Source organism: Mauremys mutica, chromosome 4, assembly GCF_020497125.1.
Source record: "Mauremys mutica isolate MM-2020 ecotype Southern chromosome 4, ASM2049712v1, whole genome shotgun sequence".
NCBI classification, from domain to species: domain Eukaryota; kingdom Metazoa; phylum Chordata; order Testudines; family Geoemydidae; genus Mauremys; species Mauremys mutica.
In genome coordinates this window covers 10857551-10926149 of record NC_059075.1, presented here as the reverse complement: position 1 = coordinate 10926149, position 68599 = coordinate 10857551, and the positions used below count along the sequence as shown (strand labels likewise).

Below are 68599 nucleotides of genomic sequence, written 5' to 3'. Positions count from 1 at the left end.
CTTCCAAATAACATACACTAAGGGTATCCCCAAAAGTTCATCCTTCAAATCTCTTTTGGAAACATCTGCTCCTTGAAGTTTACCAGTCTTACTGCCCCCTGTCACTCTGGTTGTTATATGTACAATTCATTAGACAGACAAGGTAGGCTCCTCTCATCTGACATACACCTGTGTAAATCAGGAGTAAAATCAATGATGTTGCACTACTGTTAGGAGGTGGACAATCAGGGCCTTAGAGCAAAGATTCTGTTATGTGTTTTTTGTTTTGAGCATCTTACTCACTGAACAGTTAAGGTGCTGTACAAATAAGGATTTATGCCCTGAACAGGCATACGTTGTAAAACGCTGATCAAGGAAAGGATTGCAGGTTACAGTGTACAGAATGTTAAAAATGCCAGCTCACTGTGTGGTAGTTGTTAGGGAATAGAATACTGAGCGGTATCGATAGAAGAACAAAACACATCTGCAGAAATCATTATGGGATTGTACAAAAGACTAGTGAGGCCATACCTGGAGTATAGAGGCAGATTAAAGAAGGGCTTTTGAATACAAATATAAAAAGGTATAGAAGAGGGTAACGAGGATGATAAACAGTTTTATGGATTATATCTAAGTGGAGACGTTGGGAAAATTAGGTTCGCATTCATTAAAAAAGGAGATTAAGGATTGACATGATTGAAATATTGTATATCAAATATTGTATATCAAAAAAGGTGGATACTGCAAGACCATTTTAGAGCATAACCAGCTCAGAAACAAGAGGACATGAATTGAAATGAAGAAAGGCATTCAGGGAATTTAGGAGATATTTCTGTGCAGAGATGGCAAAAGAAGCTGCCGCTCTACGGTATTCAAACAGAAGTTAGGTTGCTAGAAGGAACCAGTATTTCAGGATATAAACACTGGCTGAGTAAGATGAAGGGACCAAATGGCTGCCTTCCCTCCACAAGTGTTACTGCTCTTTGGCTCCTTGGTCACCGAGTGTCAACACACTGAACTCCTTGGCCTGTTTCAGATGTTACTGGATGAGGCTCATTGGGGAGAAGGGAAAAATAAGTTGCAGTCCTCAGCCAACCATTGTCACTTTGGTATTGGGAGTGATCATTGTTCTTGCACACATTGTAATGTAATGTTAGCAGCAAAGTGAATGGTCAATTCACTTATGTATCATAGATTATCAGGGTTGGAAGGGACCTCAGGAGGTCATCTAGTCCAACCCCCTGCTCAAGGCAGGACCAATCCCCAGACTGATTTTTGCCCCAGATCCCTAAATGGCTCTCTCAAGGATTAAACTCAAGGTGTTTAGCAGGTCAATGCTCAAATGACTGAGCTATCCCCTCCCCCCAGGTGGGGGTGAGGCTCTTTCGCTGAAGTGTTTTTCATTGCAACATTTTTGTTTCTTGGTATTTAACTTGGAAACGGCATCAGCTGACAATGTTAATCATGAGTGATTACATTACTACCACACCATCAATACCTAAGTGTACAGTAGGACAGTAGTTCTCAACCAGGGGTATGAGGCCCCCGGGGGGGTGGCCATGAGCAGGTTTCAGGGGGCCGCCAAGCAGGGCTGGCATTAGACTCACTGGGGCCCAGGGCAGAAAGCCGAAGCCCTGCTGCATGGGATTGAAGCCCAGGACTTGAGCCCTGCCAGCTGGGACTGAAGCCGAAGCCTGAGCCGTGTAGCTTCATGGGGTCCCTGTGGGATGAGGCCCCGGGCAACTGCCCTGCTTGCTATCCTGTAACACCGGCCCTGGCTTTTATATGCAGAAAACCAGTTCTTGTGGCACAGGGGGGCTGCGGAGTTTCGTAGCATGGTGGAGGGCTCAGAAAGAAAAAGGTTGAGAAACCCTACTGTAGGATATGGTAAGGACAATTAAACTGTTCTTTCATTGTCCCATAAGTTATATTTGTCATGCAAAAGCTACAGCTTTTAGAGCACCAGTAACAACGTATGTTGATCCAGCATTGGAGGACAGGTTCGTAGAAGCCTTTATCTTACTGAATAAATACTACATTTTCAAGGCCAGGGTTACAAACATATCTTCACTGTCGGCACATGCAGTTTGGAGAGTGGGTTTACATTTTGATTCAGAAAACCGAAAGGTGGTGATCAATGATGTTTGACTTTGTGCCTGATCTTGCACTTCTTTCTCAGACATCACACCCGCTGAGGTCAATAGGAGTTTTACCAGAGCAAGATCTGCAGGACTGAACCCTCTATTTTCATTTTGACCAATGCGATGAGCCATGCAATTTTTACAAATGCATTTTGTTGGGGCACAAATGATGTTCCTGAACCAAAATTTTTGATCTGAATACCCTTGAACTCATCTCAGTGTCCCTGAACAACTCAAACCAGCCCCCTGGATTTTAGGGAAGTTTAGATTTGAACTTTGGAACATGAATCCATTTCTACTAAAAAGAATACTCAAATTAAAAGCACAAAGACAACTGAAAACCTTTCCAGATATGTCCTCGTGCTGTACACATTGGTAAAAATTCTGGACGTGACACTAGAGCATACTCTAGTGGTAGGTAAGCAAAGTAAATACTTCTTGTGTACAGTTTGAATGCTATATTGGTAATGAAGTGCGTTCTGTGTTTAACAGGAGGGTAATCCTTTTATTTCTCCTGTTACAATAAAGCACCTTCATTCTTTTCTCTCAGCATATTAGGAAATATCCAAGGCAAAAAGAAAGTAAACAGGAATTTGTAAAGTAATTTAAAACACAGCTTGAGAACACATCTCCAAAAATGGCTATGTACTTAATTCTTTTTATCAGGGTCTATTGCAGATTTACTCATGAAAGACACAGTTTAGAAGAGGCAGGAGCTAGAAAGGGAAGAGTAATACTTAAAGCAAATTCTGTTCACCCATGGCAGTGTCATTACAAAGTTGAATGAGCACAATTATTGCAAATAAACAAAAACAATGGACCAGAACCAGTTTTACATAAGAAAATACTGAAATGCTATTCAATTAGTCCAGAGCTTTAGTTAAACCTTTTCTTTTGCCCATCAGGTGATAACGTTAATACAGAAAGCACTCAACTGCTGTACTTGTGTAATAGTCAGCCTCCATTTAACGACCTTACATATAGATGCATTCAACAAAGCTGCAATATTGTCATCATTGGACTGGTACAAGAATTTAAGTAGCAAAAGTTAACTAGCCAGCCCATTCTTAATTGTTAACCGTATCCTTATATAATAAAAGCACCTACTAGTGAACAAATTGTAACAATATAAATAAACATTGCTTATTTAAACAAGACATTTAACATTATGTGGTACTGATACTGAAAATACAGGACTGTTTTAAAAGAACTAAAGAGATTATTATCTTTGAGTTTAATTTGTTTCAATAAGCATCAGTTTTGCAGCTCAGATAACACATGTGACTGACTGAACTATTTTGACATGCTGCAAGTTGTCCCTGACCCAAAAGCAAGCGATTGACTGAAAAAATGAGTGTGGTTGAAATGTCTCAACAGGCATCATTCTGACCCCACCCACAAGAAGCTGTCTTTGATCTTGGGTCCCAATCCTGCAGTTACGCATGTGCTTAGCTTTACATGTGGGTGCAGCTTCATTGGCCTCAATGGGACTACTTGTATTTGTAAAACTTAGAGCACACATCAGTGTTTGCAGGACTGGGGCCTAGTTTGTTATATATGTTTTATGATATTTCCATAACCAATTTAAACCTCCTACAACATGAAATAGGTTAACCTCATTTCTCTAGAGGCAAATTTTATTTTCCATAATTTTGCAACTTCATAAAATCTGCTTCATGGTCTTCTTGTTATGTACTACAAATGGCTTCTTGTGTGTAGCTCTTTACATGTATCTAAATTATGGGCCTGATTTTCAGAACTGTCACATTTCTCATTGGCTCAGCTGGAGTTTTGAAAGCTCAACATTTTTACACCTGATTTCCGTAGCCACGTGTAACTTAGTTTTCCGCATGCCTTAGTTAAATAATGTAGGGCCCAATCCTGATGTCTGATCTACACAGACAGAACCCCGTTGACTTCAGTGGCACTCCATATGGGCTTAAGCATGTGCCCACATAGATCAGGTTGCAGGATCTTGGGCTTTGATGGCAAAAGAACTGACCATTTCCAGCTGCAACAAATAGGTAATAATTGGAGATATACCAATCTCCTAGAACTGGAAGGGACCTTGAAAGGTCATTGAGTCCAGCCCCCTGTCTTCACTAGCAGGACCAATTTTTGCCCCAGATCCCTAAGTGGCCTCCTCAGGATTGAACTCACAACCTTGGGTTTAGGAGGCCAATGCTCAAACCACTGAGCTATCTCCAAATAAGATCTAGTGAGTCTTAACCAGGGGTACCCGTACCCCTGGGCGTATGCAATGGTCTTCCAGCCGGTACATCAACTCCTCTAGATATTTGCCTGGTTTTACAACAGGCTACATAAAAAGCACTAACGACGTCAGTACAAACTAACATTTCCTACAGATGGTGACTTGTTTATACGGCTCTATATACAGTACTATAAACTGAAATGTAAATACAATATTTATATTCCAATTGATTTACTTTATAATGATACTGTAAAAATAAGAAAGCAAGCAATTTTTCTGTAAGTGTGCTGTGACGCTTGTATTTTTATGTAAACAAGTAGTTTTTAAGTGAGGTGAAACTTGGAGCTATGCAAGATAAATCAGAGTCCTGAGAGGGGTACAGTTGTCTGGAAAGGTTGAGAGCCACTGATCTAATGAACAAAGCAAGATTATTGGAAATAGATACCTAAAATCCCCATAATCCTCAAGGGGCCAAACCCTGCTTGCTTTACTAACGTGAGTAGTTCCATTGAAGCCAGTGGGACAATTCACATGAGTAAGAATGTATCACAGTATAATCAGCCACTCTTTCTTACCAGGTTTCAGAGTGGTAGCCGTGTTAGTCTGTATTAGCAAAAACAATGAGGAGTCCTTGTGGCAACTTAGGCCTGGTCTACACTGGGGGGCGGAATTGATCTAAGATACGCAGTTTCAGCTACGAGAATAGCGTAGCTGAAGTCGACGTATCTTAGATCGACTTAGAATCACTTACTTTGCATCCTCGCGGTGCGGGATCAACGGCCGCTGCTCCCCCGTCGACTTTGCTTCTGCCTCTTGCCGAGCTGGAGTTCAGCAGTCGACAGGAGAGCGATCGGGGATCAATTTATTACATCTACACTACACGCGATAAATTGATCCCCGATAGATCGATCGCTGCCCCCCAATCCGGCGGGTAGTGTAGACAGACCCTTAGGGTATGTCTACACTACCAGAGTAGTTCGATTCTACTTAAATCGAATTTGTGGAACCGATATTACAAAGTCGAACGTGTGTATCCACACTAAGGACAGTAATTCGACTTTGTGAGTCCACACTAATGCGGCAAGCGTCGACATTGGAAGCAGTGCACTGTGGGCAGCTATCCCACAGTTCCCGCAGTCCCCCCTGCCCATTGGACTTCTGGGTCGAGCTCCCAATGCCTGCTGGGGGAAAAATGTGTCGAGGGTGGTTTTGGGTAACTGTCGTCATTCAACCGTCATTCCCGCCCTCCCTCCCTGAAAGGGCCGGCGGGCAATCAGTTCACGCACTTTTCTGGTGAGTGACAGCGTGGATGCCACAGCACTGCGAGCATGGAGCCCGCTGCGATCATCGCTGCAGTTATGGCCGTTGTCAACTCCTCGCACCTTATTGTCCACCTTTTTCACAGTCAGATGCTGAGAAATCGGGCGAGGAGGCTACGGCAGCGCGTTGAGGACATGAAGTCTGAGAGTGGCACAGACCTCTCACAAAGCATGGGACCCCACGCTGTGGACATCATGGTGGCAATGGGTCATGTTCATGCTGTGGAACGGCGATTCTGGGCCCGGGAAACAAGCACGGACTGGTGGGACCGCATAGTGCTGCAGGTCTGGGATGAATCACAGTGGCTGCGAAACTTTAGGATGCGTAAGGGAACTTTCCTTGAACTGTGTGAGTTGCTGTCCCCTGCCCTGAAGCGCAAGGACACCCGGATGCGAGCAGCCCTGACTGTGCAGAAGCGAGTGGCCATAGCCCTCTGGAAACTTGCAACGCCAGACAGCTACTGGTCAGTAGCGAACCACTTTGGCGTGGGCAAATCTACTGCTGTCCAGAGCGTCAACAGAGTGGTGCACTGTGGGATAGCTCCTGGAGCTATTAGCGTCGAATTCCATCCACACCTACCCTAATTCGACATGGCCATGTCGAATTTAGTGCTACTCCCCTCGTCGGGGAGGAGTACAGAAATCCAACTAAAGAGACCTGTATGTCGAACTAAATAGCTTCGTTGTGTGGACGGGTGCAGGATTAATTCGATTTAACGCTGCTAAATTCGACATAACCTCCTAGTGTAGACCAGGCCTTAGAGACTAACACATTGATTTGGGCATAAGCTTTCATGGGCTAAAACCCACTACAAAAACTAATTTCCCCCTGCTGATACTCACACTTTCTTGTCAACTGTTTGAAATGTGCCATCTTGATTACATTGGCCTCATTAGCACTACAAAAGTGAGGGTTTTTTTTACTTCCTTGGTATTCACGCTTTCTTGTCAACTGTTGAGACTAGCCCCCTTCCACCTTAATTGAATTGGCTCGTTAGCACTGACCCCCACTTGGTAAGGCAACACCCATCTTTTCAGGTGCTGGGATTTATACCTGCCTATTGTATTTTCCACTCCATGCATTTGATGAAGTGGGTTTTAGCCCACGAAAGCTTATGCCCAAATAAATTTGTTAGTCTCTCAGGAGCCACAAGGACTCTTCGTTGTTCTTTTTTTTACCAGATTCAATGGTGCAATGGCAGTTTACAGCAGCTGAGGCCCACCAAATTTAATATTATGTTATACAGATAAATGCAATTATTTTCAAAAGATCCCCAGTTCTTCTGATCTGTGATTTATGGGTGAAATTCATCCTTGTTCAAAGAATCAGCACTTAAGCTCCCAAAGCAGGGTGAAGTAGGATTGAAGTGGTACAGTAGCCTTGTGATGATACTCCGCAAAGGGAGTGAGTTTCATCCAGGGATGACAGTTACATTCCCTCAAGAATCATTCTCCCCTAGAATCATAGGGTTAGAAGGGACCGCAAGGGTCATCTAGTCTAACCCCCTGTCACGATGTAGGATTTGTTGTGTCTAAACCATCCAAGACAGATGGCTCCAGCCTCCTTTTGAAAACCTCCAGCGAACGAGCTTCCACAACCTCCGGAGGCGTCTGTGCCATTGTCCTACTGTTCTTCCAGTTAGGAAGTTTTTCCTGAGATTTAATCTAAATCTGCTATGCTGTAGTTTGAACCCATTGCCTCTTGTCCTGCTGTCTTTGGCAAAAGAGAACAACATTTCTCCATCTTTTTTATGGGAGCCTTTCAAGTATTTGAAGACAGCTGTCATGTCCCCCCTCAATCTCATTTTTTTCAAACTAAACATACCAAGTTCCTTCAGCCTTTGCTCATATGGTTTGCATTCCATCTCTTTGATTATTTTTGTTGCTGCCTCTGGATCCTTTCCAGTTTCTCCACATCCTTTCAATACATTTTGAACAAAATTGGACACAGTGCTCCAGCTGAGGCCTAACCAGCGCCGAGTAGAGCAGTATTATCACCGCCTGTGACTTGAATACTATGCCTCTGTTAACGCAACCCAAAACTGCATTTGCTTGTTTTGCAACAGCATCGCATTGCTGAATCATGTTGCGGTTGTGATCCACCACAACTTCCAGATCCTTCTCAGCAGTGCTGCTGCCAAGCCAGTTTCCCCCCATCATGGGCAGCTCTAGGAATTTCGCCGCCCCAAGCATGGCGGCACGCCGCGGGGAGCGCTCTGGCGGTCGCCAGTCCCGCGGCTCTGGTGGACCTCCTGCAGACATGCCTGCGGAGGGTCCGCTGGTCCCGCAGCTCTGGTGGAGCATCCGCAGGCATGCCTGCGGGAGGTCCACCGGAGCCGCCTGCCACCCTCCTGGCGACAGGCAGAACGCCTCCCGCAGCATGCCGCCCCAAGCACACACTTGGCGCGCTGGGGTCTGGAGCCGGCCCTGTCCCCCATTCTATAACTGTGCATTTTGTTTTTCTTCCCTAAGTGTAGCACCTTACATTTGTCTTTGTTAAATTTCAGTTTATCTACTTGTGTTTACTGCTGTCTTTGCCAGCCCCTCTACATTTACTCACCATATTTGTGCTGTGTTCTTGTTGAGTTTAAAACCCTGATCCTACAATTGCTGGTTCAGTGCCTTGGATTGTAAAGTTTCTCCAGGCGTACAATTTTATCTGTTACCTGCTTGGAAAGTCCTGGCGCTCCAGAGTCAATTCAATAAAATCTGAGTCCTCCGTCAAAGCCATTATATTTGACAATGATTATTTCTTCTACCTTCTCCCCTAAGCCATCCTGTCATATTAAGGTTCATGGCCCGGATCACATGGAGTGGGAAATGTATCCAAATCTGGTGTATGTGCTTATGGAGGGTGTTAAGAACAGGGGGTAGAGTTTTTCTATTTAGCATGAGGATGATGTGGGAGACTTCTTATCAACACTACTGAGGTCTTAGCACAAAGCATCCCATAGCCTATAAACCAGGCACTCTGAAGTATGAGAAGCAAAACTTCCCACTAACACTGCAAACTGTCCCATGCAAGAATAGGAGTCCTATGACCTTAGGGTCCCCTTCAGCTGCAGGCTTGGCAGCATTGTCTCAAGAGCCCTGGGGGAGTACATTTCTAGAAATATAGGCAGTGCTGCCATCTCTGCCTATAGTCAAGGTTGCCTGAGACTTTCCCCTGGAAGACCCTGTTCTCAGTTGCTCATAACGTCATCAAACTTTAATTGTTTGGGTTGAAATGTTCCATGCCAGGTATCCATCTCAGGCTCTTTTTGGAAAGTTTCAGCTAAAACAGCACAGCTGCTTCTGAGAGTGAGGATAGAGAAAAATACCTGGTTTTGCCCATGTTAACAGTCTTATAACGTTTTGTTGGGACGCTCTAGTGCCTCCATCTTTTGAAGCAGGGACTTGGAATTTGGTGTGGAAGGTCCCCGGCTGTCAAAAATGTGCCTTTTGCTCTCCCCACATGAAAACTTGTGCAAGTTAAAAGCCTCCAAAAAAAACCAACCAAACAAAAAACCCCTCAATTTGCACATGCGCAACTCACACATATTGGAGTTTGGCAGCTACATTCTCTGAAGATACCAGTTGCACCAAGTGTACTCCAACCCCTGTGCACCACCTCAACAGAGTGATCAAGCATGCTCCAACCCAAGACTCCAAGGTCTGTGCAGGACTCTCCCTCCTCTCAGCAACCAGAGAGCTGCTGGGCCACTGGGCACAGGAACTGAGAGCAGGGAGATTGTCTTTCCAGTGCTCTCAATGATCTCCCTGCTGGTGCCCAGGCAGCAAGGAGGGGAAGGAGAAAGTGCCTGATATAAGGCAGATGGGTGAGAAATGAGGGAGGGAGTGGACGAGGAGGGGGCAGGAACAAGGAGATGGAGATGGGGAGGGGTGGCAGATAAGTACAGAGTGGGACAGGTGCTGGGTGGGGTTGACATAAGGAGATTGGGATAAAAGCAGAGGGGACCATGCGGGTGTCATGGGGCCAGAAAGGTGTATCCACTAAAGGCTACTCCCCTCCAAAACCTGGCACTGAACCCAGGAGCCTGGAGTTTCTACATTCCTCTGTTGTCAGCAACTAGCTGTGACAATCGCTGGCAAAGCTTATGTCTCAGCCCACTCTAGTGGCTGGTGCACATGGAGGATAACAGTATACTACTACCAGTTATTTGGTTAGGTCGAGCTGGGGAGGTCCGTGCTGTAGATCTAAAGATGTGGAATGGTGTCTGCTCAGACCACCAGATCACACTAGGGAACAGCATGACCACTCTCCTACGCACCTATCTATAATGTGTAGGGAAAAGAAGTTGCATGATTACAGGAGACTTCAATTTGAGTGCAATATGCAGGAGGTCTCAGGCTGCCAGCACTAAAACACCCTTGGAATTTGTAATTATTATATATGACAATTTCCTAACTCAAAAAAGTGTTGCAGTCAACACGGGGGGAATTCTTTATTAGATCTTGTCCTAACTGATTAGGAGGAACTGATCAGTAATCACAGAACTAAACATTAATGGTAGTGTAGGTACAAATGGCCATGACTTGATCACATTTATCATGTGCAAGCAAAATAAAGTCCAGACCAGCAATATATATACTTGGTGCTTCAGTAGGGTCAATTTCACAAAGTGGACAACAATGATGAGGCAAATCAGCTGGGAGGAAGAATTTAATCAGAAAAACGTAAATAATAATTGGGACTCATGTAAGAATTCCTTACTAGATGACCCAAAGACCATAATCCAACAACCGAGGAAGAAGTCCTGCTGGTTAAAAAAAAATCCTGATTTAGAGGGGAAGTGAAGGCAGCTATAATTTTTTTTAAATGCAACAAATGGAAGAAAAGAGAATTTGATAGTAAAGAATATAAATCAGAAATTAGAAATGGTAGAAAATTGATAAGAGAAGCAACAGACATTCGGAGAACTCTATGGCCAGCAGAGTTAAGGATAAGAAGAAGATTTTAAATATATTAGGAACAAAAAAATAATCCTAATAGTGACATAAGTCCATTTCTACATGGAAATGGTAGAATTATCAATAAAAATTTACAAAAGGCAAAAGTATTCAATAAATATTTCTGTTCTGTATTTGGGAAAAACACATGATGTAGTCTCATCATACAGTGATGATAACACTCATTCCATTCCATTAGTATCACAGGAGGCTGTTAAATGGAAGCTATCGAAGTTAGAAATTTTTAAATCAGCAGGTCCAGATAATTTGAATCTAAGAGTTTTTAAAGAGCTGGCTGAGGAGCTTCAGAGAAGAGCCATGAGAATGATTAAAAGATTAGAAAACCTGTCTTATAGTGGTAGACTCAAAGAGTTCACACTATTAAACTTAACAAAGAATGTTAAAGGCTGACTTGATTACAGTCTAAGTCTGTACATGGGGAATAAATATTTGATAATGGGCTCTTCAATCTAGCAGAGAAAGGTACAGCATGATCCAATGGCCAGAAGTTGGAGCTAAACAAACTCAGACTGGAAATAAGGCATAAATTCAGTGAAGATCATTAGCTATTGGAACAATTTATCAAGGGTCAAGGTGGATTCTGCATCCCTCACAATTTTAAAAATCAAGGTTGGGTGTTTTTCATAAGATCTTCTCTAGAAGTTATTTTGGGAAGTTCTATCTGACTAGATGATCTCAGTTGTCTCCTCTGGTCTTGGAATCTGAACCTAGGGAAGGAATAAACCTGCTGATGACCCAAGATGGTATTCAATATGGTTCCACATGGTAGAAATTTGGGCTATTTAAGTATTTGGGCTTAATATAAGGGTATCTGGGTACAGCCTAATGACCTGTTGTATACAGGAGGTCATATTAGATGATCTGATGGTCCCTTTTGGCCTTACCTCTATGAAATTGACATTCTGTTTTTTCATGTTTGTTTTTAAATAGGAAATCACACAATAACCCTAAATTAAAAGACGTTACGATTGAAAAGTCAAACCCTCAAAACTTAGGAAGTGCCAAAATTAAGGTTGCCAGTGCAATCTTAATTCACTCCCTTGTACAAATATATTGTGATACTGTCTTTACATAATCACATACAGTTTTTTCCAGAGGACCCTGCCCTCATTTGGATGATGCTCCGGGAATGAATTAGCGTTCTGTAGTTAACGAAGTTGCCACAAAGTTCTTATGTGATGCTGGGTAGGAGACTTAAACTTACTTTCAACAGGTGATCACTAATTGTGTGTTCCTCATTTTCTGGATGCCCAGCTTGCAACCTTGGCATATGATTTGCAGAAGTGCTGAGCATGCACAGCTGCCACCCAAGTTAATGAGAGCAGTGCTTTGAACATATGAACTGCTATATAATGCTAAGGTCTCTGAAAAAATCAAGCCTTAGGCATCTCAAATTAGGCACCTAAAATCTGTGTCTCAGTGCCTCATCTGAGAAATGGGGATAGTACCACCCTCTCACACCACAGGGATGTTGTGAAGATGACTTCATTAATGGCTGAAAAGCACTCGGATGTTACACTAAAGAACACTATAGAAAAGCCCAGAAGGAAATTAATAATTCTAGATTCAGAGCAGGGTTTGAATAGTGAGCAGTAAATAAGGCCTGAGGCCACACATCGAACAACAAGGATAAAACACAATATTGACTAGCTACCCAGTCAGTGAGAACCATCCATCTCGTGCACTGAATGAGGCCAGGTTTCCGTGGGAAAAAAATAATGCGTCATTATGTAATTAAAGACTGTTTCAGGCAACCTTAATCCTGGCATTTCCTAACTTTTTGAGTACTTGACTTTGCAACCTTAACATTCTTTTAACAAGTTTTTATGCAATATAACAATACAATGGCTCCTCTCAATCGTCAAATAGGTGTTAACAAGTATGCCATTAAAAGAACCTTTAACATAAAGCTGGGAACCAAGGCCTTTGCAGGAGATGGGGATATTTCCTAGAGCAGTTATTTCAAGCACGGACAAAAGGAAATATCATTATGTTGTGCCTCTAGGTTAAGTAATGAACCTAAGATCATGTCTATACGTACAGTGCTGTGGCTGTACCAATGCAGCTGTGCCGCTCTAGCACGTACATAATAAAACCACCTCCGCGAGCGGCAGAAGCTATGTCAGTGGACGAAGCTCTCCCGTTAACATAGCACTGTGCACACAAGCGCTTCTGTTGGGGTAACTTATGTCACCCAGGGGAGTATAGACATAGCCTTGGAGACCAAACGCTGTATCTAATATTCATTAATATGGAAGCAGCTTCCACTTGCATTTAAGAACCCAGGCTAGGATAGGCTCATGGTGTTACAGGAATGAGGAGTCAGTTCACAGTCTGCTTATGATAAAGCACCTGCACTGCTGTTACTTATAATTTAAGAGCTGCTAACTTCACCTCTGCTTTTTGTGCCATGGCACATTCTGGGTCCTCACAAGCCAAAATGAGAAAAAGGAATCTCATTTTTCAAAGGCTGGAACTGCTGGTGCAGAAAATAACTAAATGCTAGGGACCAAATTCTGCCTTCAGTTACACTAGCATAAATCCAATGTAATTCACTGACTTTGGTGGAGTTACTCTCCAGATCTGGTGTAACCACGAGCAGAATTTGGCCCTCGCTGTTTTTCTGTGGCACTAAAGTCTTTAAGGGGAATCCTACAAAAGATTTAGCCAGGAACAAAATCTCCTGTATTGCACAAATCTATCAGAACTCCGTATTATATAAAAGAGTGCATGTACGTGCTCAAGCTCCTTGCGCTGGAGTGAGAGGCTTCCCTTTAGGGTTGCCAATGCTCCCGGGTTGGCTGGGAGTCTCCCGGAATCAGAATCAATCTGCCAGTGGCTACTGAAACCAATCCGTGAGATTTTAATAGGTGCTAAAAGTCCAGTTGGCGGCGCAGCAGGGCTAAGGCAGGCTCCCTACCTGCCCTGGATCTGTACGGCTCCCGGAAACAACCAGTATATCCAGCTCCTAGGCACAGCAGCAGCCAGGGGGGGTCTCTGCGCACTGCCCCACCCCGAGCGCCAACTCCGCAGCTCCCATTGACTGTGGTTCCTGGCCAATGGGATCTGCGGGGCTGGTGCCGGCAGGCAGAGGCAGCACACAGAGCCGCCTGGCCACCGATGAGCGTAGGAGCCAGACATGGCGGTCACTTCCAGGAGCCGCCCAAAGTGAGCACTGCCTGGCCAGAGCTCACACCCCTCACCTCATCCTGCACCCCAACCCCCTGCTCCAGCCCTGAGCCCCCTCCCGCACCCAACTTCCTTCCCAGAGCCCTCACCCCACACCCCAACCCCCAGCCCAGAGCCTGCACCCCCTCCTGCATCCCAACCCCCTGCCCCAGCCCCATGAAAGTGAGTGAGGGTGGGGGAGAGCGACTGACGGGGGGGGAGATGGAGTGAGTGGGGGGGCAGGGCCTCTGAGAAGGGGTGTGGCCTCAGGGAAGGGGTTGAGCAGGGGGCGGGGCAAGAGTGTTTGGGTTTGTGCCATTAGACAGTTGGGAACCCTAATTCCCTTGCAGAAGCCACAGTGCATATAGGTTTGTGAATGAGACATTAGACAGAAGAAACACAACATGGATGTCATGATCTAGAATGCTAGAACCCCCTACTAGACCTCCCCATCGCAGGGGTGTCTATGGTGCAAGTTGTGTAGTTGTGCCGAAGCCCAACCAGCAGTGGGCCCCTACTGGGAAGTGCTTACCCCCCTCACAGCTGCTCCCCATCCTTGGCAACTGCAAAGCAGGCACTGAGCAGCTGGACATGGCGCCTGGCTAACCCCGCTGTGGGTCCTGCTGCCCTGGCAGTCCCTGGTCCTTGCCGCCCTCCTGGACTCACGCTGTGGCTGCTACTGCAGCAGCAAGGAAATCATCCAGAAAAGTGCACGGGAGGACTAGGTAAGTGGAGGTTGCTGGAGGCCAGGTGGGCAGTGCAAGGGATGGGCTGGGAGTGTTAGGCAGAAGGTGCTTGGGTTCTGCTGTGGTTGAGCGGAGCAGTTCCAGGGGTAGTGGGCAGATAGGGAGCTGGTCCCCAGCCCTGAGGGTGGAGGATGAGCAGACTGGCCAAAGGGGACCCTAACCCCCCCCCAACCTGTTTTTTGCACCAGGCCCTCTAGGGCCTTGTTACACCACTGATCCCCATGATGCTGCCACCAAGGACAGTGATGTAGGTTATTCATCATGTAAGCACCAGCCACATACATTAGAACTACCCAGGGGCTAATCCAGGGGTTGGCAACCTTTCAGCAGTGCTGTGCCGAGTCTTCATTGATTCACTCTCATTTAAGGTTTCGCGTGCCAGTAATACATGTTAATGTTTTTAGAAGGTCTCTTTCTATAAGTCTATAATATAGAACTAAACTATTGTTGTATGTAAAGTAAATAAGGGTTTTAAAATGTTTAAGAAGCTTCATTTAAAATTAAATTAAAATGCAGAGCCCCCGGACCGGTGGCCAGGACCCGGGCAGTGTGAGCGCCACTGCAAATCAGCCCGTGTGCCGCCTTCGGCACGCGTGCCATAGGTTGCCTACCCCTGGGCTAATCCAACCACCAGGGATGACATTTGAGATGCTTTTCTTCTTTTTCATGAACCTTCTGGATTTTTGCGTCTAGACCCATGATAATATCAGCTTCCTGAAACTTGTGTGAGAAAAGGGCCATTTCATGACCTTCCCAAACAAACCACATGTGGATGTCCACATGGGCGGCAGATAATGGAGGCTGGGGGAAGCTAAGCCCCCTCAAACCTCCACTAATGCGCCGTGCCGCAGACCTGGGGCCAGGCTGTGGTGGGGCTCAGAGCTCCTTGGGGCGGCTCAGGCTCAGAGCTTCTCTGGGTGCTGGCTGGGGCTTGGGGCTGCTCCAGGTGCTGGCCAGCCCAGGTTCAGGGCTGCTCTGGGTATTGTCAGGCCGGCCACGGTTTGAGGCTCCTTGGGTGCTGGTGGGCCGGCAGGCCAGCCAGGGAGATCAGAGGGGCAGTGCTTCTATATCGTGATGCCAATTTTTCCCAACCTAGTGCTAAAAATTTCCCAAATCTGGTGACAAATTCCCAGATAGTTTTTTATTTCAAAATCTCAAAGGAACATAATGTGTGTTTTTAATAACTATATAATATATATTATATCCAAATTATTCTTATTCAGTCAAGATATTTCACATTTATTATAATTTTATACGTATAGACATGTCTTTCAATTTTAAACTTATGTTACTTATACAGTAAATAAAATATTTAACTCATGAAGAGTAGGATTGAAATTATAGAAAACAATGTATTTTACACAAATTTCACTATTTTAAAAACAAAAGTATTAATAAGTACAGCATGTGCCCTGCAGTGTACTGTACATCAAAGTTACTTTGAAAAAAATAAAAAATAAACATATTACAAAATAAGATAGAAAGGCAAACAGAACAAATAACACTCTTTTATATAATTTTCCTTATTATAATCTGAATTTTATCCATTTTCTGACTCACGGTCTGAGTTGTCACTAGCAACATCATTACCATCATTAATATTTTACTAGTTTTATCACTGTTATTTTTACTGTACTTATTTTTACAATACAAGTGCTTAATAGTAATTACAAAATTAGAACATTTCTCTTGCTTTGCTTTCAAAGCTGACTTTATAACTACACTAGAATTGAGTGTTTTGGTTGTCATACAGTTTCTTTTTATGTCAGTTACCATGGAAAAAATTCTTTCACATGCTGCATTTGAATGCGGTAATGTGAAAACCTTTTTAGCCAGTTCAGATATATTTGCAAACATGAATTGACCTGAATAATCTAAATTCATTAACTTTCAATTGTCTACAAGTTCCTCAGTCTCAGTTTGCACCAAAACATTGCTAATTATACCAGTACATTTATCTTTCTTTAATGTTACAGCCTCAGCAATTTTGGAATCAGGGAAACATTTTTAAACTACTTCAGTCAAGTGTTCTACCGACTTAATACTGTCATTGTGTTCAGCAAAGTAACAGGCCATTCTAATCTCTGCATTTTTAACTTGCTCTTCAAATGTTTTTGCTTTTTTAATTTCACAATCTTGTTTATTAAACATATCATCAATTTTCTTTGTATTAGATACTGTCTCAACCTTTTGTTTATGTTTTTTACCATTAGCATCCGTATCTAACTCACTAGTACGTGCCTGGATTTTTACAGCACAACATTTGCAATAAGCAAAAAAACGATTGTTTTCTACTTTCTGCAGCCAGTCTTGGTATTTACCTTATTGAAGCCATGAGTCTTGAAAGGCTTTTTTGAAAGTAGATGGCTTCTCTTTTGGTGAAAGTTCACCTCGAGTCTTCAATACTCTATCGGGGGTGCTCTCCCGTTGTTTTCATTTCGACGTGGACGGATCTTTGTCTGCTCCTGCCGTCCTCGTCCTCTTTTCACCAGCCTTACCAGTCTCTTTATTCATTTTATACATTAGCTAAAAAATGGAAAGAGATCCCTGAAATAATGGAATGCGATAATTAGTATAATGTATATTTCAATTTATATTTAAATCAAAGAAGGGAACGTATTACATATTATTACCTAACACAGTAGGCGAAGGTATTTAATATTTGCCTGGAGGAAGGTGCTGTTACAAATTTATGAACAGCCGAACGCTCTGGTCCACATTCTCTGTGCAACTGCAAGCACAAAATACAAAATTTTAGAGGTTAATGACAGATCAAGAAACTAATCATAATCAGTAAGTATTGCAATATATTTAATTATTGGAAGAAACCTTATCTAGAAGATACATTTGATAACCATCTCCTCATTACCCGCCAGCCAGCTGTTGCTGAGGTTGGTTTGTTGTGAGTGCATGTGTGCACTTGTCACTTCACTTGTGCCATTATGATATAGTACGTTGAAGCACCACCAATAGGAGAGCAGCACAGCCCGATTATGAAAATCATGTGACAAATATTCACCAATCAAAGAACGCATTTTGAGGGAAATTTAAAAGAAGCGCAAATATTATACTTTTTATGAAAACTTCCCAGGATTATTTAGGTTTTGAATGAAAATTCCCAGTTTCCCAAGTTGAAACATTTTACTCAAAAATTCCCAGATTTTCCCAGGATATAGAAGCACTGCAGGGGGAGGGCAGAAGGGGCGAGGTGATTGCAGAATGGGCGGAGCAGGGGGGCTAGCCTCCCCGCACAAGGAGTGCACGCACAGCCCATGGATGTCATGTAAAATGTACAGGAGCCTTTCACGAACCCATCCACATAGTTCTCTAATAGGTTCTCTTCTGCAGCTCATTAGCTGACAACAATATCAGAAAAACTGTGAAAGAAACCTTTAAAAATGTATTTAGCATTAGTACACAAATCACTTAGAAACATTAGCCCTTCAGTTCTGTGGGATAGGGCATTGCTATTATCCCCATTTCACAGATGGGGAACAGAGAGACAGTGACTTGCACAGGGTCACAGAGGAAGTCTGTGGCAAAGGAAATAATTGAACCTAGATTTCCCCAGCTCCCAAACACAGGATCACCGTTCCCCATTGCTCTCAAAGCACGTTATAAAGATGACAAATATCATTATCCCATTTCACGGATGAGGAAACAGAGAGGTGCAGAGACTTTCCCAAGGCTTACTCAGCAGGCCAGTAGCAGAGTTGAATACAACCCAGGTCTCCTGAGTCCAAGACCAGTGCTCGCTCCACTAGGCCGCACTGACTCCAGGCAGGCAGCTATTGACTTTAATTTGCCCCATGGGAGTGAAGAGCACAGCATCACGCAGATCAGGCTCACAGTTACCTGATCGCCAGTTAAAACTGGACAAACATCAACAGGCATGTCACACCAGAGGGAATGGGAAACATTAAATCTCCGAGAACATAATTTTTTTAAAAAATGAGAAATAATTGGAGCAAAAACTTTCCTATTTTCCAATAAGGGACCTTTTATTTTTAGAGCAGATAATTCCAGATTAATTCCTCAGTTACCAGATCTATTTCTTATGAGCTGAAGCAGAGCACTGGGACAGCAATACAGCCTTATGGCTAACAGATGTCCTTCCATTGTGCGTCTGATCACAGAAAAAGACAGTGCCATAAAGTCCATGGGGCCTGATTCTCCTCCGAGACCACCGCACCTCAGCAGTGATGCCACTGAAGTTACACCGGTGTAAAAGCTTGCAGAGGCGAGAGGCGCGCAAGACCCCCATGTCACTAGCTGCAAGCAGCCTCTTTAATCCCTTGCCTCCATAATCAGTTTTAAAATGGCCATCAAATCTTTCCTTTGCCACTAATTGAAAAAGTAATGTCAGCAATAATCTGCTGCCCCTGTTTATCTCCATATATCTGGACAGTTTCTGCTAATGCATTGTTTCATAAACATATGTTCTAACACACATACAAGAAGAGAAAGTCCCCAACTCCCTGCACCAGTTACGGAGGCTAAATGCTTTAAATATTACTTTTAATACTAATGTCAGATTATTAAAAACATAATCCAGTCCACTGATTGGACCTCATGTAAGCAGGAGGATAAGAGGGTTTCCAGCCATGCATTAACACATTTCATGGAGAGCAAAGCCACTTTCTTCCTACTAAAACATAAGGTCATGAACTAATAGGAGCTGTTCTTCAAGTGAGGCTTTTTATTATTATTATTATATATAAATAGTTTAGTGAAAGTTAATCTGTCAAATGGACTAATATTTGTTGCGCTAAAGCAGAGCAAACAAGAACTAACTGTAATTTATGTCAAATGTTGCTATTTTGCTCTTAAAGACCAATCCGGGCTCTTAAAAACATGGATGTTTAAATAGAACAGAGCCCAACAGTAAGAAGCACTCAGCCCAAAGCAGCTTTATTTAAATGTGTTGTAAGAGACTCAAATAAAGTAAGCTACCTAAATCTCTCAAAGATGGACCGATAAAGGGGGAAGGGCTCTGACCCCAGATGCTTTTCTCCCTCCTGAAAGGGTGGTGTTGCCCTTTTTATTTTTAATTCTCTTCCACCTCTTTCGTTTTCGCTGACTTTCTCTCTCTCCCCCCCCTAGGGACTAGCCCATACATCTGTTTCTGCCCAAGCAAATCCCCACGCTCGTGGACTGTTTGGCAGAGGAGGCTGGGGGGGGCGGGCAGCGTTATTGGCATCCTTGTCCTAGCGAGTGAGCTTGTCACCTCTCCATTCTGCTCGGCTTCTGCCAGCCTAGCGCCTGGCAACCCGAGCATGCCCTGGGACCTGGTTGTTTTCCTAATTCCCAGTGCAGTGGCCTGCACTGGTGCCAGAGACTAGCTCACTGCTCCCGCCTCCTTTGGATTGAAACAGGAGAGTGATTTGGAAAACTGGAGCAGCTAGTAATACTGTATATACCCAGAAAGGGTCTATTTTGTATGGGTCCAATAAGTTGGCTGAAATTCCATTTTAAAACAGACAAAATGCACAGCTGTCTGAAGGGAGCTGAGGCCAGCTGATTGACCCAATTGCAGCTCATTTCATTGCTTAACTAGGGCTTCAGAGTCTGGCAGGGGTTTCTGAAGCTAAGGCCTTGGATCGTGGAAGCAGAGCTGTCTCTTTCTCTCTGCTTAAAGCACTTGCTTCTAACTGATCTACTGAGTGACTCTAGCATCCGGGTCCATTCTGTTCTCCTGAGTCAGTGGCTGGAGGTGCCACTGGCAGGAAGGGAAACCGGGGGTCAGAGTGAGCAAAGGGGGATGTAGCCGCCCATGTTGGTGCCCTGTGGGAGCTGGCCCTTCAGATTCCAGCCACTGCCAGCGCTTTAAGCTTCATAAACAGGCATCTGCAACCAGAACGGGATTTACAGCAAATAGATTTTGTACATTCAGAGAGGGGGGGAAAAAAGTCTCCATAGATGCACAGGATCAGCATAATGAGCATATGCTCATTACAGTTTGAGTTCAGATTGAAAGGTAGGTTACTTGCATGCAGACTAGGAGGGAAAAAACTAGACCACCCCCATTCCCTCCCCTGTAACGTCCCTCGTTACAAAGGTCCTGTTTAGCTTAGATGCATCAGAGATCATTTTTATTATCAGCTTTTCCATATGGACCTTTTCTATGTTAAGGCTCATACTAACAGGATGGTCCAGTGGTTAGGCACCAGCTTAGAACTTGGGAGACCTGTATTCAAGTCCCTGCTCTGCAACAGCCTTCCTGTGTGGCCCTGGACAAATCACTTAGTCTCACTGTGCCTCAGTTTCCCATCTGCACAATACCTATGTGAAGTTAAAATTTTGAGGCACTCAGATACTATGGTAACATGAACTATATAAGTGGACTTAATTAGATAGAGACTTAAGGAGGGGTCATTTTCTGTCTAAGCTAAACCGGTGCTTCATAAAGGAAGGCAGGACTTTATAAATAAAAAGATTCTCCTGTGTTTAAGCAGTGGACTGGGACTCAGGAGAGCTGGGTTCTGTTCCTGGCTCCTTTACAGGTCCCCCCTGAAACCTCGGCACAGTCACTTTTGTTCTCTGTGCCTCATTTGCAGCCGGGGCAGACAGCCTCGTGCTAGCTTCCCATGAGACAGAGTGCTAAAAATAGCAGTGTGGACACCGTGGCCCAGAGGGCAGCTCTGGCTAGCCACCCGAGCTTGGACCCAGGGGATCGGCCAGGGTTGCACTCAGGCAGTAGCCCAACCACCTCCTGTGCTGCAATATCTACACTACTGTTTTTAGCATGCTAGCTCCAGCGGAGCTATTGCGAATCTGTCCTCCCAGGCCCCTAGGCACTGTAGAGATGTACCCTGAATGTACACAGTGCTAATACCGACCGTACTGGTCTGTACAGAGTGCTTTCAGATCCTAGCATGGAACATGCCATGAAAAGCATTCTTACAGCTTTTGATTTAGTAGCATATTTGTTTTCATTTGCCAGCTGTGACATAGCTTGGAATGGACAAACAGCAACTCCCCTCCTCCACCAATCCCAGAGTTCTCTCAGCACAAGGAGGCAGCAGGAAATGGATCAGAGTTGGGCAAAATGCAGCCACTGCCCATTTCTAACTTCGTAGCTCAGCCGGACGAAGGCAACATTTCACTGAAGGTTGCCAGGTCTCCTGACCTTCTTGTCACTGGTGTTCCCCGGCCTACTGCCAGCTCACACAAGGAAGGGCACAAAGTCTGGGGAAAGCAAAACTTGTCTCTTGTCTCCACTATGGACAGGCAGAGACAGACTCAGGAGTGGCGAAAGCTTCCTAAAACTGGGAGGTGGGGGGAAGCCACCGGCGCCTGAATCGTGGCCCTGCCCCTCCCCGCTCTGCCCCAGGGCCACCCAGAGGGGGGAGCAAGGGGGGCAATTTGCCCCAGGCCCCACAGGGGCCTCCATGAGAGTTTTTTGGGGGCCCTGGTGCAGGGTTCTTCACTCGCTCCGGAGGCCCTGGAAAACTCTCGCAGGGCCTGGGCCCCCAGAGCTTCTTCCGCTCCGGGTCTTTGGCAGTAATTCGGCGGCGGGGGGTGGGGGGGTCCTTCTGCTCCAGGACCCGCCACCGAAGTGCCCCAAAGACCTGCGGCGGGGGGTCCTTCTGCCCTGGGACCTGCTGCCGAAGTACCGGGTCTTCGGCGGCAATTCAGCGGCAGCAGCCCCCCCGCCACCAAAGACCTCAGGCCCACTTAATCCTCTGGACGGCCCTGCTCTGCCCCTTCGTCCCGAGCCTCTGCCCTCGCACCACCCCTTCTCCTGAGCCCCCACGTCAGCCCCTTCTCCCCGAGGCCCAGCCCCCATACGCCTCTTCCCTCCCCCCCCCAAGACCCCACCCTCTGCTCGCTCCTCTCCACCCCCCGTCGCTTGCCCTTACGGCCCCCCATTCCGGTGCCCCTGGACAGACTCACTCAACAAGAAACAATTTGAAATCTCAGCAGATGCCCAGCTGTAGAGAGCCAGGCTACCGATAACTTGACAGAAGAGCCATTCAAAAAAGCTTAAAGCGATTCATTGACTACAACAGGCCCAGATTCTGCCACTCGCACGCCCACCGACACCAAAGGCACTACTCACAGGTTACGTACTACTCACAGGGAGTAAAGGTTGCCCCCGGCAATTAACTTGCCACACACAGTTCAATTTACAGGCCATAGAGCACAGCAGATTTTTTGTTGTGACAAGAATCAGAAATAGCAATATACACAAGTGCCTTGAAATATCTTCTTAGAGGCCCAAATCCTGAATTCTTTATGTTGTTTTTACTCAGTCCTTATTTTAATTTTTAAAATTCATCATGTTTATTGGAGTACTGCCTACAGACAGCCCGAGAATGGGGCCCCGTTGTTCTAGGCGCCGCACAGAGAGAGGCAGACAGTCTGGGCTCCTTGCAATCTAAATAGACAAGACAGACACAGGTTAGGAGAGAGGGGGTATAACATACAATTTGCTCAGGCAAAACTCCCATTGACCAATTCAGGATTCAATCCAGAGATTTTAGCACATTTTCCCCTGAAGAGTAGTTTTATAATGGATGTACCCCTGCACAGTGCTAAAGTTTTGAATAATTTTTTTTTCCTTTTTGTGGAGGGAGGAGGAGATTTGGGGATACGTACAGAATTCATGGAGTTCCAGCAAACAATTACTTTTTTTTTTAAATCATTGTACATTTTTCCAAGCAACTTTTAAAATATAGCTCAATAAGTATCCCTGGCTGAGTGAATGGCTGAACGTACCATTTATACGCCATACTTTAGCAGCTATGAATTGTACTCTGGCCTTGGTCTGAGCCAATTCCTTTTGAACCCAGTGGGAAGATTCATTGTTTTCAAAGAGGGTTGGGTCAGGCCCTAAGGTCCAGTTCCTCAAAGGCATTTAAGTCACCTAACTACCATTGGACTCAACTGAGTTAGGCACCCTTTGAGGAACTAGGCTTAAGTTATCACCACAAACTGGCCGCCCATGTGTGCTACACTCGGCATCTGACTGATTCTTGGGAGAGCCAACTCTACACTCCAGCCTCTTTTTGTAGTGCTAGGTAACCGTCCATTGTACCGATGGAGCCACCTCCACAAATGCTCATTTAGGTTTACCGTCTATAGAAAGTTGCCAGGGTCAAAGAGAGCTAAGAACAATGCATAAGCCAAACACAACTGCCACGAGGTAGCAGCCGGTTGGGGTATGAAGTGGGAGGTGGTGGGTTCCAATCACCAGGCTATGGAAGATTGAGTATCTAGTGAAAAATATGCTGTGATGATCCGAGTGCAGTGATTCATACATTTGTAAACTCCGGGCTGGGCTACTGAAATGCACCACCCCAGATTCGGTGCTACTTCTCCTGAGAGATGGGGCCCACACGGTGCAGCCTGGGAGATAGCGGGGAGAAAGATGTCTTTATGCCGTGTTTGCACTGCATTGATCTAAGCTACTGCAGGGACCCAAATGGTTCCTGGAATAAGTTACAGCAGCCCCTGGGGTTAAATTTATAGACACCTGTCCCTGTCTGCCCATGGGCTGCCTTGCAGCCCAGAATCTCCATATCACCAAGCACTCCCTTCTGGACACGGCCCCACCCTCTGTTTGAAGGGAGAGCAGAGTAGAGTGTCAGCCCTGTACTGCACCGGCATGGGTGGAATTCTCCCTGACCCCTTGCAATGACATTAGAGCCCCTATAGCCTGGAAGAGTGTATGGGGCCTGAATCATCCCCTCTGCATACGAGAATGATAGTGCTGGTTCTCAAAAAGCTCCAGCTGGTGGGAAGTGCAGCAGCCCACCTGCTAAACAACACAGGATGCACCTGTGCACATCTTGCCAGTGCTCCGGTCATGGTGCTGGCTACCTACTCAACACCAGAGCCGATGCAAAGTTCTGGCCCCCTCCTTGAGAGTCCCCGGTGGGATGGGGGTAGGCCACCTATCCAGCCATCTCTTTCCATGACCTCCCACAGCTCCTACATTCTGCAGGAACGAGGGAGTTAGACTGTACCACTGGGGCAGGACACCGAGCTCTCTCCATGGCTCACCTTCCACAGCCATCAGACCTCCCACTGCTTTGGCTTAGCTTTCCCATTGGAATAAGCCTACCCATTTACCCCTCACAGGTGAGGCGAGAGGAGAGAACCAAATACAGAGTGATGGTGAGTACAGTATATGTCGGCTAAGGTATTTTTAAGATAAGGCACTCAGATGCTATGGTGATAAGCACAGGATGGATGGACACATGGCATAGGTTAGAAAGGGAGCGATCCAGGCACCACAATGGCACAGCCAATTGATACCAATTCATTTCCATAACGCACGGTGGTGGAGCCAATCCCATGCTCATTTAGCCCAAAGAAGTGTCACCAGGAATGGAAGGACAGAAAACAAGGGGGAAAGGAAGGATTAAAAAAAAACACATGAAAAACACAAGCTGTTAAATTTAAAACATTAACAAATTTGGAAATGTATCCTGTTCAGCAGATCAGTGAATATTGAAATGAAATGAGGCCAGAAGCTAATTATATGGAAATATGTCTATTTGCACATTTCACTGGAAGGCAAAGCAGAGAGTGCATCTAATATAGCTTCACAACTGACAAGAATATTAAGTTTTCTATCATTTTCCCAGCTTGGCTACCTTTCTCAGCGTGCATTCTGGACTAGTTCCTATTAAGGTGAGAACAGAATCAAACTCATTAATTGTCTGCATTTTAGATATGATAAGAATTTAGTAGCTGATGTTAATTAAACTACAAAACAACTCTTCTAGCTGTGGTGTGCATTCCAAGTTGGAGCAATTAATTCACTCACTTACACTGATCAAGATTTAATTACCATCACTCTGTGCAATTACTCCATAATTAAAGTAATTTGGTTCATTCCACTTGCTGACAGTGTCATTGAACAGCCATTCATACTACCAAAAGAAGTGATAATTAACTTAAAGAACAGCTCAAGGCAGTTTTACCCAGTGCAGTTCACTTTTTGTTTTCTCTAAATGTACCTGTGCTGGAGAAAGAAACACCACAGAATACTGACAGGAGACCTATTAAAGGATTTGGTGGTTTTCTTTAAAATAAGACACACATACTCTAACAGATCCATAGCCACATAGGGCTTCCTGGTTGTCACTATACTGCATGTTGTATAATTTAGAATTCCACTGTGACAGTGGGAATAGAACCCACCCTTTGGCTCCAGAAATACAGACTCGTCCCACTGGAGCTAAAGGAGGCTCTTTGTTAGGTATGGGATACATGTACAGATGTCACCTTGGCTCCAACCTGAAAGAAAAATTGGGCTTTGCGCAGAGAGAGCTCTCCAATCATCCAAGGAAGACAGACAATCCTTGGAGATTCAATACTCCGAAGACTTGAAAGAGCATTCTGCAAGGGACAGGTGGACAACAGGATGCTGCGCTGTCTTCCTGGAGAAGAAGACATGAGACATCACTCTAAGATTGTATAGGTTTCTGAAGTTGACTGCCAAGGATCCATTGGTGATGGTTCACATTGGCACGAATGACGCTGCATCATGGGATCTCACAGATGATAGATGACTTCAGGGAACTTGGAAGAATGCTGAAGAAGTCCAAGCTATCTTCTGAGAGATTCTTCCTGTCTCCTGAGCAAAGGAAGGCAGAAGAGACTGGGAGTGAACGGCTGGTTAGGTAAGGGATGGAAGGTGGAGGGTTTGGGTTTTGTAGAACATTGGTTCACTTTCTATGACGAGAGGGGGCTGTGTAGTTTGGAGAAGGGGGCCAATCCCCTTGGGGACAGGCTGCTTAGAGTACTCAGAAGGGTGTTAAATTAATAACAAGAAGGGAGGGTAAAAAGAGGGAAGATATGAGACCTCGGCACGAAATTCAGATGTTGAGAACAAAATTCATCAAGGAATCAAAAGACATGGAGAAGAAATTCTTGAAAACATGTTTCAGCTAACATGGGGGAATTCTTTATTAGACCTTGTCTGAATAGAAAAAGAGCTGATCACAGGAACTAAAAATTAAGGGTAGTTTAGGGAAAGTGATCATGATTTGATGACATTTACAGTGTGCAAACAGAATAAAGTCCAGACCAGTAATTGTGTGCGTGCGCATGCACGCGCGCACACACACAGACACACACACACAGAGCTTTAATAGGGCCAGTTTCACAAAGTCAAAAACTAGCTGGCAGGAAAGATTTAATCAGAAAAATGTGAAAGATAATTAGGAAACTTAATACCTTACTAGATGCCCCAAAAGCCATAATCCAGCAATCAGGAAAGAAGGCTGTAACAGTTAAAAAGAAACCAAATGTGTGCAATTTACAGCCTTTATAACCCTATTATGTCTACACAAGTGTGAGTGCTTCACAAGTTGCCACTAGGTCTAATTGTTATTAAAATATCACTGGCTGTCTCAAGGTTTAAAGAGTTTACTCAGACCATTTATACTAGGAAATAAAGATATCACATACGTGCTGTGCTTAAAATAGATGACGATAACAGACAATGAGATACTCATTGGTACATATGGAAATATTTGTATGCCGTATTTTAAATAAAGAACAAATTCTAGTTTGCTAGCGTTACCGGGCAATTTCTTTCAGATCCAATTTTGAGCTTGAAAATTCTGAAAAATGTGTTTGCTTGCCGGAATATTCCCTGAGACACCAGAATTTTGAGTAACTTCTGTAGAATACTTTCAGAAAAGTTATGCTTATTCAGTCGAGGAACAGAAAAATACCATGTGACGTGTGCATCCAGCCAAAACTGCTCACATTTTAAATATCAAATATTCACTACAAACAGCTCTCGAACAAGCTACAAAACCAGAAATTATGCAGAGATAAGAACGGCCATACTGGGTCAGACCAAAGATCCATCTAGCCCATTACCCTGTCTTCTGACAGTGGCCAATGCCAGGTGCCCCAGAAGGATTGAACAAAGCAGGTAATCATCAAGTGATCCATCCCCTGTCGCCCATTCCCAGCTTCTGGCAAACAGAGGCTAGAGACATCATCCCTGCTCATCCTAGCTAATAGTCATTGATGGACCTATCCTCCTTGAACTTATCTAGTTCTTATTTGAACCCTGTTATAGTCTTGATTTTGAAAAAATAAGTTTGAGAAAATGGCAAATTATTCATGGAGAATTCACAAGTGTCAAGTAAATTACTCATTACAATTTATGAGTCATATGAGTCAACAGTGTGCCCTTGTTGCCAAGAAGGCTAACGGCATTTTGGGCTGTATAAGTAGGGGCATTGCCAGCAGATCGAGGGATGTGATCATTCCCCTCTATTCGACATTGGTGAGGCCTCATCTGGAGTACTGTGTCCAGTTTTGGGCCCCACACTACAAGAAGGATGTGGAAAACTTGGAAAGATCCAGCGGAGGGCAACAAAAATGATTAGGGGGCTGGAGCACATGACTTATGAGGAGACGCTGAGGGAATTGGGATTGTTTAGTCTTCAGAAGAGAAGAATGAGGGGGGATTTGATAGCTGCTTTCAACTACCTGAAAGGGGGTTCCAAAGAGGATGGATCTAGACTGTTCTCAGTGGTACCAGATGACAGAACAAGGAGTAATGGTCTCAAGTTGCAGTGGGGGAGGTTTAGGTTGAATATTAGGAAAAACTTTTTCACTCAGAGAGTGGTGAAGCACTGGAATGGGTTACCTAGGGAGGTGGTGGAATCTCCTTCCTTAGAGGTTTTTAAGATCAGGCTTGACAAAGCCCTGGCTGGGATGATTTAGTTAAGAATTGGTCCTGCTTTGAGCAGGGGGTTGGACTAGATGACCTCCTGAGGTCCCTTCCAACCCTGATATTCTATGATTCCATGATTCTGTTTTCCTAGCCCTGGTATACTGTGCATATCATTGTACCTAAGCAGGATCCTGGAGGATCAGAGCTTGTGTTATGCACCAGCAAAACTTGCAGATATCAAGAAATCTGTGACACAATGGTCTATGTGAGCCTTTCAGACTCGAAATAGCCAGACAACCTATCTTCGGTCTCACTAAGTTTCTGTCTACACTATCACACTTAATGGTATTTAGAGCCAATAGATTTCTAACTAGAGCTTTGTATAAGCTTAAAATCTTGTCTCTCACCAAAGAGAAGTTGGTCCAATAAAAGATATTACCTCATCCATCTTCTCTCTCTAATATCCATATCTAATATATCCATATCATATCTAGTTGGGCAGGGGATTAGACTATGTGAACTCCTGAGGTCTCTTCCAACCCTGATATTCTAACACAGCTACAAACCACATTCAGAAACTGTGCCAGACCATAGATTAGTGGGTGCCTGTAGCTTTAGGAACTGCGATAGCTTCTTCAGTGCTTTTTGCTTAGTTTTGGATCTTGCTTTCTCAGTGGCAGAATTCAAACTGGGGCAGTTGGAAATGACCTCTGACCCTTGGCATGGACTGCATGGTGGCTATACCACACACAGTCTCCCAGTCTGCTCATTTTGAGTCATGTGTTGACGTTATTGTCTTGTTCCCTTGTTTTTCTATTATATAGTTAGCCATTTTGTTTTCTGGTCAGGCATGATGGCTTAGGAGGTGTGTGGTGACCGTGTGGAGTAGCTGCTAGTGTTGAGCTAAGGTGTTGGGTGTGGCTGAAGAGTTCAGAGGGTCACTCCTCACGTAGCAATGCAGGGTGCTGAATGCTGACCAGAACCCAGAGCTGCGTGCAGCAGCCACGAGCAGGTTTCTGGTTTGCACACTGTGAAGTGTTTGCTTAGCACAAGTTCTTCTTGCCTGAATGTGAAGATCATCACAGAAACACAACTACTCCTAGAAGAGCAAACAGTTTGACTTCACTGAGACCGGCTGCTCAGTAAAACACCGGTTCACAATGGACAGGGAAACTAAGCTATAACAAGCAGCATGTTTTTGAACATGGCTGTTGATAGCATAGCCCGACTCAAGCTGTCATGCGACCAGGGCATAAACAGCCAAAGAACAATCTCCTTTTATTTCAACATGCAATGCAAAATGTTCTCAGAGATCCTAGTTATAGAGAAAATTATTCTCAGACTTTTACCATTTATACAGTATGAGAGAGAGCTGGTATTTTAGTAGGGCTCACAAAAGAATTATTTATTAGCCTTCTGTTGGCTGAACACTAGCCATGTTAATATTATCTCTACACAAGGGCAGCAAAAAAAAAATCAGTTTCCCTTTAGTGAAAAAAGGACATTTATTTTTAAGCTTCTAAAAGGGTATTACAAAGGAATGAAAAGCAAAAAAAACCTGCCTAGCAGCATCATTTAAAAATAGTCAGCAACATAATGCAACAGGTGGACATTAATTCATGCTAACCTTGCACACCTAAACACCATTAATTCATCAAAACTAATAATATTAATTCTTTCAAAAATGAGATTAAAGACAGGCACCCCTTGCAGTCATAATCTGTGACTGATGGCACTAAAATGAAACCTACAGTACACAATGCTACCAACAGAGCTTTCAGAATCTAAAAAATTGCAACTAGCAACCAATACATGAATCCTCCAGACAATGTACCTTATCTTTAAGGAAGCGTGTACTTGCATACCAAAGAAAGCAAAACAAAACACTTATGATTTATCAAACTAATTATTTCTTTTCATAAGAAAATTCCTCCATTCAGGCTTATCTAAATCAGTAAGAACAGTATGATGTTTAGGACACACACTGAAATCACTAATCTGACCTCTTAGTCCTCATCCTCAAAGGACACCTGAACAACAGCTTCAAAAGATGCTAACTTAAATTCATACCTACTCTAGACACCAAAAGTCAAGGACAGAGACCCTGGATTTTTGGCTCATTACAACACCCACTAACCCACCTTTGTCCTGCAACCATAGAGGCATTAACTGTCCAATTCACCATGAATGATCTCCGGCAACATGTTTTTAAACTCCTTATCTGTTCCACCTTGTATTTATCTGTGACATTCAAGAACCTTCCCCAGACCCGAAGAAGACCTCTGTGTATGAGCACGAAAGCATGTCTCTCTCACCATCAGATGTTAGTCCAATAGAAGATATTACCTCACCAGCTGGGATGGGAGCTTAACGGAAGTCTTTTAGCCACAGAAAAGGTGCAGAACAGGTAGTGGTAGTATAAGCTATGCCGTGCAGTTTTCATCTCTAGGGAGTGAGAATGTAGTTTAATATCCCAGCCCATTCATTTTTATTGTTTTTATATAAAATATAAACACATGACAAAACATATAAACACATACACAAGATGGAAACAGCATATAAATAACGAAATTCAACATTCAGTATTTGCAAAAGTTGGAATAAAAAACAAAAACCTGAACCTGTAGAGGTCATACAGGACATGAGTTATAAAAGTGACTAAATAGATAAATAAGTGAGAACATAACCTTTGAGTATCGGACACTGGTATATACTAACTGCAAAAGTATGAACAGTTTCATGTGTGACCAGACAGCCTCATTTTTTCCCCCAAGTGTTTCTATTTGACAGTCATTTCAGGCAGTAGTAGAAAGCTCATTAAGCCAGTCTGTGTATGAAGGAGTGTAGCAGATCCAGCACTGGAGCACTCACCGATGGGGCGCCTCCTGCTGGTCATCTGGGAATTAACTCTTTTCCAGCCTCAGAGCGCCCTCTGCTGGCCAGTGTCTCATCTGCCTCAGGCCCCATGTCCCTCCCGGACCCCAGTGCCCTTTCCCTTGGGGTTCTGCCCACAGCAGCGCCCCCACGCTCTGGGTCTCCCCTCCCAGGGGAACCCCACCCCCTCTGCCCACCTTGCCTCAGTGGCTACTGCCAGTTGTCAGCTAGCCCCCTCTCACTGGGGCAAACTGCAGTCTGTACTGGCCACTCATCATTGGCAAGGGGGTTGGACCTGCTGCCTTTCCCTACAGCCTCAGTACCTCCTCTGGCCTTTAGCCAGGCCTCAACCTGGGGACTCGCCCGGGCCAAGCTCCCCAACTCTGCCTGCCCTTCCCCAGCAGTGCTCTGCTTGAGGTACCCTGTGCTCCCAGGCAGCTAGGCCCTTCTCACTCCAAAGCTGGAGAGACTGCCTGCCTTTAGGCCCAGAAGCTCTTTTATAGGGCCCAGCCCTGGCCCCGATTGGCTGCCTCCCACAGCTGCTCTTAATCTCCTTTTTAATTGGGTCCCACCCCCAGCCCTCTCCAAGGGCTGCTTTTAAACCCTGCCCTGCAAATTTCCATTTTCTCAAAACAATTTTTTTGGCCACTAATCCATTTCTTAATGTGCACGGGTAATACCGAAAATACACAAGCTCGGAGAAGGAGAGATAGCAACACAACGTTTTTGAGAGAGCACTGAATGTGGCGTTCCAGAACACATGCATTTTTTGCCAGGCATAGAGGAGATGTGAAAGGTTGGCATGTGTCTGTTCGCATCTCCAACATTTGCTGCGTATTGCCAATCTAGCTGTAAACAAATGTTCCGGAGTCCAGTAGCACCTATTTAATATCTTGTTCTGGAAGAATCTTCCACATTAAGCCAGATATCCTCCTAGATTTCTGTTGTGATAATAAAGCTAAATTCTTTCCCCCATTTTTCTTTAAGGCAGAGATTGAGAGGGATATGCAAAGCATTAAGCCACCTATAAGTAATTCCTACAAAGTGACTTTGGTTTCCATATTTCTTAACATATTCTTCTAGAGACGAGAGAGTTGAAACAGATCACTTATCTCCCTATCCTTGCATGAATCCTTGAGCACAGCCACTGAAAGAAGGAACTGAGAGACAGTGGTAGCTGATATTTGTTACACATGTACAGTAACTCCTCACTTAAGGTTGTAATTATGTTCCTGAAAAATGCGACTTTAAGTGAAATGATGTTAAGCGAATCCAATTTCCCCATAAGAATTAATGTAAATGGTGGGGTTAGGTTCCAGGGAATTTTTTTTTTGTTGCCAGACAAAAGGCGTTGCATACCTTTTAACAAGCAATTTAATACTACGCGGGGGGGGGGGTGTGGGTAGGGGGGAGTAGTGTGCACATGCTGTGTTTTTACAAAGATCCTGTACATACCGTACAGTACTAGAGTTGGGAGGTCCCCCCACCCCCGCCTTACCCCACACAGGCACAGCCCGCTGGCACTGGAGATGACACAGGCAAGGAGGCTGAAGGTGCTGTAGACGAGGAGAAGCACCTTGCGCAGCAGTGGCCGCTCCCCCTACTCTGCAAGCACCAGGGGCGGGGTGGGGGGAGATCAACCCTCAGCCTGCCCACTCCCCCCAAGCTCCCATCCTTGACCTGCCTCTTCTCCCCCCCACCTCCTCCCCCTTTACTTCCCACGCTGCCTCCTCGCTCCTTCCCCCTCCCTTCTAAACGCCGCAAGCCAGGTGATTGCCACCAGCAGGAGGCAGGAGGAGCCTGCACACCGAGTCCTCGCTCCTCCCCCCTCCCTGGGGCAATCAGCTGGCTTGTGGCGTTGGGGAGGCAGGTGGGGAGGGGGAGCCTGCGTGCCGAGTCCTCACTCCTCCCCCCTGCCCCCGAAACGCCACAAGGCAACTGATTGCCACAGGCAGGAGGGAGTGGGGAGAGGGGGACGGGGAAGGCGCTGATCTGAGGGGTCTGTCGGCGGGCAGGAGGTGCTGTGGGGAGGGGGGCATAGGGAGGCTGCCAGCTGTGGAGAAAGCAGGCAGCCAAACAACATAAGAGTGGAGCATTGCACAACTTTAAATGAGAGTGTTCCCTAACTGATCAGCAACGAAACAACCAAACAACGTTAACCGGGACGACTTAAAGTGAGGAGTTACTGTAATCAAAGGATGCCAGCCTATCAGCTTGTATGATATCTTTAATTTTTGTTAATCCTTTTCCCATCCAAATTGTCTTAAGTGTGCAATTGGCCTTGATCCTGAGGCATGGGTTATGCCAGAGTGGTATGAACAGAGAATTAGTAAGATTGGATGCTGTAAGCATGTTAACGTGTTACAGAATGCCCCATGTAGTGCAAAGACTGGCTATTCCTTTAAGGTGTGGGCAGCCGCTTAGGGTATATAAAAGAAGAGAGGGAACCAAGCGGTATAGTTAACCTTTTTTGGGTCTCATACCAGGCTGGTGTGTATACAGGGCTACTGGAGGGGAACCACCGTACAACAGGACGCATTTGGAATGCTATTAATAGAGATACAAATCAAGCAACCCCATAACTCCAGTTGCCCAGCATTTTTAAGGGTCTTGTGTGACAAGGGAGGTTGTTTTTTATCCCATATAAATTGCATGATAAGTCTATTGAGCAAAAAGCGAGAGAGTGACTTTGAAAGGCAATAGGTTAATGATATAAAAATCAGTCTTGGGCAGATATTCATTTTGGCTATTTCCATTCTCCCCAGGAAGGATAGAGGGAGGAGACACCACCTCTGTACATCCTAAATGCCTTTTAATATATAGTCCCTATTCATAGAAACAATTTTGGGAAGATTAGGACAAATCTTAACACCTAATAAGTTATTTCCTTGCATATTTGACATGGCAAATACTGAAACTGAGAAGGATCTGATCTTTTGGATATATCCTTTACTCATGATTGATTCCAGTTAATGTGAAGACCAGAGATCTTTCCAAAAGTATCAACTGCATTCAGTAATGATGGGATTGATGAGGATGGATTCATCAATAGTACAAAAAAGTCATCAGCATATAAACTGATGTTGTACTCTTTCCTGTTTATATAGTCATACTTTCAATGGATGCGTGCTGACGTATATACATTGCCATCAGTTCAAGAAAGATATTAAAAAGGAGGGTTGAGAAGAGAAAGCCCTATTATGTCCATCTTTCTAGTTGAAATGTGGGAGAAGTAATTCCATTAGCTGATAGTGAAAGGAGGAGAGAGTTGTATAATACACTAGCCCAATATCGGTCCAAATCCATTTTTTTGTTTTGTTTTAGGACAACCATTAGGTAAGGGCATTCAACCCTATCAAAGGCTTTCTCTGCATCTAGAGATAAGACTATGGAGGGAACATCTGACATCTGAGCTTGCTGGATCAAGGGAGTGATTTTTCTCATATTATTAACAGCCAATCTGCCTGTAATGAAACTAATCTGATCTGCATGTATAACTGATGGGATGATGGTGTGCCAACATGTTGCTAAATTTTTTGCAATTGAGCAATCTGTATTCAACAGAGATATGGGGTGGAAGCTGTCACCGTTCTGACCATCTTTGTTCTTCTTTAATATGGAAGTAATTCAAATAGTTCTAATGTCACGAGACATTCTTTTTTGGGATGTTTCAGTGAAGACCTTTGAAAGACTAGAAGATAGCTGATTACAAAATGTTTTGTAGAAATCTGCTGGAAAGCCATCCATCCCATGGGCCTTGTCGGAATTTTTTTTTTATTTTTATTTTTTGCCTGTTTGATCTTGCTGTGAAAGCTTTGTGTATAAACAACACTTGTTCTGAAGTTAAAGGTAGGCCTTCAATTAAATGATCAGATGTATTGGAGTCAAAGTGGTTGTCTGATCTATATAAAGCTTGATAGAATGGCTTAAATTATTTGTATCTATTGGTTCAAGAATGGCACTTCTGTCTTTTTGTAATATGGAAGAAAAGTTATTGTTGTCTAGTTCCATTTTAAGTCTCCTGGCAAGAAGTTTACCTGCTTTATCTACCCATTCATAATATCTTCGACCCTGTTGAGTGTAAATTTGACTTGGGTGGATAAGTGTTCATCATATATATATTTGACATTGATTAGAGAACATAGGCTTTCATTATTTGGGTCACTCTTGTGTGTTCTTTGCAACTCATCTATTTCTTTGGCCAGAGAGTCTAGTAACTTGAGTCTCTCCTTTTGGGAGGCACGCTTTATGCATTCACCCTGTACAGTAGCTTTCAGTGCTTCCCAGAAGATGGTATCTGAGTGCTTATTTTCTTGTATGAAGTTAGAGATGTCTGAATCAACTGTGGAACAAAAGTTCGCATCTTTTAGTAGCAGAGTGTTCAGCTTCCACCTAGAAGATTTTAATTTTATTTTAATCCAGCATCTATGGGAAGTATAATTGGAGCATGGTCTGAAATCATCAATAGTTGCTTCTAGGCATGCTGGAATCAGGTCTGAACAAACAAGAAAAAAGTCAGTTCTGTAGTAAGATGAATGTACTTTGAGGAAATGTGTATAGTCGCACTTCTTGCATCTGATGAAGTGGGTATTCACCCATGAAAGCTCATGCTCCAATACATCTGTTGGTCTATAAGGTGCCACGGGACTCTTTGTTGCTGTTTACAGATCCTGCCTAACACAGCTACCTCTCTGATACTTGAGTCCTTGGGGTATCAGTCTCCACATAGCTTTTAAATCAAGTTCATTCATTAATAATGAGGGATGGGCTATTGTGTTTTGAGATCTGGGTCTCATGTAATTGGATTTGTCCAAATATCTGTCTAGCGCTGTATTACAATCATCTGCCGGTATTACAGGAATGTCTTTCTTACTAGAAAGAATGTCTGCAATGTCTTTGAAAAATTGAGAATGACCTCCACTTGGATAGTAAATGCTTCCCAGCCCATTTAGTCCTTTGCCTCTGCTGAAACTGCCAAGATTAAGATGCCAAATCGCGCCTAACGTGGGCTGTGGATGAGGATACATGTCTGCTGGGAGCTGGTTGAGGCTCCCAAACTCATTTGACATAGATCACCACACTGCCATCAGGTGGCAACAACTTTCAGTCATTACCAACCTGGGCTGGATTTTAACTGGCGAAATAGAAAGGAAGGTCTCCAGTGGTGCAATCCAAAGCCCAAGGAAGTCAACTGAAAGATTCCCACCGACTTCAATGGGCTTTGAGTCAGGCCCTATGTCCTTTTACCAGGTTCTCCACACTCATAGACTCACTAGATTTGAAGCCCAGAAAGGCCCACTGTGATTGTCTGTTCTGACCTCCTGCACAGTACAGGCCATGGCATGCCCAATTCAAAGTGTATTTTCCATTTAATGCTAAATTCTAGTAGGCTATTGGCAGTTATGCTACGGCATGAAGAAAACATGCCATACATAGTTTTATATACATTTGTTTCAGGTATAGCTCTATGCTGAACTACCCAAACTTACCCTGTACACTTCATCTCGCCCTTTTTGCCCCTTAGCTGCTACCTCCTCTAGTGCCCTGCCTTGTGAGTCAGAGGCGATGCATGGTGGGGGGACATGTGGCGTTACGTGACTGTTTGGTGTGTACTGAGCATGCTCAGTAACATCTGCTGAAGCTGCTGCCCTCACTCTGCCTCCCCCCCACTATTGGCAGGAATGCCGTCTCTGCTTGTGATTAGGTAAGGCCTTGATCCTGCAAACATTTAAGACAAGTGCTTTGCTTTATTCACATGAATAATCCCATTGAAGTAAAGAAGAGCATTCATGTAAATTTAAGCACATGCATGAACATTTGCAGAGTCAGGGACTGAGATTATATGCTCTTCAAGACTACTAGATTATATACTTTGTATCTTTACCCATAAATATAAAAGCACCATACACCCCAATGGGGCTATATACATATGTTAAATCATGATAGAATGTGTAAACTTACTTTATGTGTATGTCAACAATTAACATATTATCAAATTACAAACGCAAAAGACTAGACCAAAGCAAAAATCAGAGGAGCTGCAGGGATTCTGCACATCTGGAATTCAAACCAACATTATTAGACTCTAAATATAGAGTGGCTAACTTTCAGCACCAAGTTGGGGTATTTTGGCCAGAGTGTCTGCTATATATTGAATATATTTCGAGACCTTGAATACATCATTAGCAGAGAAAAGACGGATCATGCTGACTTTGTCCCATTGGCCAAGGATGCAGAAGGGTGAGAATGGGTGAAGAGCTGGCATCAGGTCGAGCAGAACTCAGCTAGTATGTGTTTTCACCCCGGGGGCCCGATGCAAAGCCTACTGAAGTCAATAAAAAGACTCCCTTTGATTTCAGTGGGATTTGGGCCAGGGCTCTGATGACTGAGTGGTTGCAAAGTGGCCTTCGGTTTACATAAAATAACTATTAGATTAAATTGTAATGGAGCGTTCATATAAATCAATGCACAATTCCTCTTGTTCTTAAAGTACGTGACAGACCTAAATCTTCTGGATAAGATTTGGAGCTGCATCTCTTTTCATCAGGTTTTGCCTCACTTAAAAATAAAGTCTCACTATATGGCAGAGGTGGCAAACCTGTGGCTCCAGAGCCACATGTGGCTCTTCAGAAGTTACTATGTGGCTCCTTGTACAGGCACCAACTCCAGGGCTGGAGCCCCCACTCCACCCCTTCCCGCCCCTGAGCCTGCTGTGCCCTCGGGCGGTGAGGGGAGGGAGGGGGAGGCGCTGATTGGCAGCGGCTGCTGCTGGTGGGTGGGAGGCACTGGGAGCAGGGTGGGGGAGCTAATGAGGGGACTGCTGATGTATTGATGTGGCTCTTTAGCAATGTATATTCATAAATTCTGGCTCCTTCTCAGGCTCAGGTTGGCCACCCCTGCTATATGGCTTATTATATTCCTCAAAACATTTGCAAAGAAGGAGAAGGAGTTCAAGCACTCCAGAACTGGCTGCCTTATCTTAGTAATTCAGTATGGTCACTCACCCTCTTCCTGCCTTGTTCTGCTTGAGTGGAGGATTTCCCCTGAGCCTTTTTTGCAAACTGGAGTGACTGCCGGAGCAGGGCAGTCTGTCTCCAATTCTCGTTACTTGTACTTCAGGTCTACACGATTGATGTCAGGCTGCTGTCTCGCCAGATATTTATAGTAATTGCAATAGTAGATTTGTGTCTCACAATATTTACTGTATTTATCCTCAGCATTCCTGTGTGGTAGATAAGCATAGATACGAACCTAAAAACAACCATTCTGAGTCAGACCGACGGCCCATCCAGCCCAGCATCCTGTCTCTGACAGTGGCTGGTGCCAGATGCTTCAGAACAGGGCAATTTCAAGTGATCCGTTCCCTGGCGTCCAGTCCCAGCTTCTGACAGTTGGAGGTTTAGGGACACCCAGGGTATGGGGTTGCTTCCAGACGCGACACCTAACTGCGGATAGTGGGGGGGGGCCCACAATTTAAAGGTTCTGTGGGGGCACGTCTGCCTCACGCGTTGCCTCCGCTTCGCCCCTGAAACTTGATACGTATGGAGACAACATACACCAGCAACTACCTGCTCCTCCTCCTGCTCTCAGTCCCGTGGCTGCCCAGCCCCTTGCAGGCCTCCCTCCTGGCCGGAACTAGCCCCAATCGATTTAGCAAGTGTTCAAAACGAGACCAACACCAGGGGCAACACAGTTGGGCTGCGCCGTCCTCCATGTGCCCCCAGGGTGGACGGCAGCAGAGTTTGGCACTGGATCATCTCAGTTCATGAGAAGTTGGAGCATGATCAGTCTTTTTTTTGGAGGGAGGAATATGACACCCCCAAGTCGCCTTCTCCTAAATAGGCCCATTGGGGGGTGCTGCTGGGGGTGCACTGAAGCAGCAGCAGCAGGGTCCGCCCGCCTTTTCTCCCCCCTCAGCCTGCTCCCATCAGGACTCTTGGGCTGGATGGGGCTCCACCCCGAGCCGCCTGGCACTGAGCACCACATCGCAGCTCCTCTTCCCAGTCGCTAAGCTGCCCCCCGACTCCCCTCAATGAACGGTCTGCAAAGCAGGCCATGGGAAGCCCTGGGGCTCCAGCAGCAGGGAAGGAGACGCTGCCCCATGTAGCGGGGCGGGCAGGGGGAGCTCAGCCCAAGGCCAGCCACCTAGGGTGACCGGATAGCACGGGTGAAAAATCGGGACAGGGTGGGGGGATAATTGGCACCTATATAAGACAAAGCCCCCAAAATCAGGATTGTCCCGATAAAATCAGGACCTCTGGTCACCCTAAGCCACCCTGCTGCTTCCTCCTCCCCACTCTTCATGGTCACACAGTGCGTGACGCCACCAGGGGGAGCCGCTGCCTCCTCACTGCTGAGCGTCCTGGCAAGAGCAATCCTGAGCAAATGGGGGGAGGGGCATGACCCTGCACGCTCCTGCGCGCATTTCCTCCTGTTGCCTCCTTGACCATCTCAGCTAATAGCCATTGATGGACCTATCATCCATGAATTTATCGAATTATTTTTTGAACCCAGTTATACTTTTGGCCTTCACAACATCCCCTGGCAAGGAGTTCCACAGGCTGCCTGCCCATTGTGTGAAGAAGTACACGTGTGCGCATGCAGGGCAAGCAGCTCACGGCCCTCAGGGTCTGTCAACATTGCAATAAAACCCCTGCCGCTGGCCCATGTCAGCTGATTCAGGCCTGCGGGGTCCCAGAGTCTGGGCTCCAGCCTGAGCGTCTACACTGCAATTTTATAGCCCTGCAGCCTGAGCCCAAGCCCGCTGCAGGGGTTTTATTGCAGTGTAGACATACCCGCAGAGACACAGTACAGGCTCTTGAGGCCAGAGAGGCTGAAGCGGAGGAGTTAAGGGAACTAGAGAAGACTTTCAGGGGGTACAATAGAGCAGTCCCACCCCCAGTCTGACAGTCTCTGTACGGTTAAGGAGGAGGAAAGTCTCAGGGAAGAAAAGCATCAAGATGGAGCAGTAGGGACTTTTCAGCTTGGAAAAGACATGGCTAAGGGGAGACATGACTGAGGTCTATAAAATCATGACTGGTGTAGAAAAAGTAGATAAGGAAGTGTTGTTTACTACTTCTCATAACACAAGAACTAGGGGTCACCAAATTAAATTAATAGGCAGCAGGTTTAAAACAAATAAAAGGAAGTATTTCTTCACACAGCACCCAGTCAACCTGTGGAACTCCTTGCCAGAGGATGTTGTGAAGGCCAAGACCATAACAGGGTTAAAAAAAGAACTAGATAAGTTCATGGAGGATAGGTCCATCAATGGCTATTAGCCGGGATGGGCAAGGATGGTGTCCCTAGCCTCTGTTTACCAGAAGCTGGGAATGAACGACATGGGATGGGTCACTTGATGATTACCTGTTCTGTTCATTCCCTCTGGGGCACCTGGCACTGGCACTGTTGGCAGACAGGATACTGGGCTGGATGGACCTTTGGTCTGACCCAGTAGGGCCATTCTTATGTTCTTATGTTGAGGGAAACCATCCCATAGTTGGGACCCTCCTTCCAGCTGATGTCATGGTGTCCTCTCGCACTAAGGATACCCCTCCTGGGGAGGAAACGCCAGTTACTAGGAAGCCCCAGGTAACAGTAGTGAGGGATTCAATTATTAGAAATATAGATAGCTGGGCTTATGATGACTGGGGAACCACATGGGGAATTGTCTGCCGGTCGCAAAGGTTGTGGATCTCATGAGACATCTAGACAGACTTATGTGCAGTGCTGGGGAGAAGCTGGTGGCTGAGGTACACGTAGGTACCAACAATGTAGGGAAAGGTAGGGAAGAGGTCCTGGAGGCCAAAATTTGGCTGCTAGGTAAGAGAGTAAAGGCCTGATAGGAAACTGAGGTAGAGCCACTTGCCCTAGGGCACACATGAAGCCTTGGGGAAGCAGAGAATTGAACCCAGCTCTCACAAGTACATGGCTAGTATCCCAGCTATTGGACTAGCCTTCCTGTCTGTGCCAGTCTGCTGAACCAACTGGTCTATAGGACAGGACCTTTTTCTTTCTATTCCCCGCCCCCACTGAATAATAAATAGCTGGTTCCTACCGAGCTTTCACCTCCTTTCAAGAGGACGTAGCATCAGCCAAACCTCCTCGCCCAAGGTTTGGTTTTAGCATGACAAGAAGTTGGCTAAACTTGCCAGCGATCGTTTGCTGATTGTCCCAAGACGGTGTAGTGTGGCACTCAGAACACTGAAGCAACAGCTGTTCAAGAAGTAAACGAGGCGCAAGTAGAAACTGTGAGAAGAGCAGGAGTACGGGGGACTGAAGGCAGAGCCCAGAATGGCTCTTCCTTTTCAGGTAAGTTAGTATTTAAATATGACTTTTTCATCCAGCGCATATTGTTGCAGGAGACAGATTTCCTTAACAATGGTGGCTTTTATTAAATGAAATAAGTGTGAGTGCATTGTAAATATTCAATACGTAGCAACTTTCATCAATGCAGGTGTCATTTTCAGGCCCTAAAATAACTCAGACCATGATCCTATATATATGGATTTGTATGCACATATCTAGTCTCCCAGGCTGAGTCTCGTTGACTTCAATGGGATGCTGCTCTGCAGTAAGAATGCTCACATGGAGATCTGTTCAGGGAAAAATCAGGGACCATGGCCCAGATCCTCAGAGGTAATTAGGTACCTAACTCCCATTAAAATCAATTATTTCAATGGCAGTTAGGTACCTAAATATCTTTGAGAATCTGGGCCTATATTACCAACTCCAACAAAATGAGATCCATTTATATGCATAATTCACTGATAACACTTAACATCTATATGTCTTACATTAACCCTCCCCATGCTATGGGTGATGGTTTGGGAAAATGTATTTGCAGTGAATCTGTAACAGTAAAACCTCAGATTAAGCCTACTGGTTAGGTCCTGGACTAGTTTCCAGTCGAGCCAGGAAGATCTTCTTTATGGACGGCGAACCAGAGGATGGAACTTATTAGAATAATGTAGTTGATTCACAGAGATTCTGAGTGAAGATGGGATCATTTTCATCCTCTAGTCTAACCTCCTATACAACACAGGCCAGAGAACTCCCGCGAGAATAATTCTTGTCTGAACTAGAGCCGATCTTTTAGAAAACCATCCCATCTTGGCTTTAGAAGTTGCCTGTGATGGAGAATCCACCACCACCGCTGGTAAATTGTTCCAATGAGCTAATTCCCCTCACTGTTAAAAATTTGCACCTTTATTTCCAGTCTGAATTTGTCTAGCTTCAACTTCCAGCCACTGCATCTTTTCATACCGTTTTCTGCTAGATTGAAGAACCCATCACCAAATATTTGTTCCCCATGTAAGTACTTAAAAACTGAAATCATGTGACACCTCCCTCCCTGAACCCCCCCCCAACTTCCTTTTGTTAGACTCAAGGAGCTCAGTCTATTTAGTTTATCAGTACAAGGCATGTTTTCCAATCGTTCTCATGGCTTTTCTCTGAACCCTTTATCAACATCCTTTTTGAATTGTGGACACCAGAACTGGTTACACAGTTGAGAGATCACATGCAAGGGGTGGGAAAAGCAAGCGATGCACTTACGGCACATCCAGTCAAATTGCCATTATCCATTCTCATACATAAACAGTTTTAAAATACTCAGCTACTAAATATGGCTTATATTAATATACCGTAAGTTGAGTATACAAGCTCAAGCTGCTTTTTGGATCCAGGATCATTTCTTTGTTTGGGTAAATTTCTTCTGTTATTACCTCCTGTGTAACCCGACATGGATTACTGAGGGTGAAAAATTGCTCATAGTAACTGACCAATAGAACTGAGCCAAAGTTGTCTAAAACCCAGCACTTAACAGATTGTGGTCTATTACATGGGTTCCCAGTAAAATGCCACATATTGTCAACAGAAGTACCCAGAAGGTTTATAAATATAGCCAAAGAAGAGTATGGATTATTAGCTCCTCCACTCAAATTATTTCAGAAGCTTAACAAACTGTCAGGATGTGCATTAGCGCTAGTATGACATTTCGCCATAGGCTCCTACACTAATGGACATGGTTCAGAAAGGAGGGAAGAACATAGTCACCCAGCAGATGTTTTTAAAATCCCGTGTTACTAATGGAGAAGTGATAGAATGATTTTTAAGCCATTTTAATCAACTTCCATTTCACTTGTAAGCCTGTCAAACGGTCTACCAATAGCTATCAGGGGAGTTCTCCGTCCACTCAACACATGGAAAAATTCAATCTGTCACACTGAACCTTTATATAAAAGAGTTAAAACAGAACTTTCCTGCACCTGCTTCCGTCCTCTTGCAGAACGTACTGTGTGTGGACCAAATGAATTCTGCCCTCAGGTGTGTGCACACAGGTTCTACTAGAAATCAGAGTTGCAAGAATATGTGAGCTTTAAGTCATTGCTTTGTTTTAATCCCTGAAAAAAATGGAAGTGCAGTTGTGTGTGTTCACAAGCATGTATACATGCATTTACTGTTAGACATATATATCCCAAACATGCTGCAGTATGTGTAGGTTTAAGTCTATAGAGCTTTTTCTCCCCTTTAAGAAAAAGTCCAGAGGTTCTCATTGTCTTTTGAAGAAGAACTGATTTTAGTGAAATTCAGAAAAAGTCTTTGGATCCAATTAGAACCGATGGTAAGCCAATATAGGAAAGAACAACATCAGTCACAATAATTCAGGGGATTTATAGTTCATTTACAGATCTGTGTAGAATTTGTCCAGGATTAGATATAGCATTTAAATTGGCACAGAATTCAATGTCTTCTATGTATTTTTTCCTTCTAATGTATTAGCAGTTCAGTGCCTCCTCTACTGCTATCCTTGTTTTTCTGTTTGATAGATTTTTGGAGTAGCTCTTATTGTAACTTCACCAACCCACCCTTCATGCATAACCCTATGGTGGGCTGTGATATTACTTGACTGCGTGGCATGTTTTCACTTCCTATTGACTGGCTGTGTACTTCCCTTGCGTTAATCCCTCGTTAATGGACACTTTCTTTGAGCCAGCTGAGATCTGAGTTATGTTGGCTTTGTGGTTCTGGCAGATTTTATTACTTTGATATCTTTGTTTTCATTATTTTGAGATGTGGGGATTTTGTTTGTTTCATTTAGATTGATTCTCTCAGTCAGAGACGGGCTAGCCTCCCACTGTTTGTGTTTGTATTTGATCTAGGAACAGTAGGAGGGAATCCTCTGGCTGCAAATATTTCAGTTCTACACTTCATCTGGGAAAGCCAGAATAAGAGACATCATCAACTGCTTTTGCTACTGAAAATAGATGGAGGTTGCTTTAAATATTAACCAACATGCCAGCTCCTTGTCATTTAAGCTGTGTCTTAATGTTGGCTTGCATTGCCACAGGCTCATTTCCAAGACAAAGCAACTCTCCAAGGAGCTAACCCTCTTGTGAGCTGTGTTAGAGCCACTAAAATGTCCCTTCTTGAGTATCTGCAGGTGAAACTATTTTAAACAAACAAAAAATAAGTTTTGTCCAATCTTTTCAAATCATGAAATTCACTGAAAATGGTGATAGTCTCTTTTTTTGTGAATTAGGCCAAAATAGAAATTCTCCCCTTTCTCAGTAAAGTAATTGTTTTTCCCTTTGCAAACTTCACCTCTCATTTTCACCAAATAATGTCCAGCTCTTGCCAAAAACAAATGATTAGCCCCCCCCCCCATAGATTCCAATTTCTATATTTGGCGTAGGAAGGGTTGATCGTTCATAGCTCATATGACAATTTATAAAATGGCTGCAGATCTACTGAAGTAATTGATGTGGCAACAGTGATTTGGGAGCACAGAAAGATACCAGTCGTGACTGATATCCTCCCTGAACTAATATTTTTCACTCTGTGAGATGGAAGTTTATATTTACCTGGCCCAGAACCAAGTTACATCTGCTGGTACCATCTAGTGGCGAAAGTCAGGTATTATACAAGCTGGCTACATAAGTGTTCCTGTGAAATAATGGGCCAGACATTCTGGGAGTATAAAATGGCATAGCGCAAAGGAGTTACTGATCTGCACCCACTGGGGAGCTGTCCCATTGTATTGAAGTCTCTCTTTACTAGTACTCTCCCTCTCTGCCAAGTGAAAGAAGAATGAACTTGTGGATAAGACACCTGAGCCCTTCATTCTAGTTTCCTTGTGTGGTCTTGGTCAAGCCACTTAAACACTGGATATCTCAGTTTACTCAGTTGTAAAATAATGATAATTCTGCTTCCCTGTCTCACAGGGGGGCTGAGTGGCTGGAGTAATTGATCATTCCAAGGCTAGCTGAGATTCGCAGATGGAAGATATTTATTGTTATAGATATCAGGTCAGATTCTCCACTGCACTCAGTTTCTGCTGAACACAGCAGAGTGGGCATTTGGGTGAGTGTTAGGCCTTCCTGATTCTCTGCTCAAACTGTGGCACTGGTGCAGATTAGGCAAGCTTGGAAGGATTCAATTTTAATCAATGTCGCTTTTACTTTACACAAACAAATCATTTAAAAATATTTCCATCAATAATCAACTTTTACCGATTATAGGTGCCACAAGAAAATGCAGATTGAGAACTTAAATCAAAGTCTAAGGGTATTTACTTTATATATTTTGACATCTGAGGTTTACAATTTATGGGCTATAAAGCCTTAACTTTTTGAATTTCAATGTTGGTCATTAAATAATTACCATCTGGTCCTTCCCCCTCCATAAATTCCTGCAACTATGAAAAGGTGCATAGATGCAAATGAAAAAAAATGCTTAAAAACCAAACCATCACTATGTTTCAAAATTATTTAAAAAATAAAAATCGAATTCTGCCAAGCCTAAGGTGATGGCAGTAAGGGGTCTGGAATGCAGCGCACAGGGCCAGGCAGTGACTCCTCCTGAATGTTAAGAAAAAGCATGCATGAAAGGAGAATTTGCTCGTTAATTCTCGTGTATCTCCTGGGGATGCTGGAGGGTGGATTTCGCCTTCAGGCTGCTACAGTTCAACTGGAGATCAATTTCTTTGAGAGGGTTTTACTTATGGAGTGTGGTTTTGTTTTGTTTTGTTTGTTTCTATTACTGATTTCTGCATTTAAAGCCAATTAAAAAAAATCCAAGATTTGTGCCCCCAGTTTTGTACCTGCAAAACCCCCACATTGACATATGCAAATGGGGTGAGAGGTCTCATGACCTGAAGTGTCTTCTACCTGGGCAACTCTGTGAACCCAGATCTTGAGTCCAAGTCATGTGCCCATGGAACATTGGCCCATTGTTGCTGTTTTGTTATGCTTAGTTCTGATTGTCTCTGGGTTTAAGTTTTCATATGGAACAGTAAAGAAATAAAGGAAAATTGTTTTGACTTATGAACTATAGCTGCAGTTCACAGGCTAGCTTCCCTTCCTGGTAACAGTCTGCTGTGGTGATCTGATGACACCTGATTTTTTCCAACGACCCTTCAGTGTTACATGCCCCATTCCTATCAACACTTGTCAATTGCAGATTTGCTGGGGCTCGAGCATGTTATGAGGCTTCAGAAACACAAAACTCCAGTTTAGCAAAGGCATTAGCAGCCCAGAAGGGGGGAAAAGATGTTTGCTAGGAACACACTAGAATCCCAATCTCCTAGAACTGGAAGGGACCTTGAAAGGTCATCGAGTCCAGCCCCCTGCCTTCACTAGCAGGACCAATTTTTGCCCCAGATCCCTATGTGGCCCCCTCAAGGATTGAACTCACAACCCTGGGTTTAGCAGGCCAATGCTCAAACCACTGAGCTATCCCTCCCCCCTGGGTCTGGTGATTTGCACAATTCCTGGTATTTACACACATTTTGAATGCAATGCTACAGCCTGGCTTTGTGCCTTCAGCTCCACTGGAGCCAACATCTGAGCTATTTGTTCTGCACATCTACGTTTGCTAAAGTCTAGAGGAAGGATCCCCTTAAAGCCTCAGTTTTCCTGGTAGGGTGGAAGACTGTGTGTCAGAGAGAGACTAGAATGAGAGCATTTGTTATGCTAAGTGAAATATGCTACATTCAAACTTCGTAGCATAATCTGGTGATACCATAGGCGCCAACTGGAGCTGGAGCACCCACGGGGGTGGGGGGGAAAAAGCCACAGCCAAGCTCCCCTCACCCGCTGCTCCACCTCCTCCTCTGCCCTTGAGTGCACTGCTTCCCTGCTCCTTTGCCTACCTCCCACCATTTCCCACCCAGCCGCTGCCAAGCAGCTGTTTGGCGGCGATAGCATGCGCTGGGAGTGCGGGGGAGGAGCAGGAATGTGGCACTCAGGGGAGGAGGCGGGGAGGAGGTGGGGCCGGGGCGGGGATTTGGGGAAGGAGTCCAATAGGGGCATGGAGAGGGTGGAGTTGGGGCAGGGACTTTGGGGAAGGGGTTGGAATGGGGGCTGGGTGGGGTGGGAAGAGGCACCAATCCCCAGGAACCAGAGAGCCTAGGGCATGTTCCTAGTGCATCGTGCAGCTGCTGTCATGAAGGATGTGCATGCAAAGCAAGCCAGCAAGCTCAAGGAGTTTGTTACACTCCTGATGTGCCCCAGGGAGCAGCGTCCAACACAGGGAACCCCTAGAGGAAAGAAGATCCCACAAGAGAGTTCAGCGAGGAGGGAGGTCTCCCACACGGTCCATAGCCCAGAGGTGGTGGAGAAAGGCAGCAGTATGAGGAGGCAGAACTGTTGCCCGAGCTATGGATTGTGTATTAATTACTTAAGAATTCCCAGTTTCCACTGAGGCTTGATAGGTTCTTGTCCCAAGATCAGGCCCAGGATTATTAAAATTATTGTTCAGGTAGGAACCCCCATGTGCATGGCTGCAAACACCCACACTTAGGAAAACCCTTCTGAATTTGTAAGAGTTTTATTAATACAGGTAGCAAAGTCAAACACCATAATGCAGCAAGGTAGGGTAGAGAGAATACAGAATGTACACCTGAACATCCATACACTCACACCATCCCTTGACTAACATTTCAGGTTGTTCTGTCTTGCCTTCTGGCAACTCCCAATGGCTACATCTCTCCCTCTCCAACCACACAGGTGGGGAATGCAACTTTTATAGTGTTTATACTGATGCCACTATGCCTAATGCATATTTAGTAAGGGTTTCTCCCCTCTTACTTATTTGCATTTCCTAACCCCACTAATGGTGGGATGTCCTCACCTATAGGTTAGTATATTAATGATCTCAGTTTATTATCATATGTCAATTTGTTGCCAAGGCAAGTTTGTGGTTATGCATCTGTAGATGTTCCTATCCTACTAATATCCAAAAGCTGATATCTTCCCATTGTGGAGAAGCTAGATGAATTCAGTCTTCACTGCAGACGATGTGAAGGACATTCCCACACTTGGGCCACTCTTTTTAGGTGACAAATCTGAGGAACTGGCCCAGATTGAAGTGTCAGTGGAGGAAGTTTTGAAACAAATCAATAAATTCAACAGTAATAAGTCACCAGGACCAGATGGTATTCACCATAGAGTTCTAAAGAAACCCAAATATGAAAATTGCAGAACTTCTAACTGTGGTATGTAACCTGTCACTTAAATCAGGTTCTGTACCAGATGACTGGAAGATAGCTAATGTGATTAAAAAATTTTTGACAAGGTTTCAGAGGGGATCCTGGCACTTACATGCCAGTGAGCCTGACTTCAGTACTAGGCAAAAATTGGTTGAAATCTATAGTGTTTAAAAAAAAAAGACTCAGATGAACATGATTTGTTAGGGAAGAGTCAACTGGGCTTTTGTAAAGGGAAATCACACCTCACAAATCTAATAGAATTCTCTGAGGGGGGTCAACAAACCTGTGGACAAGGGTGATCTGATGGATATAGTGTACTTGGACTTTCAGAAAGCCTTTGACAAGTTCCCTCACCAAAGGCTCTTATGCAAAGTAAGCAGTCATATAAAAGGGAAGGTCCTTTCATGGATCAGTAACTGGTTAAAAAGACAGGAAACAACGGGTAGGAATAAATGGTCAGTTTTCAGAATGGAAAGGTAAATAGTGGTGTCCTCCAGGGACCTGTACTGGGACCAGTGCTGTTCAGATTCATAAATGATCTGGAAAAAAAGGGAAAACAGCAAGGTTGCAGAGGATATAAAATTACTCAAGACAGTTAAATCCAAAGCAGACTGGAAAGAGTTACAAAGGGATCTTACAAAACTGAGTGATTGGGCAATAAAATGGCAGATGAAATTCAATGTTGATAAATGCAAAGTAATGCACATTAGAACACAATCATAGAATCAGAGTATCAGGGTTGGAAGGGACCTCAAGAGGTCATCTAGTCCAACCCCCTGCTCAAAGCAGGACCAATTCCCAACTAAATCATCCCAGCCAGGGCTTTGTCAAGCCTGACCTTAAAAACCTCTAAGGAAGGAGATTCCACCACCTCCCTAGGTAACCCATTCCAGTGCTTCACCACCCTCCTAGTGAAAAACTTTTTCCTAATATCCAACCTAAACCTCCCTCACTGCAACTTGAGACCATTACTCCTTGTTCTGTTATCTGGTACCACTGAGAACAATCTAGATCCATCCTCTTTGGAACTCTCTTTCAGGTAGTTGAAAGCAGCTACCAAATCCCGCCTCATTCTTCTCTTCTGCAGACTAAACAATCCCAGTTCCCTCAGCCTCTCCTCATAAGTCACATGCTCCAGCCCCCTAATCATTTTTGTTGCCCTTCACTGGGCTCTTTTCAATTTTTCCCAAAACTGGACACAGTACTCCAGATGAGGCCTCACCAATGTCAAAAAGAGGGGAATGATCACGTCCCAACTATACATACCAAATGATGGGGTCTAAATTAGCTGTGACCACTCAAGAAAGATCTTAGAGTCAACGTGGCTCGTTCTCTGGAAACACCCACCCAATGTGCAGAGGCACTCAAAAAAGCTAACTGAATGCTAGGAAGTATTAGGGAAGGGATAGATAATAAGACTGAAAATATCATAATGCCACTATGTAAAACCATGGTAAACCCACCCTTTCAATAGTGCATGCAGTTCTGGCTGCCCAGTCTCAAAAGAGATATTAGAAATGGAAAAGGTACAGAGAAGGGCAACAAAAATTATTAAGGCTATGGCACAGCTTCCATACAAGGAGAAATTAAGACTGGGACTATTCAGATTAGTCATCTCTTTTCTAAGGGGGATATGATAGTGGCCTGTTAAGTCATTAATGGAGTGGAGAAAGCCAATAAGAAAGTGCTACCACTTTGTATAACACAAGAACCAGGGGTCACCCAATGAAATTAATAGGCAGTAGGTTTAAAAACCAAACAAAAAGGAAGTACTTTTTCACACAATGCACAGTCAACCAGTGGAACTCATTGCCAGGGTTATGTTGTGAAGGCCAAAAGTATAACTAGGTTCAAAAAAAGAATTAGATACCTTCAGGGAGGATAGCTCCATTGCTGGCTGTTAACCAAGATGATCAGGGATGCAACCCCATGCCCTGAGTGTCCCTAAAGCCTCTGTCTCCCAGATGCTGGGACTGGATGAATCACTTGATAATTGCCCTGTACTGTTCATTCCATTTGAAGCACCTGGCATTGGCTGGTGTTGGAAGACAGGATACTGGGCTAGATGGACCAATGTTCTGTCCCATTATGGCCGTTCTTATGTTAATATTCCTGTGGTTACCTGGTATTATTTTATACAAAAAATCCCCTAAACCTAATATTCACAGTTCCCCAGTAACTCAGCCACTGTTGGCTAACTCACTCATACTAAGGCCTCAGTCTTATGCCAACTGCTCAAGCTAATGCCTTACAGGATGTTGGCCTGTAGGTTTCTTGCATGACTGCTACATAAAATACTGTTTAGCTAGCTCCATGGGCTACAGACTAGGACTGTCGATTAATCGCAGTTAACTCACGCGATTAACTCAAAAAAATTAATCTTGATTAATCACAGTCTTAATCGTACTGTTAAACAGTAGATTGCCAATTTAAATTTATTAAATATTTTGAATGTTTTTCTACATTTTCATATATATTATATTCTGTGTTGTAACTGAAATCAAAGTGTATATTTTTATTACAAATATTTGCACTGTAAAAATGATAAAGAAATAGTATTTTTCAGGTCACCTCATACAAGTACTGTAGTGCAATCTTTGTCGTGAAAGTGCAATTTACAAATGTAGATTTTTTTTTGTTACATAACTGCGCTCAAAAACAAAACAATGTAAAACTTCAGAGCCTACAAGTCCACTCAGTCCTACTTCTTGTTCAGCCAATCGCAAAGACAAACAAGTTTGTTTACATTTACAGGACATAATGCTGCCCTCTTCTTATTTACAATGTCCCCAGAAAGTGAGAGCAGGCATTTGCATGGCACTTTAGTAGCCGGCATTGCAAGGTATTTACATGCCAGATCTGCTAAATAGTCATATGCCCCTTCATGCTTCAGCCAGCATTCCAGAGGACATGCTTCCTTGATGATGACGCTTGTTAAAAAATAATGTGTTATTTAAATTTGTGACTGAACCCTGTGGGGCAAATTGTATGCCCCCCTCGCTCTGTTTTACCCATATTCTGCCATATATTTCATGTTATAGCAGTCTTGGATGATGACCCAGAACATGTTGTTCATTTTAAGAACACTTTCACTGCAGATTTCACAAAACACAAAGAAGGTACCAATGTGAAATTTCTAAAGATGCTACAGCACTCAACCCAAGGTTTAAAAATCTGAAGTGCCTTCCAAAAATCTGATCGGGACGGGGTTTGGAGCATGCTTTCAGAAGTCTTAAAAGAGCAACACTGATGCAGAAACTACAGAACCTAAACTGCCAAAACAGAAAATCAACCTTCTGCTGGTGGCATCTGACTCAGATGATGAAAATGAACCTGCGTGGGTCTGCACTGCTTTGGATTATCATCAAGCAGAACCCATCATCAGCATGGATGTGTGTCCTCTGGAATGGTGGCTGAAGATGAAGGGACATATGAATCTTTAGTGCATCTGGCAAGTAAATATCTTGCGACGCCAGCTACAACAGTGCCTTGCGATCTCCTGTTCTCACTTTCAAGTGACATTGTAAACAAGAAGCGGGCAACATTATCTCCTGCAAATATAAACAAACTTGTTTGTCTTCATGATTGGCTGAACAAGAAGTAGGACTGAGTAGACATGCAGGCTTTAAAATTTTAGACAGGTGAATTGAAAAAGAAAACTAATACAAGTACTGTAGTGCAATCTCTTTATCATGAAACTTGTACTTAAAAATGTAGAAATTTGTACAAAAAACTGTGTTCAAAAATAAAACAATTTCTTTTGGGTTTTTTACAGCGCAAATACTTGTAATCACAAATATAAAGTATCAGAGGGTAGCCGTGTTAGTCTGGTTCTGTAGAAGCAGCAAAGAATCCTGTGGCACCTTATAGACTAACAGACGTTTTGCAGCATGAGCTTTCGTGGGTGAATACCCACTTCTTCTTGCATCCGAAGAAGTGGGTATTCACCCACGAAAGCTCATGCCACAAATATAAAGTGAGCACTGTACATTTTGTATTGTGTTGTAATTGAAATCAATATATTTGAAAATGTAGACAACATCCAAAAATATTTAAATAAATGCTATTCTATTATTGTTTAACAGTGTGATTTATCGTGATTAATTTTTTTTAATCGCTTGACAGCCCTATTACAGACCCAACAGCAGTATGGAAAGGTATAAGATATGTAGGGACTCCAGGTGGTAACTCTTAAGGGCAGAGCAAGGATGTACCCACCAAGCTGGTAGCCATACAGATAGAAAACATGATCTCAAGTGGGTTGTGAAGGTCAAGCAAAGGCCTCAGCGGGAAGATCGATGTGGATAAGGGGTCAGATCTTCGAGACCAGCCCTTCTCCCCCTGGCACATCTCAGGGGAGTGGTGGGGAAAAAAGAGCTTTGATCTAGCTCTGATCTTCAGGCCATTGGGCACTAGTCCAATCTCAAGGGACCACTTAGAGCAGACCTTCAACTGCTCTAAATTACAACCAGCTGCAGCGGTCTCCAAGGGGTAACTGCAGCAATCAAGGAATTGCCAGAGTTCAGCGACATTCTGGCTATGTTGCTTATGCCTGGGATGGGGGGAGAGGATAGTGTAGAGTCCCCTGAAGATTCCACTTCCACTAAGGTAGGTGGAGAGAAGAGGAGAAATGTAGGTGGGGGTCAGAGTGGTGCAGGATTTTGACGGCAAGGAGGAAGAACACTAATCTAATGTGGAATTGGAGAGGAAGCCAGTGAAGGGCAGAATCAAACAGAGACAAGGGATGTCATTTAGGGCAGAGGGAGACACAGCAGGCCATACAAAAGGAGGCTGCAGAAGTCAGTTGCCGCTGCTCTCGCCAGGAGAATTACAAAGGAGATGAGATTGTCTAGGCAGCAGTGGCATGTGAAGCTCTGCTCTACATGTTGTGTGAAACCGTGAATTAGTTCCCACAAGGATTTGCTGTGACTTACTAAAGGTTTTCTGTACCTATTGAGTATAACATGAACCCTGACTGATAAAATGTTCTATTCCATGCACATTGCTATCTTAGCATACAGGGCCTGATATGCCACCTTACTCACCTTGAGGAGCAGTATTTTACTTCTACAAGTTATCCCATGGAAATCCAGTGAACTACTTCAAGTCAATACTACTAAGAGCATTGGTGGTAGACACTGGTTCACAATTAAGAATATTCGTAACTAAGGTCAAAGAATTCAGACCTGATGATCAGAGATTATGGACCGATTCATTCGCTGGTGCAACCTGACATAACTGTATCAGCTTCCATGGAGCGTCACTGATTTATGCCAGCTGAGAATCTGGCCCTCTTTCTTTCAGAGTGCTGTAATGCAAGACAGCATGTGAGATAACTGCACCCAAATGCAGTATGTTGGTTAAGTACTGAGCACTTTATCTTTGCTCCTTTTCGCTCTCTGCGCCCACATCTCCAAATAGAGAAAAAAACATCTGATATTTTGATGCTTAATGATAAAAGTTACATCTGTCACAGTGACCTTTCGGTTAAACAGCAATGGCCAATGTTAATAAAAACAACCATGAAATAGGATTAATCTAATGCAGCTGCCATTTCATCTTGCACTAAGTGAATTGAAGTTCTCAGCTGGGGCACCCCACACTCTTACGTGTGTGAAACACTGATATCCACAACATAAATCACCCCTCCCTTTCTCCTGAGACTGCGCACTTCATTCCAGGTCTACACTGAGAGAGTGACAGAAAAAAGGCAGCTCGGTGCCAGGAAGATAATCCAACTCCAAGTCACGGACACAGGTGATGAAGTTCAGGACGGTTTGGGTCTTTGCATTATTTTATTTTTTTAAATAAGCTTTCTACACTTCCTGCAAGCCTGTGGTTGAGAGAAGGAAGTTTGGCCTCTGAACGCAGAACTCCACTGTAATTGTCAAGGCTGACATCTTTAGCTATACAAATTAACGGGGTGCTATTCTCAGACTAGCATCCCACAATAGACTGAGGCTAGGTGCAAAGCATTTCAGCCTTGAGCTAGCAAAGCACATGACTCTCCATCCTTAGCAGTTTTTAAGACCGGCTTGACAAAGCCCTGGCTGGGATGATTTAGTTGGGGTTGGTCCTGCTTTGAGCAGGGGGTTGGACTAGATGACCTCCTGAGGTCCCTTCCAACCCTGATATTCTATGAGGACATGCTTAACTTTAAGCAAAAGGGGTGATCCCACTGAAACCAGTGGGATTACTTAAGTGCTTTGCTGACCAAAGCCTTAGGCATAATTGGGAAATATAATAATCTCTCTGTTCTTACTTCTGTTGGTTAGAAGTACAGCTAAGGCCATGGCTACACTTAAGCTTGCAGTGGCACAGCTGTAAGATTGCTTGTGTAATCACACTATGTAACCACTTATGTCAGCAAAACTTTTGTCAATCTAAGGTGTGGAAAAAACAAAAACAAAAACACAAAAAAACCAGCCTCCCAAGTGATGTAAATTTTGCCAACATAGTGCTAGTATAGACATGGCCCAAGTTATAGTGGGTGGTTAGAAACACCAAGGGCGACTTGTCTGTTCCTTCTGGCCAAAGGATGTAGCTACCACATGGGGCATGTTTGACAGAGGGAGAAGTGAGGGGGGCTCAAAGAAGTAAACCGATGGCATTCCTTTCCACCCCCTGATCTAGTTCATTACTCAGAAAGAGGAGGAAAGTGAACTATGGTCAACCTCCCTGGTCACTCAGTTACAGACCTAAAAGTCTCAATTCCTCAACAAGAAAAACTTCAAAAACAGACTCCAACGAGAAACTGCAGAACTGGAATTAATTTGCAAACTGGACACCATTAAATTAGGCTTGAAGAAAGACTGGAGTGGATGAGTCATTACACAAACTAAAAACTATTTCCCCATGCTAATTTTCCCCCTACTGTTACTCACACCTTTCTTGTCAACTGTTTGAAATGGGCCATCCTGATTATCACTACAAAAGTTTTTTTTCCCCCTCCTGCTGGTAATAACCCACCTTAATTGATTAGTCTCATTAGAGTTGGTATGGCAACCCCCATTTTTTCATGTTCTCTGTACATATACACACATTATATATATATATACACATACACACATCTTCCTATTGTATTTTCCACTGCACGCATCTGATGAAGTGGGCTTTAGCCCATGAAAGCTTATGTTCAAATAAATTTGTTAGTCTCTAAGGTGCCACAAGTGCTCCTGTTCTTTTTGTGTTAACACTGGAGTTTCTTGATGTTTTGAAACCTCATAAAACCCAGCTGTCATACCTATATGGCAGAGCACTTTTGGAAACCCTTGCCAGGTTCCAGCCAGGCACTGCCATTGTCCCAGCTTGTGCAGCTCTACTGAGGAGTGACCCAGCTGAGAAGATTGCTTTTTCTTCCACAGCTTCCACTGCTTTCCCCAGAGCCCCTTTTTAAAAAGAGTCAAGTACATGCATCTCCCCCTTCACTCTAGACACCTTAGACCTCTAAGGCTGAGTATCTCTCTTCAAGACATAAGAGCCTAAGGTACCATTGTCCATTTAAGAAGCCAGTTCTACTGCTGTCCTTTGGGACTGTGTCTACTTCTTCAACTCATTTGTCCTTTACAAGGTGCTGTGATTTAAGAACGGGTGTTAAATCTTCTGTAACAATCAATTCAAATATACAAGTTTGGCTATTCAAATTACTTTTCCAAAAGTACTTTAAAATGCATTAAGTTATTAATTGCCTGCTGGCACTTTAATCAAATGGGGAAATTGACATAGCCAGAGGCATGTATTTTTGTGGAAAGGAAATTTATTTAAGAAGAAACAGCAGCTCTTACTGCTTAATTTAAACTGAGAAAACTGTGGAAAATCAACTGCTATGGAAAATTAATAAAACATTTCCAGCTGCAAACAGTGACTAATTGTACAAGATGAAGACTGCCTGGAATTAATAACTTGCAATCTTCTGTATGAAGAACCCCCCACTAGTTCAATTTACTGGGAGATTAAATTACTTCTAAGTTTGCCATATTAAAACAGAACATGAATAAAATGTTAGTGAAAGCACATCTATTATTTACTGTCTGTGATATGGATATAATTATTTCCAAACAACCACAATGTGACGTGACCAGCAATATTTAAATTACTCTCTAGCAAATGTAGTCATACCACCTTGGTTCCTATAAAAACAGCCCAAATGGGCTTCTCCAGATGGCACTTCCCTGCCACAATGGATTATTTGCTGCCTTCTGAAGTGTGATGCTCTGCATCCATGTCTCTGTTCTTTTAGCACCAAGTCTGATCTTACAGCACTTTCCCAAAGCCTTTACCTCAGATGAACTCACAAGCTCATTGGCTTTGACTGATTTTAAAACAGTAGCTAGCTGATTCCACGGAGCAGAGGGAAAAAAAGAATGCAAATATAAGCATTAAAGGCTTCAGATACTGTATGGAATAATCAGAAAAGCGTTTTTCCTACCTGAATGGGTTCATGGCTGAAAGAGCCCCAGAAAGCTCATCCGTGGAGACAGCAAGCTCACACTGTCGCTTTAAAAGCTTGCCAAGTTCACAGGGTTCATAAGCCTATTTTATAGGAGCAGAACATAGTGAGGGGAAGGGCAAATAAAGCAAGGCAAGAGGATTTTTAAAAAAATACAGGATTTTAAAATAGTCTAGAAAATCCAGGAGGCGTACAGGCCGTTTGATTCAAGAGATGTCAGGTGCTACATGCAAACCACAAGGTCCCCTAGGATTAGGGTGACCAGACAGCAAGTGTGAAAAATCAGGACGGGGGTGGGGGGGTAATAGGAGCCTATATAAGAAAAAGACCCAAAAATCGGGACTGTCCCTATAAAATCGGGACATCTGGTCACCCTACCTAGGATATACAGGAGTAGGGGGAGTGACTCACCTGTGTGTTCATCCTTTCAAGGGGAAGGGTTGAACTCCATATTTAGTCATTTGCTCTTGGATACTGAATGCAGAATCTGGAGATGGAGAAAGCAAAGGAACTTGTCTAACACATAGTCTAAGTGTATAGTTTGGGGACTGCCATAAAGTTACAAACAGTTAATCTGGGTATTCTATTAGTTTCTAGTGGTGCCAACTCCGTAGCGCTAGGCGCTGCATAGACACTCATTAAGAGTCAGTTCCTGCCCCCAAAGAGCTTCTGTTCTAAGCAGACAAAGGGAGGGAGAAAGTGAGTATTACTTCCCCCTTTGTATACATGGAAAACTGAGGCTCAAGAGGGTCTAGTCAGTGACTTGTCCATGGTCACACAGGAAATGTTGGGCGAAAACAGGGACCAACTCCACATCTCCCAAGACCTCGTTCAGAGCCTTAGCCACCTCTCAGCTCACTAGGTTTGAGACAGAACCCTGCCAAATCTAGGGCCCAAGGCTTTCTACAATCTCGACAGCAGAAAGAACAGAGTTAGAGCAACGGTGCAAAAAAGGCTCCCCAACCACGTATTCATTTTTAAATGGGTTCTCTTTGGCCATGCTCATTCTCCCTTGGCTTTCTGGGAACATTCAGGCCATAAAGTTTTATTGGCACAACTGCTCGTGGACAGCAAGTGTCAGTGTTCTACGTATGCCCCAAATAGCTCCTTCTACCAGGAGTCTTCCCAGAGGAGGAGCTACTTGTGCAGTCAGGTACTTCTCAGTGCAAGTGAGGGCATTGCAGCCTGGCTCACCATTACTTGAAAACAGCTGCAAGTGTTACGTTCGCAGCACAGACACAGTGTGTTAGAAACAAAACACAGACCCTTCCTGAAAGACTGCAATGTAACGCTACTTTATTTCTTAGAATCCATAAATCTAACAACCCAATAGAGAGAGATGAAGCAGGCTGCTCCCTAAGGCAGAGAGCCACAACTCCCCTACTTGGCTCCAGACTGGCTCTTCGAAAGCTGAAGATCTGGACTGCACATTTCCCTAGCAGCCTGCAAGCAGGACCAGGAAACCCCTTACAAGCTTAAGTGATATCTTGTCATTTTAAGCATAGTTTACAATACGCCACAGAAAGCTGGTGAATGTCACAATGTAGACTTTACCGATTCTCCTGATTTTGGTTTTTGGCCAGCGGAAGTGGAAGGACAGGGTGAGTGTCCGCATTGCCAAGGAGCTGGGGACCCCTCTGGATTATTTAATGATTAAAGAGCATCCATTGCATGGCCTGCAAATTATTATGAAAAAATAAACAATCGAGGACTGTCACTTAAGAACAATGGGCCAGACCCTCCACTGGTGTAAATAGACATTTCTGTTGAAGTCAATGGAGCTATGGCAGTTGACACCAGTGAAGGGACTGGCCCATGTACTCAGGGGAGGGGGCAGATCTGGGTGGGAAGAGGTGGGGTGGGGCGGGTGCAGGGCCAGGGATTGAGCACCCCCGGGGCAAGGAGGAATTGACACCTGTGCTGGCGAGCCCTCAAGTGCCTTTGGCCACAGTGCCGCACCCTACCCCACCCAACCCCATCCCTAACCCCTCTGGCCCTAGCCAGGAACTGATCTGCTAAGGCTCTGCAGCTCCTTTTATCTGAGCCTGCTGGGCTCCGATTGGCTGCTTCCATAAGGCCTCTCTAGGCCGACCTGTAGGATCCACCTTTGCTGCTCCTTTCCTGGGGTGGGGTGTAGCAGGACCATGGGGCCTCCTATAGGGAGCTAACAAGGCCAGATGGGGCCTGTGATGGGCCCCAATTCCAGAGGACACTTAAGCTCATGCCTATCTCTATTTAGCAACGCATGTAAGCACTGTGCCTCATGTTAAGTATGTGCTTAAGCCCGGTTAAGCTCGGTGGGACATAAAGACGTATGCAAGCGCTCTGCTGAATAGGCATGATTTCCTGACTTGGGGCCTATAAGAAGGAATGGGAGGGAGGGAGATACTAGTGATCCACAGTATACAATAGCTAAGGTAGATAGAGAGAATTCAAATACTCGGCACTTATATAGCATTCTGTCTTCAAAGCAGTGAACATCAATCAATCTTAATCAACTAGTAGTGTGGGGTTACATTAGTGCAATTAACCAAAGCTGTCTAGGCAACAACTTCGACTCTCTGCAACCAAAGAGGAACTATTTCTTCTCTTCTTTAAAAGTTTCTGAGTAGCACCTGCACAAGAATATCCGGGGTCACTGATCTCATCTGTGAAGAGGATATCTATATCTACACACCCTCGTTATATCGGGCTAATCCTTTTAAAATCCTGCCAAAGCTTTTGATGCCCAGTGTCTCTTGTGGCTGTGAGTTCCCCAGGTGAAGTTTGCATTGCATTAATAAGTTATGTCTTCTTAGTTTTAAGTCTGTTGCCATTTGATTTCATTGGATGTCCCTTTGCCCTTTACTAGAAAGGGACAGAAGGGTTTACCTGGCCATGTCCCCACTTATTCATCTCCTCTTCAAATGCAAGTTCCAACCTTTGCCGTCATCTCCTTCTAAGGAACTCGGTCCATGCAGCTCGTCATTTTCAATCACCTTTAAACTGGAGCCGTGCACTGCCCCCTTTATGGAATGTTTACAGCTTTACAAAATGGCGAAGCTCTTTGCCAAGTTTTGTAGCTGGTTTTCATTTTGTGAAGCACCATGATGCTTCTGAACAGCGCTGTTATTGCATCCTGATTTACTGAACTTAAACATGCAAAAGTCGCTTCACACAGAGGTGTAATAGCACCTGCTCATTTTCAGTTTGGAACGACTCAGGTTCTCAGGTGTATGAATAATTAGAAGACTTGCTCACGTACCCAGAGCTGTGTATATAAGTTTCATGATTTGCTAAAAAGCATCCACTGTGTATTAGCTGCAATAATATATTAACACCTTGGGGCCCTGCAAACAATCAGGGCCTCATAGTATGAGGCAGTCCAGCCCCAAAGAGCTTATGGTCTCAATAGACAAGATAGAGAGGGCAGGAGAAGTGATTTGCTCCAGGTCATAGAGGAGTTCAGTAATAGAGCTGGGAAGAGAAACCAGGTCCCAAACTGGTGCCCTAGCCCCTGCTGCTTCACAAATGATCCAGGTTATTGCTGCCACAGAATATCAAGAATTATTTAGTAAGTCTTCGTGGGCTCTGTAGCGCCAGTAATAGCTTTCCACATAGGCAGCTAGTACAGGGTAACTGCACATTTTTGGTGTCATAGTGTGACGGGGGTTGGGACTCACCACCGTGGCACCTCCCACTGGTCACTCCAGGAATTAGCTCAGTTCATGGGGAGCGCCCTCTGCTGGCGGTGTCCTGTCCGTCATCTGCTCCTCGCTGGTGTCTGGACCCACGTTACTCCCCACTCGGTGGCGTCCTCTTCAGGCCACTGCCCTCCGGCAGTGCCCCCTAGTCCATCCTCACCCCCTTCCAGGGGGGGCAGGGGGGATGTTAGCAACAGTCCTTGCACTGGCCTCAGTGGCCAACCACAACCTCCGAAGTCTAGCCCCTTGTCACAAGGGCCGGTTGCAGTTTGTTTCAGCCCCCTACTGCATGGCCAGGTGCAGTACAAGGGGGAAGGGGGGGGGACCCAGGCCCACCCACTACTCTGGATCTCAACCCAGGGACCCTTTAGTGGCAGCATCCCTGCCCTCCTCCTCTCCCCTTGTCCATCTGTCCCTGGGCCACTCCCCCTTTGGCCCATTTGCACTGGCTAGCCCTTCCTTCAGGGTCTGCAGCCTAGCAGGTAGCGGCTAGAGTTCCCTTCTACTCCCCCGAGCCTGCCCTGCCCTGTCGCTGGTGCTCTGGAGACAGACTTTCCCCCATGAAGGTCTAGGACAGAATGCCAGCTGCTCTTCTAGGCAGCCTTTATATATGGCCCAGCCTAGCCCTCATAGGCTGGCTCTAATCTTGGCCCTGATTGGCTCTCAGTAAGCCCTTTCCTGATTGGCTACCAGCCTGCGCAGCCTCTCTGGCCTACTCTAGCCCCCTCTCACATGGGGGTGGGGCAACCACCCCACCACACACAGCAATAGAAAAATCTTCAAGAATTATGCAGAAAATGGCCAAAAAAGTGTTTTATAATGTGATCTTCTGGTTACCCACGTGGACCAAGGGCACCAGCCACTGCATTTCTAGTATGCAATTAAAAATACATCTTCTTTTAGCTATGAAAGATCTAATTCTTTCCTGACTCCTAATCTTGTGTCCATATAAAATGGAAATCAATCATAGAGCGAACCAGGCTTTTGCAGTGTGGTACCAAGCCTTGTGTACTATAACCAGAGTAATCGTCATCATCGGTCATTATATAATAATCCATTCTACTCTGCCCACTTATAAATTAGTCATAGCTAAGATCATTGAGGTTAATATCCAATACGTGCATGGATGGGAAAGTTTCCCAAAGACATTTTCACATTTCAGTAATTGAGTGTGTCACATTTCATTGCAACAGTCCTTTCCCTACGCGGAACTGGAAACCTTTCTTCTTGCTATCAGATTAGAGCTGATTGCATAATTACATTACCTGGATAATTAAATAGAAAGTTAGTAGCCTCAGCATTGTACAATATTGTGGTTTCATTTTCTAATAGAATTCGCCTGCCTTTGGTCTGGAATGCTCTCAGAGAAACAGATCTAATTATTTAGTGACACCAGATTAAATTTCTCAGGCCCTCTCTCGCAAAGCAATGGCGTAGGTAGGGCCACATTAAAAAAAAAAAGTATTCAAAACACCTCCTTTGCCTCATTCTGGCAGTTTGGGTTAGAAAGGAGAGTTGGCCGAGACTCCTGGGTTAACTCCATATCCCGGCCAGTGTAGGGTTGTCCCCTGGGGTAGATTCTCAGGAGTTTGGTCTGGTCGCCTTTTAAATGACTCAGGCCCCAATTCACAAGCTACTTAAGCATGTGCTTAACTGGAAGCACCTGAGCTGCTCTTTGAAGCATCCTGCTGAATCAGGGCCCCAGATGATACGGGTTCCACTACAGATCGTAGAGGTTACTTATAACAACACTACCAGGTTCAAAATAGCCGACCAATAGCATCCGGAGATATTGCCAGGTTCCTGGGTTGCAGCCACATCAAAATGCAGTTGTCAGAGTCTACCCTCACTTGAAACTGGGCGGTTTCAAAGTGAGGACCCGCATGTCTTCCCCCCACCCCAAAATCCTAGGGTAGGTCTCCCCTTCGGCTGCCACCACCCGGTCAATTCCGTGGGCCGGGACACCCCTGTTTCCCCCCTTGGGAACACAGATCAATTTACAGAGGAGGAACCTCCCCCCTCTTCCCTCTCTCCAGCCTGCTCCAGGATTATTAGATAAGGACACAAAGTATCTTTCTAATACTCACTATCTTGACTAGAAGAAATTAGTTCAGAAAGGTGGAACTTGTAGGGACTTGATTAACTCGTCTGGTCTCTTGAACTCCAAACGGCCAAAGACAAAGACCCCCCCAAACAGAGGGAAAAGTTCCCTCCTAGGAGTTTCAAATTCTCTTCCCTGATTGGTTCTCAGGTCAGATGCCCACCAGGTACTATGCTTTAACCCTTTACTAACTATTCATTACAGCAGTGCTGGCAGGTGTCACGTTGTCTTATTTCACCAAATGATGGTCATTAATTCACACAAGTGGCGAGGTCAGAAAGCAATGAAATCCCAGCACCAATCCCAACAAGGTGAGTCCAGGGCACTACCACGTGCACCTGAGTTTAGAGGCTGTTTCCACACTTCGAGCTGGGGGTGTGATTCCCTGCTGGGAGAGACCTAGCTCTGATTGAGGCAGCTCGCCATTGTGGTGGGAGGGGCACGCCACCCTGAGTACATTCCCCTGGTCTGGGATGGGGACATACCCCCTCCCGCCACCGTGGTTATAGTATTTGAAGCCTGGTAGCTTGCTGAGAGCTAGCGGGAGCATGTCTCCTCGGGCTGGGAATCACCCCTTCAGCTCGAAGCACAGAGAGGATCTTGCTCGATTCCCTGATGGTTGCCTGCCAGGATTTTTTTTTCTTTTTAATACACTTTTGATTTTTGACCTGAAGTTCAGTTTAATTGATCAAAACAGCCTCTGGAGATTGGGATTATCCTAGCCTAGATTGCTTGCCGGCTGACAGATGCTTCACCTCTGTGGACAGGCGGCAAATGCTCTGTCCAACCCAAGAACCATAGCAAAGGGGTTTACATTTCCATTTCTAATCTGATCAGCTGTCATATACTGCAGGGTGTGGCACGAGCAGCCTGGAGAAGGGAAGCATTGGTTCAGAGCAGGTTCCCAGCACTTCTTGGCCTCAGTTGGCCTAAAAAGAGCTGCAGCATTTTAAGAAAAGAAGTTTTGCTCTGCCAAGAGCAAGGAGGGCTGCAAGCAACTGGCTTCCTACAGGTGATATCCATGCCTGACCCTGACCCAGCCTCCTCACACCCCACACTCGGCTGTTCACAGGTGGCTCAGGAAGCTGGTTTATTTGGCTTCCATGAGCATCTCTCAGCTTCAGCAAGTACCCCTATTCCTCCCTTCCTCTCAGTACAGAACTCACACCCTCCCTGTCTCACCTCCACCCAACCCAGTACCCACACTTCCCCTCACCCTGACCCCAGCAGGCCCAGCCCTCTGCATCACCCTCAGCCAGCCAGCACCTACCCCCTTTCTCTCCATCCCTCCCCCCAAGCCCACACTGGCTCCCTAGCACTCAGCCTCAGCCAGCGCACATGCACCGCCAGTAAGAAACATTCTACTGGCTAAATTGCATCCTCAGTTGCATCCAAGCAGCGGCTTTGCCCAGGTGTAATGGATTGAAGCTTTGTTAACAGCTCTGTTGGGGTTGCAGGAGAAGGAACGGGCTCCGGCCTACTCTTCCAAAGCTGGTGTGACGGCTGCCATCTTGGCTGACGGACCAGGGGTGGAACCAGAGATCTCAAAATATGAATTGCTACAGCAGGAGCTGCTATAGCTTGAGCTAAACCTTCAGAGCTAGTGCTGTAACAGACTCCTATCCTCTATTGCCCAGGCACAGAGGGGCCTCAATCACATTGACGTGTGGGTTACACTGGCTCTGCGCATTGAAAGCTGAGTTTGACTCACTAAAGACAGCAGAGCTGCCTCCCAGTCCACACAGGGAGCAGAACTGAGGAGCAAGCAAGTGCCCTTTGGTCTTTCCGCTCAGGAAATCTCAGCTCCCAACGTTAACCCTTTAACTCGAAAGCAAAGCAGAACCACGCCGCCCTCCACCACACCACTTCCCATCACCATATGTGGGTGACGAAAGGCTGGAAGGTGGCAGAGCATCGTGGGATGAAATGCCGTGTGAATCTTCTTTGAAAAAAAAAAAAAGGACAGGAAAAAGCAGTGCCGAGCTGACCCTCTAAACCGAAAGCTCTCGTCCTGCAGAGGACTGTTGGAGCCCAGAACCCCTCCACGGCACACTCGTCCTGCCTCTTCGTACCAAGTCAAGCAAATTGAAAGCCACAGAGGGGTGTAACCCGAGGCATGTTGTAAATCCACTTCCTTTGTCAGAACAAGAACAAATCCCAGCTTTGAAGTTTTCCCGTCTTGTTACAAGGGGAATGTCTTTTGTTTAATCCATTTTAGCCTTTAATGCCTGACCTGGATCAATCCTATTGGGTAGATTACATAGTGCTCACACCGACGTTCCACGAGCCTCCAGGGAATCTTTTCCCAGCCTCATTGGTGTGAGATTCTCAGCAATAATCAGCATCTCAACTTTAGCCCATCATTTACTTTGAACCAACAAACGGTACTGTTACGGGACGGGGCGGGGCGATATCAAACCGGTTTAATCAGCTCGGAGCTCGTTTCACCTTGCATTTATAACAGACCTTTGTGCAGTGTTAAAAGAACTAAGCCATTTAACTCTGTCTGCGCTAGCCTGGCTGTGTCGCGTCTCTCATCGGCCACGTGAGGCTCCATGGAGGGCTAGATCCTGCCGGCCTCGCTCACTCTACTGTGCAGCTCGAGCCATTGAAATCGACGGGAGGGGCAGGCGCTGGGGAGGGCCGTGGGGAGAAGCGAGTGAGTGTGGGCGTGAAGTCAATGGAGCCGCTCACAGACCAACACGCTACGCAGCGTGAATGGGTGGGGGAGTCCGGCACAGCATGATGAGTGCAGCAGAAAAGCCCTGGGGCACATAAAGGGACATTGAAGTGGTCACCTGCTCACCCTCCATGGAGCTTTTCAGGCCTCTAACCACTCTCTGATACACAGGTTGCCGACCATCTAGGCAGCCATGGCCACGTTACCCCCTTTCCTAGGGTATATCAGCACTACAAGGACTATACCAGCATTGCTACGTCAGCAGAGCAATGCCGCCATAACCCCGTAGTGTAGACGCAGCCTACACCAACAGGTTTCAGGACAGGAACGCCACCTTCCTGAGCAACGGTAGCGAGGTCAACGGACACGTTCTTCCGTCAGCAAAGCTGCGTCTACACTGGGAGTTAGGCTGGCATACCGACGTCGCTCAGGGGTGTGTGGATTGTTCACACCCCTGGCCCATGTAGCTATGTCAGCCTGAGTTGTAAGAGGAGACCAGGCCACAGTGAAAGGGAGAAGGAGATAAATAGCACCCTGTTTTGTCCTTCAGCAAGATGAATCAGCATTTCTCGCTGATCCAGGCTCCCACCCTCACCTTTTCAAGGCCTTCTCCCCAACGCTAGCGACAAGCAAAGAGCTACCGCACGTGCCCATCTGGCAATAGGCATAGCCTGTCATTCCATTTCAGGAGCCCGGCCTCTACAAACTGCTGGCTAGATCGAGGCCGTTTGCGTCATTCTCACACAAGGTAACTGATCAATAACAAGTGGCTGAACATTTCCAGGAAGAGATCATTGTCAGGCAGAGGAGAGTAAGAAAGGCTGCAGTTAATAGAATGACTTTCGCTTCCAGAGATCTCCTTTTTAATCCTTGTTGGCGGCACCCTTCATTCCCAACAAAGAGCCAAGAATTTATCAGCAGCTGGAAGCTGGCACAGCCACTCAGAGCAAGACACGGGCAGCGACACTTGGAATGTGATCGCCACGTAGACACGTGCAGTAGTGTGACAAAGGAAAAAGCTGCACGTGATTAGCTCCCCCCCTCACCCCTTTAAAGTGGAGAGAGTCATATTTAAAGTTGCGTTCTACGTGATACAGAAAAGATGTGCCCTCAGGGCCACTCCGATGGAGGAGAAAACCCCATTCCGAAAGCAGCACTGTATATCTGACATTTATTTTTCTCTCTAATCATGAGTTAGATCAGTTAGAGAATGGATTGTAAAGGGATTTAAGCTACAGTATGTAAGGATCTACTGCATACTAGGCATTGCTGACAAATTAAACTATTCACGTGTCGCTGACTTATATTTATGCTTAAAGGTTGTTACTTTGCCTCATTCTCCAAAAGCTACAATGCAGGGAAGCAGTGGAATGTGGCAACCAGGGGCGGCTCTAGACATTTCACTGCCCCAATGTCGCGGGAGGCGCTCTGCCGGTCGCCGGTCCCGCGGCTCCACCGAAGCCGCACGGGACCAGCGGACCATCCGCAGGCAGGGAGGTCCACCGGAGCCGCCTGCTGCCCTCCCAGCGACCGGCAGAGCGCCCCCCGTGGCATGCCACCCCAAGCACGCGCTTGGCATGCTGGGGTCTGGAGCCGCCCCTGGTGGCAATAGGCCACTGGGCACATGGAAAAGGACTTGAACCCTGAAAAGAAACAGAGGGTTTCAAGAGAAAATCCTGAGTTTCCGATGAAGATTGACGTAAGCATTAAAGACATCAATATTAGAATCTCTAATGCCCTTGGAAATTAAGTGATAATTTGCCTAACTACAGTTTCAAGAACACAGCTGGTTAGGAAATTGAGCTTTTTCCCCAGAAAAAAATTCAATGATGACAGAACCTTTTTATTTTTGTTGGGGGGAGGGTTGGGGGGGGGGGAGGAAAAGGTTTATTTGAAAAAAATCTGAACATTAAAAAAAAATGAAAATGGAATTTTGTCATGAAACTTAAGTAGACAAAAAGTAGGGCTGTCGATTAATCGCAGTTAACCTGCGCAATTAACTCAAAAAAATTAATCATGATTAAAAAATTAGTCATGATTAATCGCACTTTTAATTGCACTGTTAAACAATAGGACTATAACAATGTTTAAAAGGGAACTGGATAAATTCATGGTGGCTAAGTCCATAAATGTCTATTAGCCAGGATGGGTAAGAATGGTGTCCCTAGCCTCTGTTTGTCAGAGGATGGAGATGGATGGCATGAGAGAGATCACTTGATCATTGCCTGTTAGGGTCACTCCGTCTGGGGCACCTGGCATTGGCCACTGTCAGTAGACAGATACTGGGCTAGATGGACCTTTGGTCTGACCCGGTACAGCCGTTCTTATTACGTTCTTAGAATCCCAATTGAAATTTATTAAATATTTGTGGATGTTTTTCTACATTTTCAGATATACTGATTTCAGTAATAAGTGGGCAGGATTATTGTTTGTATGAGCGATTGGCTGAACAAGAAGTAGGACTGAGTGGACTTGTAGGCTCTAAAGTTTTACATTGTTTGTTACATAACTGCACTCAAAACAAAACAAACAAAAATCTATATTTGTAAGTTGCACTTTCATGATAAAGCGATTGTACTACAGTACATAAAGTGAATTGAAAAATACTATTTCTTTTATTATTTTACAGTGCAAATATTTGTAATAAAAATAATATAAAGTGAGCACTGTACACTTTATATTCTGTGTTGTAATTGAAATCAATATATTTGAAAATGTAGAAAATATTCAAAACTATTTAAATAAATGTATTCTATTATTGTTTAACAGTGCGATTAATCCCAATTAATTTTTTTAATCGTGCAATTAATTTTTTTAATCGCTTGACAAGGCCTAACAAAAAGCCATTTTTCAGCCATTTGATTAAGACATTTCAGCAAAAAAATATTGACCCAGCTGACTTCAGGAATGTTGGAACTATTGTTGTCACGTTTAATACTACATGAGAGGGAGAGCTTGATTCTCATGCAATGAAAGCCCCTGACACTGCTTTCACAATGTGAACAGACCTGAAAGTGGGTATGTAAAAGTAACTGACGCTGACTTTAATACAACATACAGTGCCAGTGCTGCGTAAAGGGGCCGTAATGCAAATGAGAAACAGGCTTTCAAAATCCTACTCTACACTAGTG

General features: G+C 44.7%; 1 long non-coding RNA gene across 2 annotated transcripts; it reads right to left on the bottom strand.

Annotated features, from left to right (window-relative positions):
- Positions 1-15795: 15795 nt before the first annotated feature.
- Positions 15796-58040, bottom strand: LOC123368586. Of its 2 annotated transcripts, XR_006578827.1 has the most exons (5): positions 57969-58040; positions 57416-57491; positions 56984-57087; positions 17170-17267; positions 15796-17083 (listed from the first exon to the last, which is right to left on the bottom strand). It is a non-coding gene; the product is annotated as an uncharacterized LOC123368586 (long non-coding RNA). The 2 variants fall into 2 exon arrangements; XR_006578828.1 differs by having other exon boundaries at positions 57416-58016.
- Between the last annotated feature and the right edge of the window lie 10559 nt (positions 58041-68599).